Source organism: Cannabis sativa, chromosome 4, assembly GCF_029168945.1.
Source record: "Cannabis sativa cultivar Pink pepper isolate KNU-18-1 chromosome 4, ASM2916894v1, whole genome shotgun sequence".
Lineage (NCBI taxonomy): Eukaryota > Viridiplantae > Streptophyta > Magnoliopsida > Rosales > Cannabaceae > Cannabis > Cannabis sativa.
In genome coordinates this window covers 11,256,137-11,328,225 of record NC_083604.1, presented here as the reverse complement: position 1 = coordinate 11,328,225, position 72,089 = coordinate 11,256,137, and the positions used below count along the sequence as shown (strand labels likewise).

The 72,089-nt window shown below is 31.4% G+C and overlaps 3 protein-coding genes and 1 long non-coding RNA gene across 4 annotated transcripts; 1 reads left to right on the top strand and 3 right to left on the bottom strand.

The window, feature by feature from the left end:
* Nucleotides 1–12,533: 12,533 nt before the first annotated feature.
* Nucleotides 12,534–13,939, bottom strand: LOC133036449 (uncharacterized). Its single transcript, XR_009687089.1, has 3 exons — nucleotides 13,850–13,939; nucleotides 13,118–13,287; nucleotides 12,534–12,926 (listed from the first exon to the last, which is right to left on the bottom strand). It is a non-coding gene; the product is annotated as an uncharacterized LOC133036449 (long non-coding RNA).
* A 4,254-nt stretch (nucleotides 13,940–18,193) lies between these two features.
* LOC133036448 (uncharacterized) lies at nucleotides 18,194–19,385 on the top strand. Its single transcript, XM_061113012.1, has 6 exons — nucleotides 18,194–18,305; nucleotides 18,383–18,547; nucleotides 18,626–18,730; nucleotides 18,810–18,882; nucleotides 18,980–19,081; nucleotides 19,195–19,385. Exons 1-6 carry the CDS (start codon nucleotides 18,265–18,267, stop codon nucleotides 19,294–19,296), a joined length of 588 nt encoding a protein of 195 aa, XP_060968995.1. The 5' UTR covers nucleotides 18,194–18,264; the 3' UTR covers nucleotides 19,297–19,385.
* Nucleotides 19,386–23,858: 4,473 nt separating this feature from the next.
* On the bottom strand, nucleotides 23,859–25,073 carry LOC115715242 (uncharacterized). Its single transcript, XM_030644081.2, has 2 exons — nucleotides 24,772–25,073; nucleotides 23,859–24,679 (listed from the first exon to the last, which is right to left on the bottom strand). Exons 1-2 carry the CDS (start codon nucleotides 24,995–24,997, stop codon nucleotides 24,096–24,098), a joined length of 810 nt encoding a protein of 269 aa, XP_030499941.2. The 5' UTR covers nucleotides 24,998–25,073; the 3' UTR covers nucleotides 23,859–24,095.
* Nucleotides 25,074–50,587: 25,514 nt separating this feature from the next.
* Nucleotides 50,588–51,805, bottom strand: LOC115714750 (glutaredoxin-C7). The gene has a single exon (XM_030643507.2). It carries the CDS (start codon nucleotides 51,601–51,603, stop codon nucleotides 51,220–51,222), a length of 384 nt encoding a protein of 127 aa, XP_030499367.1. The 5' UTR covers nucleotides 51,604–51,805; the 3' UTR covers nucleotides 50,588–51,219.
* Nucleotides 51,806–72,089: the final 20,284 nt, after the last annotated feature.

Below are 72,089 nucleotides of genomic sequence, written 5' to 3'. Positions count from 1 at the left end.
AAGAATCGGCTGCTGCCTTCATCTTGTGTTGGGCATGTAGCAAGTGCATTTTGAGGTCATCCAAGAACCCATCACGCTCTTCCAAATACTGTTCGAGTGCAAGAACAGAAGTAGACCCTTTCGAATAGCGAATTACGGCCTGCGGGTCGCGGCCATATAACACCTTGAATGGGGTACATCCCAAGGAGGAGTGGCAAGTGGTATTGTACCAATATTCTGCCCAAGATAACCACTTTGCCCATGCCTTGGACTGATCAGAGGCCAAGCAACGAAGGTAAGTTTCGAGGAAGCGATTGACCACCTCTGATTGGCCATCAGTTTGAGGGTGGTAGGCGGTACTATAGCGGAGTTCAGTACCCTGGAGGCGAAATAACTCAGCCCAAAAATGACTGAGAAACACCCGGTCTCGATCAGAAACTATGGTACGAGGAATCCCATACAACTTGACCACATGGTTAAGGAAGGCTTCAGCAACTGTGTGGGCTGTAAAAGGATGTTTGTGTTGAAAATTATTTTACCAGGATCTTAGATCTACTCACAAGTATGTTGTTTAACACCCTAAATATGAACTTCAAAAACGATTATGAAATAAACACATATAAAGTATTAGAAACCTTACATAGGGTGCAGCGGAATAATATGACTCATTCCGTTCAGATATCTAGCCCTTGATTCCTTTCTGTGGCAAAGCATTATCAATATCTAAACCTAGATCTCTTTCTCTCCTTCTTTAGTGCTGAAACCCCTTCTTGTTGAAAGTCTTTCTTCATGATCTTCCTCACTATGATTGAGGTATCACTTGCTGTGTGTGGGCACTACTCTAATCACTAAGAGATTTCGAAATTTCAAGGAAGAAGAAAGAGAAGAAGGTGGCGGCTAGGTATAGAGAGAGAAGGCTCAGGTTTTTCTCTAAAGGAAATCAGAAAGTTAAGTGTAAATTTCCTAAAGCCTTCACTATCTATTTATAGCATTCCACTAGGGTTAGGTTTGAATTATTTGGCATTAAAATAATGAAAATATCAGAAGATAAATCCTTTAAAAGTGGCCGGCCCTATACAATGTGGATTTGGGCCTCACTTTTTGCAATTTTGCAGTTTTATCATTTCTGCATCTCATTTTTTCAAAAACGCCAATTTTCTAATTCAACCATTTAAATGTCAATTCTAACTATTTAATAACTACAAATAATTATTAAATAATATTGTCATTTATCATATTTATTAATTAAACCATACAAAGTATCATAATTAACAAATATGCCCCTAAAACTCTTTCTCTACAATTTCGCCCTTACTTAGTGAAAAATTCACAAATAGACATAGTCTAATTTGAGAATTATAATTGATTAATCAAAACCAATTATATGAGTCTTACAAGCAATATTATCTCAACTAGTGGGGGGACCATGGGTCTATATAACCGAGCTTCCAATAAGCAGATCAAGAATTTATAACCTAAATTCACTGACTTATTAATTCTTCGTTGAATCCACGCATAGAACTTAGAATTGCACTCTCAGTATATAGAATGCTCTATATGTTCCACCATACAGACACATCATTAGTTATCCATTGTTATAATCCTAATTTGATCAATGATCCTCTATATGAATGATCTACACTGTAAAGGGATTAGATTACCGTTACAGCCTACAATGTATTTTATCCTTAAAACACTTAACCCCGTATAAATGATATTTCAGCTTATGTGAAATGAGTACTCCACCATTTATTTTCGTTTGGTCAAGCTCGAAGGAGATCATCCTTTACTTACTATTCGCCAGATAGAAGCTATAGATTCCATATTTATGTTAGCGCTCCCACTCAATTGCATTACCGTGTTCCCAAAATGTACATATCACCCTGATCCAAAAGTAGGCTTAACTAACAAATCAAAGAACACGAATAACCTCTTGAGATTGAGCCTAATCATAACAGGATTAAGATCATTTGATCTAGGATCAACTAGGCGATATTGACTTGAATAGATATTACGGTAAGTTTAATAAATCTAAGTCAAAGTTCAATATCGGTCCCTTCCAATGCATACTCCATGCACCCAACCTGAGCTTTACTTTAACCAATGCTCTGGAAAGAACATAGCATTTCTCCAAATGCAAGTAAACTCTGTTGTAGATTATCATATCAGTAAAACCCTATGTCTGATAAATCTAGGAAACTTTATTCACATAGTCATGTTTACTTTCCAAAGTGTTGACAACACAATAAACAGGATCAAGTATGTGAAAAAGGGTTTCAGATGAATTCATACATTATGTACATATAATTATGAAATAAATCATGTGAACCATGAAACATTAAATGTTATTTCTGATCTACATTAATAAGTAAATCTGATTATATTGAAATGAGTTTTATTTAGGGCATAAAACCCAACAAACTCCCACTTGCACTAATATAAAACAAAAAGTGCATTTCAAATAATCTCATCACCTTGATATACAAATCAAGTGTAGTAGTAGTAAACTCCTCGTAATAGGATCTGAAATGTTGAATTAAACACAATCTTTTCTCCACCATTACTCTTCCTTAATCACAAAATTATTGATAATGTGAAATTCCTCTCTATATGTCTACTCTTTTTGGGATACTGGATTCTATACCTTTGGCAACTACTTTTTGTTAATCAGGAAATTAACACTAGTAGTTAAGGCAATTTGGAATGGTGCCAAAAATGTATAGAACTTTCCTTAGACTGAATAAGTACCTTTCCTGCAACTTTAACATTCAGTCCCTTTCTGGTAGACCTAGAGACTTCAGATAGGTTTTTACACTTCTCCAAAATCACTATTCCACCCCCAGAGTAATCACCATCTTATTAGAAATATTTTCTAGCACAAAGGCAAATCTCGAAATCTGATGTGGTGTAGTCTAAGAGTTTTAAATACACCCTTATTGACTAACATATAGTTTATCTTCTTAATCTTAAGATTTACTTGATTGTCTTCCAATGTTCTTCTCCTGGATTAATCTGATACCTACTCATTACTCCCACTCAACAGCAGGTGTCTGGTCCAAAGCATACTAAAGCATATCTGAGACCTCTCACTGTTGATATAAGAAATTCTTTCATGACTTTATCTTTTCTGGAATAGTTGAGACTTTTTCTTTGATAAATAAAATCTATGCCTAGAAGTCGAGAAGCTTCTATAGATTGCCATTAGAAAGAAAATGCTTCAGCATCTTACTAAAGTAAGTTGCTTGCATTAGAGTAAGTAATTACCAGGTATATCATAAGCCATAGGTTTAGATAAACTCAAACCTATAATACTAGGAACAGGTTGTCTTGTTAAGTCCATTGAATAGACTTATACACGAAAATTTCCTTTTATGTTACTCCATGTGAATGGATCAAACTATAGTTCTCTTAGCTTTCTTCTTAGTTTCTTATCTTGACAATTCATTACTTGTTTAAACTCACAATAGATTTTAATCACTAGTGTCTTCCAAGTCATAAGAAGGTGATTTCCTAGAAACTCTCCCACTACGACAAGGTACCGTGAATTATGTCTAAGAAAACTAAATGGTATTAACCTCTTCGGTTGTGTCAAAACAACAGAGGCAGTGGGATCATCATATGCCAAAGAAGATGATAGAACACTTTTGGAATCAAGAAAAATATCTCCTTTATTTTCTACTTTATTTTCAGACTTAGTCATTATCTTAGAAAAGTAGTATTTGTTTAAACAAACACTTTCTTATCTATTGACTATGGGATGGTCCATCCCTAATCACTTAGAATAGCTAACAAACATGCAAACCATGGTTAACAGTTCTAGCTTTTCTTAAGATTTTGATTAAGTCATCAATGAATGTAGTAATGATTTACATTAAGTATACAACCATTACATCATTCTGAAATTGTATTACCATAGAAGGATTTAGGCAACGACTAGTAACTAATCATTAATATGCAAATCGAAATTTCTAGGGAGGTAAGTTTGGATATAATTCAAAAATCAATTTAATGATCTTTGAACTGTATATATACTAACTATTTCTTCACCCCTATCAGTTCGCAAGATCTTTAACCACTTACCTTAATGGTTTTAACCATTGCTAGAAATTTATGAAATTTTTAAACATTTCAAATTTCTTTGCATAAGGTATAATCTAGAGTGATCGTTTTAAGAACACAATGAAAAACTCATATCCACCCCTGAATGTACATCCATCTATGAATGAGATGAACAACTTTCAGTGGATATAGGCATATTAACTCTTTGCAGAGATTGATCTTGTCAAAACCACTATGAACAAGACACAAATGCCATAGATTTATAAAAATGTGGTTGTGTATTTTTGATGACTTAGGTTTAGTTACATCAAAGAGTTATTAGAATAGTGCAAGTGGATCTTGGTCACAGAATACTAAACTCATATTCCATACAGTTTGCATCCATTGATAGAATATGGATATTAAACACTTGTGAAAGTGTAACTGTATTGCATCCTGGAATTAGAAATATAAGAAAATTTCTGTTTGGAATCTAAAATTAAAGTGAAAGACTTAATTTATACCAAATATAATGAGTAATTCTTTCTTGGACCACCACTACTAATTTAAACTCTATGTCAGACTTGCCCATACAAGTAGGAGATTTCTAAGATTGAGGACTTATATCATTGTGGAATAGAATTTTGGGAAAATAATCAAAAATGTCATTCAATTTCTTAAGAGAAAAAATAGAATGACATTAAATGATTTATAGAGCATTCATTCAATGATATGTTATGGAGCTAATTCGAAATGAATAAGCGAGAGTCAAGGTTATTCTCATTTTATGAGCTTCCACCATTGTTTCATGTTTTATAAGTTTATCTTCTAAGTAGTTACCGTAGGGGAGAGTCTAATAGAGACGAAAACTTACAAAACACTTATCAAATGAGATCTTACGGTGTTAAATGCGTTCAACGAATAACCATCCATAAGGGAGACAAAGTCTAGCGTCTCGAGGTTATATTGAAAACATTTAACTGTTGTAAGACCAACAATGAAGATCGAATATCTTAATAATAAAGCTCATTCTTTAAAATGTATTTTTATTATTATTTATAATAAAATATATTCATTAAATATCGAATTTAGAATTAAAATTCTAAATTAGAATTTAATTTAATATTTATAAAATTATACTTAGATGGTGATTGAAATAAATTAAATTATTTCCATCTCAGTATTAATTTTGATATATAAATATTAAGAAAATTATTTAAGATGTATTAATTTAAATTAATTTGCAACTCAAAATAAATTTTCATGAGAATATATTTATTGTATTTTGAAAAAGCAAGTATAATGACTTTATAATTTCGAAATACTTAAATAATAACTACTTAGAAAAATACTTCAAGCAAAAATATCACCTATCTAGATTTTCCTTTGACTAATTAATTCAATTTCTAATTAAATATATTTTACTTCATTTATTTTAAATTAATCAATAAATGAAAAAATCATTGATTTAAGTTGGTCCAAGAATTAATTAAAATAAATAATTAATTTACAACTTAATCTTTTTTTCAAGATAAATTCAAAATCATCTTGCATTATGAAATGCAATTTCGAAAATTGATTAATAAAATAAAGAAAAAATATATATTTTGAAAATTATTTAAATTTAAGTTGAAAAAATAAATTTCAACTAAAAATAATTTTCTATTTAATTAAGTGTCATGAAAAAGAAATATTTAAGTATCATGATGAAAATCAACTTAGATATTTAATTTTCAATTTAATTAAATGTATTAAATTCAAGACATAAATAATTAAGTGTAGAGAAGGCTTAATTATTAATCTCTAGTTTAATACTAGGAAACAATATACTTAAAATAAATTGTACCAAAATTAATTATTTAAATAATTAATTTCACAATGTATAATATTTTCCTATTTAATATTAGAAATAATAATTAGTCTAGAAATAACTATCTAGAAAATATCTTATTTGACTAATTATCTTTTCCACAAAATTTGAAAAAATATCTAATTTAAGTTGTATTAGAAAAAATCTATAACTTAAATATTTTCAAATTTAAATTTAACTAAATATCAAAAATTAAGTTGTAACCACTTAATTTGAAAATATTCCATTTTAAGTTAATATTTGAAAAAATATCAACTTAAAAAATATCTAAAGAATCTTAATAACCAATTCCTAAAATTCCTCAACTTAATTTTGAAATTTGAAATTCAAAAGATATTCAGATTTAAGTTGATTAGTTAGTGATAACTAATATTCAACTTAAATAGGAATATTTAATGAAAAATTCAAATTAAGAATCTAGTTGGTTATAATTCTATATTTAATTCAATACAAGAAAATACATATAGTTTAGCTTAGAATAAAATTCTTTAAACTATGGTTTTCTTAAATTAATTTCAAAATAAAATTAATTATGTTGCTAATCAATTTTATTAGGTCAAACTAATTTAATTAACCTAGTACAGTTATTCAAATCAGGCAAATGGACCTTCACAATTGGGGTAGTTCATGTGACGGGGTGCTGGGTTCAGTATGTCGTACCCACTTCTATGGCTCCCAACTCTCACACAAGGCCCAAAAGAGAGGAATTTAACCTTAAAATGAACAACTGTTATTAATTGAATAGGCCCAAAAACTAAATGGGCCTAAATAAAATCTATCAAAAACTATGATATTTTATTTAGCAACAACAACCTATATGCATCTATAACAAAATTAAACATATACGCTCACACAGGCACACAATTTGGATGGATCCTATCATGTTGCTAGGTCATACACAGATGAAAGAAGATTGTGAAAATTACCTGTTACAAATTATTTACTTGACCAAGGGAGCCATGAGTTAAAATCAGATCATTGGATCTGTCAACAAGTTAACCATGGCTATTTGCAATCAAGCAATAATAGGTTTTAAAAACTTACAAACAAGCTAAAACACATACTCCTGCAACAAGGTTAGCTGGATAGTTGGATGTAGGATTTATTTAATTTTATATAATTAAATTTCGAAAAATAATTAAAAAAAAATATTTAATTTTTGAATTTTAAATAAAATATTTATATATTTTCGAAATTAAAAAAAATAATATTTAAAATTAAACCTACAATTTTGAAAAACTAGGTTTCAACTAACCTAAATATCATTTCAAAATTTGCTAACTACTTTTAAAATTTAATGTATTTTATAAAATAAATATTCAATAAAAATAAAAAAGATAAATTAATATCTTTTTCAGATTTTATGATTTAATTTAAATAAAATAACAAAATTTAAAAGTTAGCAAAATATCTTATTTCTATTTAAAATTACATGATTATAGTTATCTTATTTTAAATTTAAATAAGCTCAAGTTATTTAAAAAAAAAATATTTAATTTAAAATTTAAAATCTGACCTTAAATTTAAAAATAAGATAAGATATAATCAAATTTAAAAATAAGATAGATAATTAAGCAAAAAAGATAGATATTTACTATTTTCAAATTCAAATTACACTAATATCATGAATTAATTTAAAAATAAATAAATTAATTTAATTATGATATTTAGAATGGAAATAGGAATAGTAAATGTCTAAATACAAAACTACACAAAAAATCGGAACTTAAATCCACGAAATAGCATGAAAAATCGAAGAAAAACAAAAAAAATGCAAGCTGTACGGACAGTATGCTGTGCATACTGTCCACGCCCGCTAATAGGGTTGCACGGGCGAGGAAACACGGCGCAGGGGGAAGGCAGCATGATTTCCGCGCGCGTGTCCCTGTTGCACGACTCTGATTTTTTCCAGAACTTCAAAAAATCATAACTAATTCAAATTAAATCGAAATTGAGTTCTGTAAAAAGGTAAATTACTTAATTTTTTCCATACTATCCAATAAAAATAATTCCAGAAACAGATATTGAATTATTTTTCACGAAAATTCACAAACATTAATCAATCATCAAACAACACTCAAAACAACATGATACCATCCAAAACACAAACAAATCGTTTTAAGTCCAAATTTCTTGCAAGCAAATCAATTACCATGGCTCTGAGGCCAGTTGTTGGAAATTATTTTACCAGGATCTTAGATCTACTCACAAGTATGTTGTTTAACACCCTAAATATGAACTTCTAAAACGATTATGAAATAAACACATATAAAGTATTAGAAACCTTACATTGGGTGCAGCGGAATAATATGATTCCTTCCGTTCGAATATCTAGCCCTTGATTCCTTTCTGTAGCAAAGCATTATCAATATCTGAACCTGGATCTCTTTCTCTCCTTCTTTAGTGCTGAAACTCCTTCTTGTTGAAAGTCTTTCTTTACGATCTTCCTCACTATGATTGAGGTATCACTTGCTGTGTGTGGGCACTACTCTAATCACTAAGAGATTTCAAAATTTCAAGGAAGAAGAAAGAGAAGAAGGTGGCGGCTAGGAATAGAGAGAGAAGGCCCAAGTTTTTCTCTGAAGGAAATCAGAATGTTAAGTGTAAATTTCCTGAAGCCTTCACTATCTATTTATAGCATTCCACTAGGGTTAGGTTTGAATTATTTGGCATTAAAATAATGAAAATATCAGAAGATAAATCCTTTAAAAGTGGCCGGCCCTATACAATGTGGATTTGAGCCTCACTTTTTGCAATTTTACAGTTTTATCATTTCTGCATCTCATTTTCTCAAAAACGCCAATTTTCTAATTCAACCATTTAAATGTCAATTCTAACTATTTAATAACTATAAATAATTATTAAATAATATTGTCATTTATCAGATTTATAAATTGAACCATACAAAGTATCATAATTAACAAATATGCCCCTAAAACTCTTTCTTTACAATTTCGCCCTTACTTATTGAAAAATTCACAAATAGACATAGTCTAATTTGAGAATTATAATTGATTAATCAAAACCAATTATATGAGTCTTACAAGCAATATTATCTCAACTAGTGGGGGGACCATGGGTCTATATAACCGAGCTTCCAATAAGCAGATCAAGAATTTATAACCTAAATTCACTGACTTATTAATTCTTCGTTGAATCCACGCATAGAACTTAGAATTGCACTCTCAGTATATAGAATGCTCTATATGTTCCACCATATAGACACATCATTAGTTATCCATTGTTATAATCCTAATTTGATCAATGATCCTCTATATGAATGATCTACACTGTAAAGGGATTAGATTACCGTTACACCCTACAATGTATTTTATCCTTAAAACACTTAACCCAGTATAAATGATATTTCAGCTTATGTGAAATGAGTACTCCACGATTTATTTTCGTTTGGTCAAGCTCGAAGGAGATCATCCTTTACTTACTATTCGCCAGATAGAAGCTATAGATTCCATGTTTATGTGAGCGCTGCCACTCAATTGCATTACCGTGTTCCCAAAATGTACGTATCACCCTGACCCAAAAGTAGGCTTAACTAACAAATCAAAGAACACGAATAACCTCTTGAGATTGAGCCTAATCATAACAGGATTAAGATCATTTGATCTAGCATCAACTAGGCGATATTGACTTGAATAGATATTACGGCAAGTTTAATAAATTTAAGTCAAAGTTCAACATCGGTCCCTTCCGATGCATACTCCTTGCACCCAACCTGAGCTTTACTTTAACCAATGCTCTGGAAAGAACATAGCATTTCTCCAAATGCAAGTAAACTCTGTTGTAGATTATCATATCAGTAAAACCCTGTGTCTGATAAATCTCGGAAACTTTATTCACATAGTCATGTTTACTTTCCAAAGTGTTGACAACACAATAAACAGGATCAAGTATGTGAAAAAGGGTTTCAGATGAATTCATACATTATGTACATATAATCATGAAATAAATCATGTGAACCATGCAACATTAAATGTTATTTCTGATCTATATTAATAAGTAAATCTAATTATATTGAAATGAGTTTTATTTAGGGCATAAAACCCAACAGTTTGAGGGCGATAAAGTGACTGTATTTACTCAAACGATCCAGAACCACTAAGATGGTATCAACCCCTTCTGATTTCGGCAGCCCCTCAATGAAATCCATTGTCAAATCCTCCCAAACTTGGGCAGGATGTTCTAAAGGCTGCAATAGCCCCCCAGAGACATGGCGAGATGTTTGTTCTGTTGGCACACATCACAAGAGCGAACAAAGTCCCCCACTTGAGCTTTCATACCCACCCAGTAAACGTCTCCCTGAAGGCGTAGGTGAGTCCGATACTCTCCAGAATGACCTCCAATGGGAGAGCTATGGTATTCCCGTAGGAAATGTGGAATCAAGGAAGAAGTGGCAGCCAAGACAAGCCTTTTCCGATATAACAAGCGTTGCTTTTCAAAAGTAAAACCCCAAACTTCTTTCCCTTGTTCCAAGTCAGCCACCACACGAGAGTGGAGGGGATCTTGCTTGATTTCTTGCTCAACTACCACCCAATCTAGCCTTGTAGTGGTGGTAAGGACGAAGCAATCTAATGGCTGCACCCGAGATAAAGCATCCGCAGCTCGGTTGCCCACCCCCGGTTGATAGTGGATATCAAAACCGTACCCCAAAAGTTTGACCAGCCATTTTTGATGTTCTGGGGTCACCAATCTCTGCTCCAAAAGAAACTTCAAGTTTGGTTGATCGGTGCGGACGATAAAATGGTGGCCTAGTAGGTACGATCGCCACTTAAGGGCAGCCAACACGATGGCCATTAACTCCTTCGCATATATGGACTTAAGTTGAGCTCGGGGTTTCAAAACCAGGCTATAATAAGCAATAGGGTGCCCTTCTTTCATCAAAACGGCCCCAAGACCATAGTCGGAGGCATCCGCTTCAACGACAAATGGCTTAGTAAAATTTGGAAGGGCTAACACGGGAATCGTAGTCATAGCTGTCTTTAGAGAGTTGAAGGCATCTGTGGTTGCCGTGGACCACGCGAAATTGTCTTTCTTCAATTGATCTGTCAAAGGCCGAGCAATGGAACCATAATTATTGACGAACTTATGGTAGCAACCCGTAAGGCCAAGGAACCCACGTAATGCTTTAATCGAGGTGGGTAAAGGCCAATCTAACATGGCTTTAATCTTTGTATCTTCCACTACAACCTCTTGGCCACTCACAACATGTCCCAAGTACTCAATCCACCGCTGCCCGAAGGAAAACTTCTTCATATTAGCAAAAAACTAAAGCTTGAGTATTTGAAGCACGAGTTCAAGGTGCTGCAAGTGTGTAACTTCGTCGAGACTATAAACGAGAATGTCATCAAAGAACACCAATACACACTCTCGCAGCCAAGGCTTGAAGATCGCGTTCATTTGGGATTGGAAGGTGGCTGGAGCATTGGAAAGACCAAACAGCATGACTGAAAACTCGTAGTGGCCCTCATGAGTGCGAAATGTGGTCTTATGAACATCCTCTGGTCGCACTCTAATTTGGTGATAACCTGAGCGCATATCAATTTTAGAGAATACTTGAGCACCATGTAATTCATCCAATAGTTCATCAATTACTGGTATGGGAAACTTATCTGGAATGGTGGCCCGATTGAGGGCACGTTAGTCCACACAGAACCGCCAACTACCGTCTTTCTTCTTGACTAACAACACTGGACTCGAGAAGGGGCTGTTGCTGTCTTGTATAATCTTTGTGCCTTACATTTGGCCAATCAATTGCTCAATGTCATCCTTAGTTATCTGGGGGTAACGATACGGTCGCACACTAACTGAGGTTGCGTCCGACCGTAAGGTAATAGCATGATCATGCTATCGAGGTGGTGGTAGAGCCCGGGGTTCAGCAAACACTGCCACATATCGCTGCAACAGAGCAGAGATTACTCCGGAAGGTTCCTCCCCTGCTGCCATAACAATCGTATGGCCTAACTCCACCCAAACACCAATTTTTTTAGATTGCAAGGTCGCCATCAGGGTCTTCAATGAAACTAGTGTTTTGTGAAAGGTGGGATCCCCTTGCAAAACCACCTATTTATTACCGAGATTAAATTCCATGGTGTGCTCTTGCCAATGATGGGTGGTCTTCTATAGAGTATTTAACCATTGTACGCGCAAAATCACATCCGTATTGCCCAAAGGAACACTACAAAAAAAAAAGATATTCAGCTACCACAAATTTGGTAGCAAATAATACATATTTAGTAGCTATTAAACTTTTTGCTACTAACTTTTTTTGGTGGCTACTTCGTACCTAATACTCCGTTGCTCAAAGTTTTTTGCTACCAAGACAATTTGTAGCAAATTTGCTACTAATATTTTTGTAGCAAAAAATATCTAATCTAGTAGCAAAATAATTACTTTGAAAGACTACTAAAACTTTTTTGCTACTACATTTTGGTAGCAAATCACTTTAAAATTGGTAACAAATACAACTTTAGTACTTAAAAATATAATAATTTTGCTACTGAAATTTTGTTGCAAAATAAATTTAAATTAAATTAAATGTGATTTTCCAACCAAGTTTATATTTAATATTTAATTTTAATTATTCCATTAATGCAGAATTTCTAAGTATATATTTATAGAATAATTAAAATAGCAAAACTCATTTTAATAGAATTAATAACTAATATATATATATATACAATTCAACTAGTAAATTGTTGATAATACAAAATCTCTAACATAATTCAAAATATATAACATACACAAATCTATAAAAATCTATTTATGAAGGCATATTTCATCTTAGGCATGAGGACAACGTTTCTTTTGACTAAACTAATATATCTTTCATCTTAGGTCTGCTGCATTATCTCGTGGCTATTTTTAGCAAACTATAATATACCATTTAATCAAAGCATTAGTGACACCCATCTGCTCTTGCTCTAAGATTTCCGCTTGATGACTATGTTGCTTTTTGCCATCTTGGGCTGTTAACTGGATGTTCTTGCCCACTTTGACACATCCTCCAACCTCACCAACTTTCCTGCATCCACAGTGAAAAGTTAATTCTAAGAGTGCTGACAATTGGGGGTAATAAAAAAGGGAGCTAACAGAAGTAATTTGCATGCCGACAAACCACTTCTCATCGGGTACAAACAACTTCACATCAGATTTTAAGGGAAAAGGGGCCACAAAGGGTGCTAAATCTATCTATGGTTGATCCTCTTAATATACCTTCTATGATAATGTCTTATGTTGATAGTGATGCAGAAAGATAATTGTCTTCCTTTTCAAAAAACAACAGTTTCTGAGATTTCAAGGGTACTTCTTGTGCCCTGAACATGTAGCCGTTCAAGGCTCAGACTTACATACTCTTCCATGAAATATGGCATATGATGATCTTCCTGGAAAAAAACAAAAAAGTATCTCATAATCTGATTAGTACATAGAATAAGTCCATTTCTACAAGATTAGAGGAATTCGATAATGGAAAAAAGATTAAGAGAAAAAACAGAGAATTCTAAAAGAAACTTTAATCTAAACATCCATACTAAATGTATCAGCTAGCAACTTTATTACACAAAACAAATACTAGTATAAAAATGGATAGGCATCCTATTGTACTCCACGAATGGTACATCCAATTAATGTGACCAAGCTTAAAATTACAGTGAACAGTACAACACCAATTATATGAACAAGTGAAAAATCATGTCAGTATGTGAATTCAATTGTATTATTAACTGACAATTTTGGCCAAGTCAAGTTGTACAACACAAACGAAACAAAATTACTTGAAACAAACACATCACCCACAAGCAATGATTCCAAAAATGTTTTATAAAACATTAACAATTTTCATGATTATAAGCATACAACATCACATTCGCATAATTAAATTATTAATGAGGAATGACAATATAAGCACTGGTGCACAAACAAATAATGGAGTAAAGCAAAAATTACCATGCTTTTCAATAGATTTTGGCCAGTGCCATAGGCCTAGATGCGAGCTAGCACCCATACCACTCATCACTCTGCAAATTATGCAGTTTCTCCCGAAGCGACTTAGCTTGCGTCCGCATGAGGTTATTCAATCAAGACTAGAAGAACGTGTAAATGAACTTGAGACAAGACTTCGTAATGTAGCCAAAGAAAAATACAAATGATAGAATCAGAACGTAGAAATTGGGGAGAGCTCTCAATCAGTCCACTAAAGTATCCCTCAATGCAAGAAAGTCCTGCTGCTAGAGAAGAATGTGAAAACATGTCTCAACCCTTTGTCATGGCTTTATCAGGGGAAGCTCTTGATGCTTACAATGAGGCTCGTGAAGAACTGATGAAGATGAGCGACTCAGATGAAGAGGAAATACAGTTTTACTTTAATAATAGGAAATACAGTTTGAGCAAAAAAAAATAAGCCTGTATATACAAAACCCACAAAAAGAAGAAAATCTATCATGACAACTAATACAATGGTAGAAATATCCAGCAACAGAATAGGGTTCTCTTCACTAGTATCGCCCCTAAACAAACAACTTAGTATCGAAAGGAACAATTATCATGAATTTCATCGTTCAAAAAATAAAAAATATAAAAAAGACATGTCATAATCAATTCATGAAATTGAAACTTATCATCTTTCTTAAAAAAAGCCCAATTAAAAATATCTGTGGAGAATATATTTAAAAATCTATTAATCTATTTTTAAATTAAAAATTATACCTAAAAATAATTAAAGTGTAGAACATTTTAGTTATAAATTTACCAAAAATTTTGAGAATATTGAATTTAGTTTATCCAAAACTAAAAAATTAAAAAAAAAAACGTATATACAACAAACAATCCGTATACACAGTAATTTAAATTTAAATTTCCAAAATGATAAGTGTCCCACAAAACAAGGTTACAAAATAACAAAATTACAAATAAGTATTTCAAAAATTAAAATTTGAATTTGATTTTAAATATATACCGTGTATATACATTAATTTTTATCATCATTTTTTTTCATTACTCTATTCACAGTTAACGATATTCACTGTATTTTTTTTCTCTCAAAAGAAACTTAATTTACCTCAACAGTCTCAACAAATCTAAAGAGCAATTCAGTGCCATAGTTGTTAAGGTATGAGCTAAATGATATTTGATATATATCATGATTGACATTATAATCTTGCATTGATTAGATTGTTAATTAAAAAATCCCTTCAGGTGTTTCAATTGGTGAGGTGTTTCAAAGAATTTCAAAAAGGATACAAGGAGTCAGTACACACAAACAGGTTTGAATAAATTTCTATACTATTTCACTAAAACAATATGCATTGAAATCAACTAGAAAATATAGAATTGACATGGATTAATTATCTTCGTTTTCGAATCTGTATAGTTGTTCTTTGTTGGGCTAATGAATTTACAATCTTCTAAATTAGAAATAACATGAACAGAGATAAAAATAAATATTAAAATCTGAATCATATATTTAAATAAAACATGCCTCAATAAACAATTAACAATCATCATGAACCTTGGAAATTTTTCATCAATCAAGATACTAAAAATATATCTCAATAAAACTCAAAAGGATGATGGAAATATAATATTCTTACAGAGGAGAAGTATTCAGCTTCGTGATTAAGCCTATTAAACCCTCCAAATAATGAGTCGTCTGAATCCAATACAATCTGGATGAAAGAAAGAAAAAAGAAGTCAGAGCCACAGATCAACAAGGTTATATAGTTTATATAATTAAAGAGAAAGATCAAAAGATCATGTTAGAGTAAAAGAAAAAGGGAAAAAAATGTTATGAAGCCTTCCTCTCTGCCTTAAATACTCGGCTCTTTGTCTCCTTGCCTGATAATCATAGAAAGAGAACTTTTAGAAAATATGCATATAACACAAGCAACACAGTATCAACAAATAAAATGCAGATATAGATTGACAGTAGAACAAATTATTACTCTTTGTAGCCGATCTTCCAACTGATCCCTCATTCTCCGCCTCTCAATCTCACGTTGATGAGAGACAGACTTAGCAACACGATGCACCCACAGCCACTGTCCCCACCGCCAAATCTCTTGAACTCTCCATATTTCGTGCTGCCGTTCTTCGCCGAAGTCGAACAGAGCAGAACGAGCACTGCCTGAGGTGCCGTTCTTCGCCGAAGTCGAACAGAGTAGAACGAGAGGGATCGAACAGAGCAGAACGAGAGGGAGAGACTGAGATCGATTTTAGGGTTGATACTGAGATCGATTTTAGACTGAGAGCTGCCGTTCTTCGGCGAAGTCGAACAAAGGAAAATGTCGAGCAGTTTAAGGTTGATACAGTTGCTCTTTGATATTGCGTATATTTGCAGCTGTATATACTCTTTTTTATTGTTATTATTATTATTATTATTATTATTATTATTATTATTATTATTATTATTATTATTATTATTATTATTAGCCTACCAAAATTAATTAAATGTAATCTATTTTAAAAAATATTTTTTTAACAAAAAATAAATTGAGTGACATTATTTTTAAAAAATATAATATGTTTTATTTTTAAATGACAAATGTAATTAATTACTAAAAAAATTAGAGTATCATAACTTTTAATTTTCAAAAATAGTAGCAATTAAGTATATATATCTGAAACAAAAATTAGTATTATATTCTTTATACTTAGTTGTGTAGCACTTATTTTTGAGTTGAAACTATATATAAACCATAAATTATCAATTATAAATATAAATATGAATTTATTTATACACTTCAACAATAAATAAGAAATATTAGATCGTCACTTTAGTTGTGCCAATAAAATTTATACACTATGGTGCCGTTTGGTAACAATTATGTTTTTTAATTTTTAAATTACAAAAATGAGGTAGAATTTTTGTTTTTAAAATTTTGTTTCTAAAAAACAAAAATGTTTTCTATAACCACTATTGTTTTTTAATTTTAAAAGCTGAAAACAAAAGTGTGTTCTGTAAAATTTATTTTTATTTTGTTTTTTGATTTTATTTAAGTCGGGTCTGGGTCCGGGTCTGGATCGGGTGCTAGGTTCGGTACCAGGGCTAGGGCCGAGTTTGGGTCTGAGTCGGAGTTTAAAACATTGATTAAAAGAATTGTTTAAAAAAATAGTAAAAGTGACTTTTTTGTTTTTAAAATTTTAATTTTCAATTAAAAATATTGAAAAGTAAAAACAGTTTTATAGAATATGTTTTTGAAAAATATTTTGACTTTTCTAATTTTAAAAACAGAAAAGTGATTAAAAAAGTGTTACCAAACGGCACCTATAATTATTAATAACTAAAGAATATTTGATAGGATTTTTTTACTTTTACACTTGAAAATAATTTTTTTTGTATCTTCACATAATTTCACATAGAAACCCTCATAGTAATTGAACAACCTAAATCGTAACAAAAATTCACATATAAACTACCAGAGCAACCCAAACAAAAAAATCATATTATTTGGTGGAACAAAATCCTTTATTCAATACTTACATGAAGAGGTAGTATTTTTTTTTTCGTATAATAGCATTAAAATATTATTATATTTTAATTTTATTTATTATTTAAATGTATTACAGAAATCAAAACAAAACATAGGTGATGAAGTACAACAACAAACTATGAAGTGTGGAGAGATCGAAATGTTTCGAAAAACTCATTATACGATTGAGAATGGATGGATCAATGAAATAGCCAAGGAAAAATATGTATGTTAACTTTAAAAGTTAATAATTTTATTTAATCGTTTTTGTAAAAGTAATAAATCATTATTTTATTGTTATTGTAGAATGAAATGGTTGAGTTGCGACGAGACAAACTTATTCAATTTGAAGATGGCTTGCTACTAGTAGTTGATGAGGCTGCTATATATAGGCAGGTGTTAGGTGAAGGAAAATACGGTTGGTTACGAGGTTTAGGTCCTACACCTGGAAAAAAGATCTCAGTGGAATTATCATCCAAACATAAAGAGATTGAAGAAGAACGTTTGGACAAATTAGAGAAAATCATTGAAGATCTAAGGAAGGATCAAGATAATAATGTTGCAAGAATCGTTCAAGAGAATATGAAAATATTCTATGAATCACAACAAGGCAGATTATTAGAGGAACGATCATCAGAGTCACCAATCAGAATTCCATCAATGGTTTTATTAGAACATAAACCCACTAAATCGTCCTCAAATTTAGAAGAAGTGCGAGATTCTCCAATTAAATTTGAGATTCCTAAGGACACTCCAAAGGGTGTAAAAGCTGCATTACTAGCTGTTCGATTTATACAAGCTTCACACACTTTTTCCATGGTCATGGACCCAGAAATTTTGGATAATGATGAATATTTACATATTTCACCTATTGATGTAATTCATCTAGGCACTATGAAACGGATTGGAGCTGCTTGCATAGTATTTTACATTAGGTAAAAAATTTATCTTTAAATTACACTTAATGCACTAAATAATATTTTTTCCTTATTAATCTAATTGTAATATTTAGGATCTTACATGAAAAGTTGGTGAAGGCAAATCGAGCACAATATTTTCGTTTCTTTCATCCAATTTTAGCTTTGGATTCATGTCAAGCACAAAATGCAATGACAATGGCAGATCGCATGGAAGGAACAGAAGCAGGACAATTTTGGTTGCTTTCTGTTAATACTGGGTAAGAATTATTTAGTTAACTATTTATGTTATCAATATATTTGACTTACATATAATATCTTACTTTGGTGGTCAACAGAGACCATTGGATGCTAGCAATTATTGATGTATTGCGTGAAACATGTTATTGGCTTGACTCAATTGGATTACCCCCGCCTAATAAAATTAAATCTCTAATGGCAATGTAAGTTAAATAATATTATGGTTTAGTCTAATTTAATTTTTATTTTTTAAATTATTTTAATATTTCTTTTGTTTATTAGGACTTTTGATTACTACAATGCTTCCAGTAATAGGCAGCCAAAAAAGTCTGGCATTACATGGAAATCTATAAAAGTAAGTTGTAAAATAAAATTACATTAATATAACAATATAGTAATTATTCTATAAATTTTAAAATATTTATGTGTTTTTATTTCATAAATATGTGCAGTGTCCTCAACAAATATCGGATTTTGAGTGTGGATATTATGTAATGAGATACATGCGTGAATTTTGCATGAATTCTAGACCTATCAATTGGCTAACCACTCAAGTAAGTTATATATATATATATATATATTTGGGGTATATGCACTATGATAAAATATTTTTCTATTTTATTATAAATACTACTATATGAACTAATACTTACCTTACTCATTGCAGTGGAATGGGAAAAAAACTTATACAAAACAAGAAATTGATGAAATTCGTTTGGAATGGGCTGACCAATTTTTAGAAGAAATTACAGAAGATGGAGTGCTTTAATTGAGTGATCACAATAAAAGAAACATTGTTATTGTGTTATGCAAACCTTTCAGTTTATTAATTTGTTTTAAGGTAGTAAGTGCTTGTTTTTTTTCCCTAAGATGCTTTTATCTATGCTGGTTTCTTTGAAATTTTTACTGAAGCTTATTAGAGGGTCCATCTAGTATCTTTGTTTCAACAAAGTTATATATATCCTATATGACTTATGTAGTTGTTTATTACATTATTTTTCTTTCAATTTTTTATATGGCGTTTATAATTTTTTAAATTTAGTTTATCTTGTTCATTTATTATAAATTTAATTATTTCTTTTTACCTTTCTTTAATATTAGAACAAAATATAATTTATATACATATTGTTTTTTAAGAAAATATAGATTAATTTTTTTAATTTGGAGCACAAGTACAGATTTAATTATGTTTTTATGTTTACTATTCTTACATATATAATATATTATATTCTACATTTATTAATTAGTAATACATATAAAACACTTTAACTAGAAATATTTATTTGCTAGTGTAAAAATATGATATAATTTAGTAGCAATAAATTTATAATTGCAATAAATTCTAATAATATACACAAAATGCATCAACTTTATATTTTACGCCAATATAAAATTTTAGCTACAAAAAATACTAGTAGCTAAAAGTATTCATATGCCACCAAAATTTTTAGTAACAAGCATATTTAGTGTCATTTTGATTAAAACTCATTTTGCTACTAAAATTTAGTAGCAAATTTTTATTTAGTGCTCAAAATGTTAGCTACCAAAGATAATTGTAGCTAAAAATATAAATTTGCTACTAAAATATTTGGTAGGAAACTCATATAGTATTTTTTTATTAGAACTTGCTACAAAATCATTTTGCTACGAAAATTTAGTAACTAATATTAATTAACTGCTACCAACTATATTTGGTAGCTAAAATTTTGTTGCTAAAAAGTTGGTTTCTTGTAGTGGAAGTGGAAGGAAGTCATCCACAATATTAATGCTTTGCAATGTCAAAGGAACTCCTCGGCAAACCCGCGTGCCTTTGATCGCTTGCCCACTGCCAAGATGAACCCCGTAAGCTTCCGTGCTTGTAATTGGAAGTCCCAATTTGGTGGCCAGGTCCTTCGTAACAAAATTTTGGGTTGCCCCGCTATCAACTAACACTACTACGTCGTGTCCGTGGATAGACCCCAACATCTTCATTGTCTTTGGAGGAGTTAAACCCACCACTGAATGTAAAGACACTTCAACAGTTTGGGCTTCTGTCGGGAGTCCAACCATCTCGGAAATAAAATCGTTCGGAGGCTCTTCTTGGGCTTAATCTTGAACCACAACCACCACTAATTCAGCCTCCTTGCATTCATGTCCCCGAAACCAGCGTCCATCGCACTTGAAACAAACACCCCTTTCTTTTTTTTCTCTCAGTTCAACCTCCGTGAACCGTTTGAAGCTAGTCGGAAAAGATGAAGATGAAGTCGAGGTTGATTTACTGTGAACAGTCGTGGTAGAGTAAGTGGGTGAAGGGGTCACGTAAGGAACCCGTGACTCAAGGATAATTAAAGGATTGGGCCGGATGGTAAATGGTTTATTCGGTCCAACTCTATGATTCCTCACTAAAGCCTGATTTGCTTCAATAGACTCAGACAACTCCATGGCCCTAATTAAACCATTGGGATGCAAAAGGCGTAATGGGCCTTGTATCTCCATCTTCAACCCATTAACAAACACCGCCTGTAAACCTTGATCACCCATCGTCCCCATAGTAGCTGCGAGAGACTCAAATTTCTGGCAATAGTCTTGCACGGATTCGGTTTGACGGAGAGAGAAAAATCGATCATAGATTGATCCTTCGTGAGCAAATTGGAATCGACGAATGAGCATCACCTTCAACTCTTCCCATGACCCAACGGTGTGCCGTGAGTTTTCCCATCAGAACCAGTTAAGAGCTGCTCCCTCCAGGCACATTATAGCAGCATCCAATTGCTCCGCCGGCAACAAGCGTTGCAATTCGAAATACCGGTCAGCTCTGTACGTCCACTCGTCAGGGTTTCTAGCCCGAAACTCCGATCGCCTACCTCCTTCTCCATCTCTTCTGTTCGAACCCACCACCTCTGGTGATGATGGCCGCTCGTTGACCGATCGTCAACCAGAACTCTACAACGGTCCCTGACTCTCTCGGAGAGAGCACATCTCATCGGCCATTCTCGCTTGGCCATTCAAACACAATTTGATTTGCTCCGCCAGTCCCGAAACTGTACGTTCTTGTGATTCCTTGAACTCTCCAAGGATGGATTTAATAGTATGTATATCATTCTTCATGCTGTCCAATCACTCTTCAATTCCTTCAACTTTTTTCTCCATCCTTGTCGACGGCATTTACCAGATGCGGCTGCTTTGATACCAATTGATGAGCACCTGCTGCAACTTCCAACAACCAGCAACAATAACAGTAAACACATAAGGATATAGGTAATGTGGGAGCTGTTATTGAATAAAATAGAAAAGGAGACAATTCCCCACACAAGGCAGAGAGCCAAGGAAGCTCTCCCCTGATGCAGAAGAGAATTATCTCTTTACAAATTGCATACCCAATCCAAACACTCACCCTCAATACAAAAGGCAGCTCACCACTAATAACATTTACAAAAATACTTCTTCCTATGCCAACTCATCATTGGTTTTACATTGTTTACCCCTTCTAGTATAAGTGAACCTAATTGGAGGCTTGGGATGCGCATCAATTTGTTACATGTATTATATCGTATTATATAAGCGTACAAACATATAATTTAATAATAAAAAGTATTGATATTATTATTCTTTTTTTATCAAGAAAGAAGTTTTCATCAATCACTTGAACAATTACATCAAACACCAAGACAGCAAGGCAAACCGCCCCTGCCTCAAGTTTTCAACCGACTATAAATTTTGAGTAAATACATTTGATCATTAGTACTCATTTTCCTCTTAGTATAGCTATGCAATCTAAACAACAATAGATTTTTTTATTTCAGCAACTAATCTAGCTGTTGAATGAGAAAAGTTCTCATAGATACACTTGTTCTTGTTCCTCCAAATCTCATAGACTGTAGCAGCCAGAACGAAGTTAGAAACTGCTGCAACAAGGCCTTTCCCTTTGTTGTTCAACCACTCTGTCCAGCCATTGTATCTGCTAGGCCAAGGGATAGCACCAAGCCAACAAACCAGTTGGTTAAAAACCTGAGAAGACAGATTACAATCGAAAAATAAATGGCAGTGGCTTTCACGATCAAGCTCACACACTGGGCAATTCAAGTTTTCAACAAAAAGATTAAGTTTGGGAAGATAGTCTCGGGTAAGAAAGTGATTATTCAATGCTTGCTAAAGAATAAATCTATGCTTTGAGACACTTAAATGACACCATACATTCTTTTGATAATCAACTTTTTGTTGCTGCAGTAAGCTATTATAGAGTTTTGTAGCTCTAAATTTCCCAAACACACATGCAGCAGCAATATCTCCCCTACAAAAAGTTTGTTTTAAGTCTACAAAGCTTCCTCCAATACCAACTTGTTATAGGATATAATCAATAGTCTTAAAAATTCAAGAAAAAAAATTACTAATTATTCTTTTATATATTATATTACAACCCACTAAGATTATTCCTAGTTTGTTTAACATAATTTTGAAAGAAACTTTCAAAACCTTAAATTTGCTATTTTTTTTTAAAGAAAAACAAAAAAAAATAGTATATTTGAATATATTTTTGTATTTTTCTTTAAACATTTTTGTAGGTAATTATGTGAAATATAGTTTTTTTTTATTTATTTTTTTTATTTTTGACTTTGTACATTTTTCTTTATAGCTTTTTCTATATTTTCATACTTTTGAGACTTTTCCATATTCTAAATTTTAGAAATTGATGCTGTTAATTGATTGCTATACAACATCAATTACCACTATAATTTTTAAAATACCTAATTTGATATTAGTAACTCGTTACTAATAATTAGTTATGGTAAAAAAAAACTAAAGTATGGAAATTTTCCATAAAAATGTAACAAAAACAGAAAGGCAAAAAAAAAAAAAATAATCATATTTTTGTGGCATTATTTCTTTTTTATTTATATTTATAAAACCAAAATTGAAACTCCCATATTTTGCTGAATTCTCCCCTTTTGTTTCTTTTCTATTCTTTTCTATCCTATTGTCTAAAAATTAAAGTTTTACCAAATTTTCAATTTCTTTTTTGTAAATTAATTGTCATGAATTTTTCGCTGTGCGTGAGGTAGCAGAAATTTGCTTTTAACAATTCTCAGGACAACTGTAGAGGTTGAATTTATTTGTCAAAAAATAATTATGGGCAGCAAAAGTTGCTAAGGACAAATATATTCACAATAGTTTTTTTTTTCCTAATATGAATAACCCCAAAACAAGCTACGCAAGTGCAAAGAAACTATTGTCATAAGCTTAATTGATTATGTTTTGTACTGAGTAACATGTGAAAAGAAGAAAAAAAAAATATATCTTTGGGGATTGAAGGATCAACAAGGTAAGATGAAACATGTTTTAGCAGTAGCAGGATGAGTAAAATGCTTCATTATACTTTGTAATTAAATATAATTTGTACACAAATTTATTACCAACCATAATAACAAAATGGAGTATATGCTTATACAGTTTGTTAATAAGCATAAATCAACAATTATCCCAGCACTACTCACAAATCATAATAATAAACAGTTGAAAATAATTATTTTGGAAAATAATATAGAGAACAAAACAATAATAATAATAATGAGAATGATAATGATTTTAATACTAAGGGTTTTGGTTCTGATGTCTATCTGGAGGTGATGGAGAAAAATATGGTATCCAAGTTGTGGGATCTGTAAGACTAAATGCAGGCGGTGAAGGCGAAGGTGGCGGCGAAAACAGAGATGGGGAATCTTGGAATGGCCATGGCCATGGCAATGTTGGAAAAGGTAATGGGGGAAAGTTGAATTGAGGTAAAGGTGGCCATGGGAGAAAACACTTGGAAGAGTATACTAAGTCTTCTTCTTTCTTTCTAACTCCACATAAGGTATTGTTCCTCTTAGATGGCCTATAACTCAGAGCATTTAAGCTGTATATACAGAGATTATCTTGTTCTGATTTGATTGATATCTCATCTGATGAGGTTCTTAAAACAGGCACATTGCATGGCTGAGATGAGCTCCCAATGAGACTTGCTTGGCACATTGACACCATTGACAAACCATTCAAACAGCTGACCCCATCAACTGATGGTATGTCCAATTTGTATACTCCATATTTATCTGTGGTTGTGTTAGCTAAGAAGTTCACTTGTGATGCTGATTTAGGTGAGTTTACTTTGAACTTGCATTTTATTTGAACATAAACACCTGATCATTTTCAAAACAAAACCAAAATAAATAAATAAACCATTAGTTTGACTATCTATGATTAATACATAACAAACTAGTATGTATATTACCTGGAAGGAAGTAGCTGTGTTTAGTGAAAGCATTTTTTGAGCAAGTATCACAATAAACAGCTCCTACAACTGTGATTCGAGTGGCATAATGTGTAGTTGATGATCGAGCTTGTCTAGCTAGTGATTGTGAAAACAATGATGCTGTAACAAGAAGAGCAAAGAAAATAATTGAATCCATGAGTTGTTTGTGTGTGTGAGTATGTGTGTTTTGAATATAAGAAGACATTTTCTGTGTACACACCACCTAATAGAGCCCGTGAGTTTTTGCCGGGTAGGACCAACCAACCAACCAAGCCAACTGTGTGTAATCAGAGAGGTGAAATTATTTTATTTTTTTTTTCACTACAAAACAAAGACATGTGAAGAACCCTTTTGGCTGATTGTTAGTGTAAAGGGATATAGAAGGATTTGATTCTGAAGTACATTCAATTTTTTTTTTAATTATTATTTTGTGATTATCTAGAGATGGAAAGAAAAACTTTCAAGGCTTTCCCATTTCATTTTCCTTTCTTTCTTTCATTGACTAATACAGTCCCAAAATCTAGTGACTACTAGACGATTGACAAGTGCAAGTGCAATCAAGGCCATATTTGTAACTCAACTCTCTCCTCTCCTCTGGAAGATCAGAGAGGGAGAGAGCATCATTGGTAATGGGTTTGCTCAATCGGTTACTTTGATTTGAACTGCAACTAATCTTGTGGTCTGTTTTTGGCCTGTTTTGATATTAAAAGTTATTATATGCTATCATTTAATCTTTTCCCAGGTAGTGAACACGAGGAGTTCTATAGCTTCATCATCTTCGTCCAGGTGGTGGTGAATTTTTTTTTTTTTTCACAAGAATAATTATACAAAAACAAAGTTTGGGAAATAAATGAAATTAACGTATGTCCTAGGGATGGCGGGGAATTAGCGGGGAGTGCTCTCCCCGTCCCCATCCCCGTTAAGGATTTTAATCCCCATCCCCGCTTATTCCTCATCGGGGACGGGGCGGGGAATCCCCTAATAGGGCGGGGACGGGACGGGGAATCCCCTATTGTAAAATAAATTTTATTTTAAAAATTTAAATGTATAAAATTATTAAATTACATAAAAGATAAAATATTACATATTATTTACTATTCAATATAGTAATTATTATATAAAAACACAACTTCAATAATTGTAAAAATGATATTAATATACTAAAAAAATACAAACGCATATATAAAATATAAACTATTAATAAAAAAATAATTAATAAATCAAACGGGTCCCCGTCGTGGCGGGGAGTGTCATCCCCGTCCCCGTCCCCGCCCCGTTTAACATTCGGGGACAAAATTTGATCCCCGTCCCCGCCCTATTCCCCATTAAGACGGGGAATCCCCGCCCCATTAGGGGCAGGTCCCCGCGAGGCCCCATCCCCATGGGGAAAATGTGCATCCCTAGTATGTCCATTAACATTCATTCAAAAAAAAGTATATTGAAAATTATTTCTTTTATTTATCAATTAATTAAGGTGCCATTTGGTAACACTTTTGTTTTTTAATTTTTTAATCACAAAATGAAAGTAAAATTTTTGTTTTTAAAAAATTTGTTTTTGAAAAACAAAAATGCGTTCTGTAACCACTTTTGTTTTTCAATTTTAAAAATAGAAAACAAAAGTGTGTTCTATAAAGTTTATTTTTATTTTTATTTTTTGATTTTATTTAAGTCGGGTCTAGGTCCGGGGTCGGATTCGGGTTCAAGTCAAAAGTCGGGTTTAGCACCAGGGCCGTAGGGAGGGGATTTGGGTCCAGGTGTGGTCCTAATCTAAAAGATTGATTAAGAAAAAAAACTGTTTAAAAAAATATTGAAAGTGATTCTTTTTGTTTTTAAAATTTTGATTTCTAATTATAAAATTGAAAAGTAAAAACAGTTTTATAGAACATGTTTTTGAAAAATATTTTCACTTTTCTACTTTTAAAAACAGAAAACTGATTAAAAAAGTGTTACTAAACGCTACCTAAATTTACCTCTAATTTATATTTAATTGAAACATACCTCTTTATATATGTATTGTACTCAAAATATGTTGACACATAAAAGAGTCAAATGAAGAGTATATTGAAGTGACAGAGGTAAAATTGGTAAAGGGTTTAAAAAAAATATAAAAATGATACTTTATAAAAAAAGTAAAAATAAAAAAAGATAATATAAAAGATATATAGTGTAATTTCAAAAAAAAAAAAAAAAGTATGTCCATTAATAGGTCAGCCTTGAGATTGGTTGGGCCTTAAAAGAAAAAAAAAATATTCGGCTTTTTATTTTAAAAAAATATGTTGTATTTTTAAAACCTACTATACTTTTAAATGAAAAATTATATTTTAGATGCCTGGGTTGGATGTGTCCTAGTCCCGCCTTAGCCCAGAACCATGACATTAACATTATTTGGAGAGTTCAAAGAAATTAGGATAAAAAGTCAAAAGGAGAGAAAGAGAAAATGATGTATGACTTCATAATTAAAAAATTGTTTTCATACTTTTAAAATAAAAAAATTATTTTTAAAAATTAATAGGATCGTTTGACTAAATTTTTTAATAGCAGTTTTATGAAAATTGAGTTTAAAAAAACCAAAAAAAAAAATCAAAAATATTGTTCTTTATTTCAAAAACAAATTTATTTTTTGTTACTCGAAAATTGTTTTTTTTTTTTACATTTTCTCTTACTTACCTAGGTTCGAGGTTTGGGGTCGAGTCCAAGTTCGGAGTCCAGGGTCGGGCTGGGTTATTCAAATTTAATTAAATAGCAAACTTGAAATGTAAAGAGCTTAGGGATAGAAATTACAAACTCTCAATTTTTACAAGGTTCGGTAGAACTAAACCACCTACATCCTTAGTCTTCAAACCTATGGACCTAGCTTTGAGTTCAATTATCGAGCCAATTTAACGGGCTTGACTAACCCTTACATTTGGAGAATTTTTCACCAAGGTATTTCCCAAACCTCTCACAATAGTTTTCTTCAAGGAATATTGACCTTATTGGATTGTTAAAGTGTCGATATCAACAACCGAGTTGTTTTTCCACCGGTGCCAACTTTACCTCAACGAATAGTTTTTCAAAGGACTATAAACCTCTTCGGATTTTTGAATTGCCAATCTCACTCTCAGATTGTTGTAGTGACAATCCACTTTACTTAGGTTGTTTACAAAACCAATGTCAACCTCACTTACAACCGAGTAATTTTCTATCGGTGCCAACCTCACCTCTCAATACAATGGATATGTAATTTTGAAATACAAAGAAAACTCTCTCTAATAAGATGAAATACAATATGAAATCCTAGAGAGAATTTCAAGAACATTAGAGAAGATAAGGACGAGTTTGGCTCAAGTGTGTGTGGTTAGTGTGTTTATGAAAAGATGATAATTCTTTAGCTTAAAACACTTAGAATGATATATAAGATAAAAAGAAACTCAACCAACCTTAGTTTTTGTGAGAAAAATCAGTTTATAAAGAGCCCATGAAGAAACGGTTTGTTTTTAGGATTCATATCAGAGTCACAGCGAAAGTACAAATTGGATTTAGGTTTAAAAAATTATTTTGTTAAATCTGATATGAACCTTAAAGCCCAAATCTCAACACAATATTATATAATCTAAATCCAACTAATTAGAATAGAAAATTACCTCTTGTTACCTATCAAGATTTCCTTACAACTTATCGTATAAAAATTCGAACATCCAATCCAACGATGGGCTTGTTGAAGAATCACACCACATCTTTCAGACTAACCTCAGTACTCAGAATAAGAGTAGGCTTATTGATTTAACAGGATGAACAAATTTTTTGATAATATAGTGTGTTCACAACTTATGAGACATTGTGGTTGAGATTGAAAAAAACTCGCACCACACTCAAAGGTGCGAGTGGCGTGTGCAAGGGGTAGAGAGAGAGAGAGAGAGAGAGAGAGAGAGAGAGAGAGAGAGAGAGAGAGAGAGAGAGAGAATGTAAAAACTAATCTCTAAAACATTACGTTATATTTTTTCTGGTATATCATATACATATATATTTATATATTAGTTAGTTATTATGTATATATATATCATATATATAATAATAAATTAAAATTCTTTTATTTTTATAAAAAAATAATATTATTTTAATTTGAAATTCAAAATAAATATCATACAACTGAATAACTGTATTCAGTTATATACTTTATTATTTTATATTATCTTTTAATTTAAATAAATTATCCTATAATATATTTAATATAAATAATTAAAAGATAATTATCATTTTAAATAATTTTATTTTGTAAATAAAATAATCAAATAAAAAGTAAATGGGCTTTTACATGTCCCTTGCACGTGCCTAAAATTAATTTATCAATTTTACCACAAATAAAATTTATTATTTATTTTACAAACAAATAATAATTAATTAATCTCTTATTTCTTTAAGATTAAAATAAATATTATTTTATATTTTCTCTCTTTTTTATTTTTATTTAAGAATAATATTATATTTAACTAATTAATATAGTTTTATCATATAAAACTAAATAGTTAAACACCATTTTAATTAATATAATTATTCAAAATAATAATTTATACAAAATTACTATTTTCCCTTAAGAATTCTTTCTCATAGAAATTAATTCTTTCTCAATTTATTTATCAATTCAAACCTTTCCATGTACAGTATCTATAGAGGTGATCTAGGGACTATAGACCTATATTTCGAAGCTCCAATAAACACTTGATTATTATTGAACTCTTCAATAGAATAATCTGGTTTATTAATTCAATTATTACTCCACTATAAATATAGATTTGCACTCTTTGACGATATAAAATTATATTTATAGAATTCTTCCTTATAGTCCATTGATATAATTGTTGGAAATTATTTTACCAGGATCTTAGATCTACTCACAAGTATGTTGTTTAACACCCTAAATATGAACTTTCTAAAACGATAAAATAAACACATATAAAGTTAAGAAAACCTTATATTGATGCAGCGGAATTAATGTCTCCTTCCACTCAGATCTCTAACACTTGTATCCTTTCTGTCACAGAGTATTATCAAGATCTGAGCCCGAATGTCCTTCTCTTTATGTGTGATCCTTCACAGTCTTCCAATCTATGATTGAGTTACCACTTGCTGTGTGTGGACACTTACTCTATCAGTAAGGTTCAAAATTTTAAGAAGAAAAGAGAGAGAGAGAGAGAGAGAGAGAGAGAGAGAGAGAGAGAGAGAGAGAGAGAGAGAGAGAGAGAGAGAGAGAGAGATTTCGGCTATAGAGAGAAAGGGAAGGCTCAGTTTTTCTGAAGAGAGAATTTTCTGTCAAGAGATTATGAAAGCATATGTTGAAAACTTATTATTTGACTGAGCCATCACTTTCTATTTATAGGCAACTACTAGGTTTAGGTTAGGAATTATTTGGCATTAAAATAATAAAAATATCAATTTGAAAAACCACTATAAGTGGCCGGCCATGGTGTGTAATGGGCCCCACTTGGTTTTTGCAGTTTTCACAAATTTTATTTCTATTTTCTCAAAAACGCCAATTTTCCAATTCTAACCATTTAAATGCCAAAACTAATTATTTAATAACTAAAATAGATTATTAATAATATTGTCATTTAATTTAATTATTAATTAGACATATAAAGTCTATTAATAAATAAATAAACCTAGAATCTCTTTTCTTTACAATTTCGCCACTGCTTAGTGAAAATTCACAAATTAGACATAGTCTAACTTTAGAATTATAATTGATTAATCACACATCAATTATTGAGTCTTACAAGCAGTATGTTCTCAACTAGAATGGGGACCATGGATCTATATGCTGAGCTTCCAATAAGTGAACCGAATTCACTAAGTAAATTCCTACTTATTAATTCTTCGTTGAATCCACTCTTAGAACTTAGAATTGCACTCTCAGACTTATATAGAGCATATTATTATATGTTCCACGATATAGATATGCTATCTCATTTAACCATTGTTATAATCTTATTGTGATCAAAGATCCTCTATATAAATGATTTACATCGAGATGGGATAATTTTACCGTTCTCACCCCTCAATGTATTTTGCCCCTTAAAACACTTAGCTACCTGTAAATGATATTTAGTGATCTAAGAATTAGTCACTTAAACAAGAGCTCATCCATTTACTTCTATTTAGCTAAGCTCGAAGGGAATCATCACTTGACTTCTATACACCAGTAGAAGCTATAGATTCCATATTTATGTTCAGCACTCCCACTCAATCATACTATCATGTTCCCAAAATATACGTATCACCCTGACCCAAAAGTAGGCTTAACTAATAAATCAAAGAACATGAATAGTACTCCTGAGTTGAGCCTAAGCATATCAGGATTTCGATTCTTTTAATCTTAAGATCAACTACTGATATTGACTTGGAAAGATATAACGGTAAGTTTATAATATCTTAACTAAGTTGCAATATCGGTCCAGTCCAATGTATACTCCATACATTCGAAACTAGTATACTTTACTAATGTCCTGGAAAGAACATAACACTTACTCCAAGTGTAAGTACACATCATCGCTGATTATCACATTAGTGTAAATCCAAAATACTGATGAAATATGGACTTAGTCTTTTGATTCATATGATCACAATCACATTCTACTGTGTTGACGATACTATAATTGTGAATAAACATATGATCTGGATTTAACTGATTTTGTGTGTAAATGTAATAAACATATTAAACCATTAGCATGTAAAATTCATGCAAACATAAATCACTTCAAATTTCTTATATTGATAACTAATCAGATTGTAAAGGGTTTTATTTAGGGCACAAAACCCAACAATAATTAGGGCTGAGCATCGGTTGGTTTGGTCGATTTTTTTCTATATAAAAATTTAGAATTCAGTTTTTGGTATGGATTGGTGCAATCTAAAAATCGAGCGACCAATCTAGTACCTATCTTAAAACCAACTATTTTGAACCTCGATTTGGTCGTTTAAACCTTCCAAACTGAACTTTTTTTTCTTTAAAATATGATCTAATTTATTCTATAAGCATACATTCTACAACTACAACTTTACAAATTAATTGTTCAAAAACTAATTGTCTTATTCTTTTAACTTTAATATTAATAAAATAATTATATATTATTATATATTATAAGTAACTACAATACATAAAGAAAAAAACAACTTAATAAATTAATATAAATATTTATGTGTACAACTATTGATTTCGGTTTTTTCGGTCAGTTTATTACCCAAAAAAATCGACCGTTCAATGGCAGTTTTAACTATTAGCAGTTTTTTTGGTTTTCGATTCTACTAGTTTCAGTTCCAGCGGTGTTCAGTAGGTCAATTTTAATGGTTTTTTCAGGTTTTTGGATTTCATGCTCAACCTAAATATGATCAATATAAGTAGTTTGCCCTCAAATTATTAGTTCATAATTATAGTTGGTCAAAATTACTATTTTACCCTTCTAATTATCTCTTGAGTCCTTTTGTACCATTAATTTAATGTGGATAGTCAATTTATAATCTAATTATACATTGGATCCAAGTGTTAGCACTCTCAAAATTAACACAATAAGAGAACTAATATTCGATCCTTTTGGAAAGCTTAGATTCTATTATTGTATAACATGTTTCAAGCCACTCATTTTATTAAGCTCACAAAACAGAAGTTGTAAGAATCATCTTCTCTGAGAAACTTTAATGAGTGAATCAAAGAACTCAATGAACACAAATAGGAATTCATGTATACTCTAGATAAGAGTCTGGACAAGACTTCTTGACAAAGAAGGAATAAAAAAGAAGAGAAAGGATCTCCTTACCTCAGCCCCTACTAAGAAAATTTTTCTTCAAAAGACTTCCATTGAGGAGAACTGAATAAAAGACAGAAGTTACACAAGACATAATGAGTTTGCAACTCTTCGTATCAAAGCCATTTGTAATCAAAACCCGATGCAGCAGTGCCCATTCCATCCTACCATAAGCTTTATGCATATCAAGCTTGATGGCCATAAGGCCTCCTTTACCTTTTCTTCTCTTGATCTTGCGAGCTATCTCCTGAGTGAGAATAGAAGACTCTTCTATCCACCTTCCTGGTATAAAACTAGATTGAAGGGGAGTTACTAGCTTTTCCATGTGGGGACTGAGTCTAATGAACAGAATCTTTGTTATTACCTTGTAAATAAAATAACAGAGACTAATGGGTCTAAACTGATCCACTTTCTCTGGGAAATATACTTTGGGGATAAGACAAATATAGGTATAGTTAAGCTTCTAGTTTATCTCCCCCAAAGTAAAGAATTCTTTCACAGAAGAACAAATAGAGGGTCCCACAATATCCCAAAAATTCCAAAAGAAGCATCTAGAAAAGCCATCTGGCCCTAGGGCTTTTAGAGGATGAAGAAGATGTACACTATTACGAATCTCTTCATCAGAAGAAATTGCACAAAAACTTGTATTATCTGCTGCATCAATCTTCTTCTCAAACAAAGTGTCTAGTTCCATAGGAATATTAGAGACCTCAGAATTAAATAAATTTGAAAAGTATTGGTTGATAATACCTGAGACTTTATCTATGTCCTCGCACCTTGAACCATTATTGTCCTTACGAGCCCATATATGATTTTGACATCTTCCAATTAAGGTGGAAGCATGGACGAAGCTAGTATTCCTATCTCCCAATTCGAGCCAAACCTCACAAGGTTTTTGACGCCAAACACTTTCTCTCCTTTTCCACTCCTCTAAGAGTTTTCTTGAATTACTTCTTTCTCATCGCATAAATCTTAAGAAATATCCTGCTGCTAAATCCACCGTAAGCGCGATTCCAGCACCTTAATGTTCTCCTTACAATTACCAAAACTTTTCTTCTTCCATCCTTGAAGCAATTTCTTGGTATTGTCGATATTACAAATTAGACTTCTACTAACTCTATGATTATAATTTTTCCAAGTTTTCACAATTGCCTCTCTGCATGATACATCTCTAGTCCAAGCCTCAAATAATCTAAAAGGTCTGAACCCTTTGAGCTTAATCAAGGAAGAGTCAAATAGAATAGGTGCATGGTATGAAACTCAAATGGAAAATTAATAACTCCCCCCTTTGGATAGTCTCTAACCCAATCGTTTGAAGTTATAACTCTATCCAATCTTTCTCTAATTAGACCACCTTGGACTCTTGTTTTTCCAAGTGAATCTTCCTCCCATAAAACAAACATCAATGCCTCTTGTGTCAAAAACAAATTCAGATAGCCATTTACATTCTCTTATCGCAGGATTAGTACCTCCTCTCTTCTCTTCGAGATTAAGAATGACATTGAGATCCCCTATAATGAGCCAAGTGAGGCCACAATTGTTGACTCTGACTTCTAATTCTTTCCAAAAGTTTTCCTTTCCTTCTTCATTTGGTGGAGCGTAGACCCCAAAAAGCCACCAGAGCTTCTTATTTTGAACATCCCAAACTGAAGCCTCAAAAATGTTATTTTCAGTCTTCACTACTTGTAAATGCACTTCTGATTTCCACATAAAACAAAAACCACCAAATAAGCATGTTGATGAAATACATCCAAAGTCATTGTATCTGATTTTTTTTGCAACTCTGCCCATTCTATCTTTATTAACCTTAGTTTCCATGAGAAATATACAATTTGGCTTGAAATTTCTCTCCCAAGCACACAAAGCTTGGGTTGTCGGGTCCTAGCTAGACCTCAGCAATTCCTTGATAGGATTCTCATTGGGAAGGAGAGGGCTTGATAAGGGCCGCCTCCTCGCTCGATGGAAAATTTTAAATACTTTCAACCCTTACCTCAACCAAATTCATATTTTTTAAACACCTCCTCTCCCATTGAACTTCCCTTCTTGAGAAAAGATTTCTAATTCAAAGAACCCCTAAATTGCAATCATTTTCTCTATTGGAACTTATGTTACCAGGATCTAGATTTACTAACACGTATGTTGATTAACACCCTAAATATAAATTCTTTAATACAATGAAATAAACACATATAAAATTAGAAAATTTTACACTGATGGAAGCGGAATAATATGTCTCCTTTCGCTTAAATCTATAACCCTTGTTCCATTCTATTGGAGAGTAATAACAAGATCTAAGCCTGGATCTCCTTCTCCTTCAGTTTGGTTAACCACCATCTTTTGCACTATGATTGAGTACTTGACTTGCTATGTGTGGGCATGGTACTCTATCATTAAAGGCTTGAGTTGATAGAAGAACAACAAGAGGAGTTCGAAATCACTATGAAGGAGTCTCTGATCATCTACTAGTTGTCTGACATAGTTAGAAAACAAGGTTTAGATAGGTTGGACGAGAATGAGAACATCATGTTTCATTTATAGTATCTCAACTAGGGTTTATGATTTAATTATATGGATTAAAAAAGATAAAATAATAGGCAAAATAATACTAAGTGGCCGACCACTTATGTGGGCCTCACTAGTTATAATTTTGCCACTTTATTTCAACCATTTATCTTTTCTTTCAACAATGTCATATTTTCCAATTTCAATCCTATAAATGTCAAAACTATTTATTTAATAAATATAATTAATTATCAAATAAAATTACCATTTATCTTATTTATTAATTAGACCACACATAGTCTCCCCAAAACTTCTTTTCTTCACAATTAAGCCCTTGCTTACTGAAAATTCATAAATAAGACATTCTAATTTTAAAATTATAATTGATTAATTAAAACCAATTAACTGAGTCTGTAAGCAATATTATCTCAACTAGTAAGGGAATCATGTGCCTATCTAATCAAGCTTCCAACAAGTAGATCTAGAATTTACTAAATAAATTTTCTAACTTATTAATTTCTCCTTGCACCACTATAGATTCAAAATTGCACTCTTAATTATATAGAACCCTCTATATGTACCAAGATATAGATACGCTATGAATTATCCATCGTTTTAATCCAAATAGTCAAAGATTCTCTATAGATGATCTACATCAAGGAAAAATTAATCGTTCTACCCTTTGATGTATTTTATCCTTAAAACACTTAGCTACTTATAAATGATATTTCAGTAAACTGATATAATTATTGAAATGAGACCTCAATCATTTATCTCTATTAAGCCAAGCTCGAAAGAAATCATCGTTTTACTTCTAAATACTTATAGAAGCTATAAATTCTATATCTATGATTAGCGCTCCCACTCAATTGCACTATCATGTTCCCAATATGTAAGTATTCTACCGAATGAGCTTTAACGAACAACTCTAAGAACATAAATAATACAGTTGAGATCAAACCGAACCATATCAAGATTAAGATCTAATGACCTAAGATCAACTAACTGATATTGACTTAGATAGATATAATGGTAAGTTTATGATATCTTATCCAAGTTTAATATCGGTCCAGTCCAATGTATACTCTATACATCCAATCCTAGCATACTTTGCCAATGCTCTAGAAAGGACATAACACTGATCCAAGGTATAAGTAAGCTCTTATCGCTGATTATCATGTCAGTCTAAATCTAGTGTACTGACAAATCATGGGACCTAAACTTTAAACATATAATTATGATTATATTCCACTATGTTGACAACACTATACTCATGAATAACTATATGTTTTGGATTCAATAGAATTTTTACATTAAACATCTAATCATGTGAACCATGCAACATTAAAACGATTTTTGATCTTTTATTAATTAGTAAATTTGATTATATTGAAATGTATTTTATTTAGTACAAAAAACCCAACAATCTCTCACTTTCACAAATACAAAACTAAAAGTGCATTTCAATTAATTTCAACACCTTGATATCCAGATCAAGTGTAGTACGTAGTATTATCTCCGTAATAGCATTTGTCAGGTTGTATTCAATTACCAAACTTCTCCACTGTAACGTCCCCGCTTCAAGCCTCCATTGGGTCCTTACACCCACGAAATGAATGGCTCTTATACACGAATACGTCACTCTGGCTGCTTCCTGGATTGATGACTGACCCTACAGACCAACACGAGTGTTTTCAGCGTGCTTTGTCCTCACTCACACGCTTCCTGGGAAAACTTCCCAGGAGGTCACCCATCCTTAAAATTGCTCCAAGCCAAGCACGCTTAACTGTGGAGTTCTTTCGAGATGGGCTACCGAAAAACAAGATGCACCTTGTTGACATAGGTAGTACCAATCAATCCATTTAAGCTCTTTTCAACTGTGTAGTCCCATACCTACACAGTCTCAGAATCATCCCGCTTGACCTTCCCCAGGCGGTGTTGGATTGTACAGCTTACCCGGTGTTTCCCCTTACGGATCACGGGACTTACTGACTGTCACATCCACCATTACATCTCCTTAGTCACGAAATCCTTGATATTGTAAAATTCCTCTCTATATGCCTACTCCTATTGGGATACTGGATTCTTTACTGTTTGGCAACTATATCTGTGTTAGTCAGGAAGTAACACTAGTAGTTAAGCTATTACTGGAATAACGCCAAAAACTGTATAGAACTTTCCATAGGCTGAATAATTATCTAATAGCCTTCCTGGCCACTTTAACATTTAGTCTCACTGGTAGAGTTAGAGACTCCTGATTGGTTTTTACACTTCTCTAAAAAATACTGCTCCACACCCAGAGTAATCACCATCTCATAAGTAGACTTTCTAACATTAACGCAAGTCTAAAATTCTGATTTGGTGTAGTCTAAGAGTATTAAAATACCACCCTTATCAACTAACATATAGTTCCTCTTCTGATCTTAAGATTTATTTGATTGTCTTCTAATGTTCCTTTCCTAGATTAAACTGATACCTACTCATAACTTTCATTCAACAGTAGGTGCCTAGTCTAATGCATTGCAAAACATACATGAGACCTCTCACTATTTTTTTTTTTTTTGAATAAAAGGAAACTTTTTATTCAAACAGAGCAAACATTACAATCAAGGCAAACACCAACAACTCACCCCAGAAGCTACCAGCTTTCTACAACACGAGTTATATAATTATCACCCTTTTTTACATTGGTAATAACCCCCAAAATACGCCACTTAACAAGAAATTTAATCTCTTTACTAACCACTTTTACCAAGCTACAACAACTATCAAATACACATATATTACGATTCTTCCAAATCATATAAATCGTCGAGGCAATAACGGTTTTTATCACTTTTTCCTTCAGCCCCAAAGATGGTTTCAAGCACCAATCAGCTAGATCAAGTCTAGTCTTCGGCCAATCCACAAATCCTAGCCAAGAGTAAATATCTTCAACAACTTTCTTTGTGAAGATACACTCCATGAAAAGATGATCATGAGATTCCTCTTCAATCTCACAAACCGGACAAAGAGAAGAAGAAATGTAAATAAATCTGATCAAGTGGTTTCTTGTTAAAAGCAAGTTGTTTATAGCTTTCCAGGAAGTGTACCTGTGCTTTGGGATGACAAGCTTGTTCCAAATGTTTGAGCAATACTCAACCTTTTCATCCTTGATCAAAGACCTCTCACTATTGATCCTTAAGAAATTCCTTTTATGACTTATCTTTTCTAGAATAGTTGAAACTGTTTCTTATATAAATAAAATCTATGTCTAGGAGCCTAAAGGACTCCCTTTAGATAGTCATTAGAAAAATGCTCCAGCATCTTACTAAAGTAAGTTGCTTACACTAGAGTAAGTAAATTACCAGTTATACCATAAGCCACAAGTTAAGATAATCTCAAACCTATAATACTAGGATCAGGAAATTTTATTGAGTCCATTGAATAGACTTATTTTTGAAATTTTCCTTCTTGTCCTTGTAATAGAAAACTTTTGGTTACTCCATACGAATGGTTTTAACATATTTTTCTTGGCTTTGCTTCTTAGTTCCTTATTCTTACTATCCATTACTTGTTTAAACTAACAAAGGCTTTTTTATCACAAGTGTCTTCCAAGTCATAACAAGGTGAGTTTCTTGAAACCCTCCCACCATGACAAGGTATTGTGACTATCTGTCTAGGAACATTAATGGTATTGACCTCATAGGTTGTGTCAAGATAACAGAGGTAGTAGGATCATCTTATATGGAACAAGACGATAAAACACTTTAGAACTAAAAATATCTCATCTACTTTGCTACTTTGTTTCCAGATTTAGTCATATTCTTAGAAAAGTAGTATTTGTTGAAACAAACACTTTCTTATCTTAATGACCATAGGATGGTCCACCCCTAATCACTTTAGAATAGTTATCAAACATGCAAACCTTAGTTAACAGTTCTAGCTTTTCTGAAGTTCATTATCAGGACATCCCTGAATCTAGTAATGGTATACACTAAGTACATAACCATTCCATCATTCTGAAGTTTTTCCTATCACTAGGGTATTTCCCTAGAAGGACTTAGGTAGCTGCTAGTAACTAATCATAAACCTTTCATTTTCATCAATTTGCAATCTAAATTTTCGGAGAGGTAAGTTTGGGTACAATTCAAAGTTCAACATAATTAATTCGAAGTTCAACATAATGATCTTTGAACTACATAACCAAATATTTTTCCACCCCTATCAGTTCGCAAGATCTTTAACCACTTACCTTAATGATTTTCCACCATTGCTAAAAATTCATGAAATTTCTCAAACATTTCAAATTTCTTTGCATAAGGTAAATATCTAGAGTGATCGTTTATGAATTTAGAGATAACTCATATCCACCCCTGAATGGACATCCATATGTTCAAATACAGATGATCCTACTTCCAAGTGGATATTAGCATATTATCTCTTTGCAGTGACTGATCTTGTCAAAAACACTATGCAGAAGATTCAAATGCCATAGACTTATCTTACTGTGGTTGTGGTCTTTTGATGACTTAAGTCTAGTTACAAGAAAGAGTTCTTAAAATGGTTCAAGTGGATTCTGGTCACATAATACAAAACTCATAATCCATACATTAACATACAGTTTGGATCCATTGTAGAAAATGGATATTAACAACTTGTGAAAATTATACTGCATTGTCCAATGTATTTTAAAAGTTGAAATTTCTATTTGGAATCTAAAATCTAAAGTCAAAGACTTCAATTTATACAAAATATTTCTTTAGTAATCATTCTTTCTTGGACCATTACTACCAATCTAACTCTAAATTAAGTTGCTTATAGTAAGCATATACAAGTAGTAGATTTTCTAAGATCGAGAATTTATATCATTTTAGGATATAATATCTAGAATATATTAATTTGTGCCACTTAATTTTTATAGAAGAAAATAGAGTGACATCATAAGCAGATGATTTATAAACTTTTTTATCCAATGATATACTTTCTATAATGAAAAAACTAAGAGGAAAAAAAGATAATTTCAATTAAAATAAAAATTCAACAATGTCCTGTTTAGGCGAGAGTCAAAGTTATTCTTATTTTATAAACTTCTTCATTGTTTTATATTGTAAACACTAATCTAAGTTGTCATCTTTGGATGAGTCAACTAGTTACATTTTCAAATACTTATCTATTGAGATCTAACACTATTTTTTTTGTCTAACGGATGACAATCTTTTGCGATGTCTCATTAAAAATAAAAAACTAAGTTAGGCCAACCATAAAGATTCAAAATTGGTACTGCAATAATTAATAACAGAAAACAACATAGGTTCAATATAAATTCATACACACTTGAGAAATTGTATATATGTAGCATGTAATAAAGACATGTGAAAATACAAAACAATCATATCTTAAATAATTTCCAAGATTTCTAACAAACTGATACAGTGTCCCGTTTAGGCGAGAGTCAAAGATATCATTCATTGAATAGAGTAGTCAACTCATCTAAAACAAACATCATTCTAGCAACCTTTTATTCGATCAAGACAAGAATCTGGCATTGTCCCGTTTAGGCGAGTCAAAATCATTCTATCTTATGAGCTTCTACCATTGTTTCATACTTTGTAAGTCCTACTCTTAGCGGTCACTATTGGGGTGATCGTTACTGAGAGATTCTACAATGTTAAATTGCTAATGAATGAACACATATTAGGGATGAATCTCATTAAAACAAAAACTATGTAGAGCCAACAATGGAGATCAAATATCCTTATACTAAAGCTCATTATTTTGAAGGATTGTATTTTTATTTGATATATATTTTAATCTATTTATTTTAATATTAATATATTTATTTAATTAAAATTACTAATTTAGATAACTCTAAATATAAATTTTAATTTAATATTTATAAAATTATATACATACTTTGAAATAATCTGAAAATAAAAAATTTATTTTCCATCCTTTGTATTAATTTTCAATAAATATTATGAAAATTACTTAATTTAAGTTGGTCCAAAATTAATTAAATAATTAATTTTCAACTTAAATCTAATTTTCTATAAATATATATATATATCTAATTAAATTTGAAATTGAATATATTTAAAAATATATTTTTGAATTCTATGAAAATAAAATAAAATAAAACTATAAAAATTATTCTAATTTATAACAATCTAAAATTAACTAAGAAAAATTAATTTTTAACATAATTGAATTTTGTCTATTTAATTAAATCTCTTAAGAAAAATATATAATATTTAAGTGTCTTGAACAAATCAACTTAAATATTAATTTTTTTATTTAATTAAATATATCTAAAAATATACCATAAGTCTACTTAAAAAATAACCATCTAGGTATTTCAAAAACTAATTATTGCTTTTCTAATTAAAATATAATATAATTTATTCTATTTGCTTGAACTAATCATTATTGAAAATATTACTTGATTTAAGTTGATATAAAATTAATTAACAAATTAATTTTCAACTTAATCTAATTTTTAAAATTGAAAATTTTCAAAATATTTACATTTGAAATAAATTTATTTCGAAATTTACATAAAAAATGATTATTAAAATAAAATATAGTCTGAAAATTATTTTAATTTAAGTTGATCTGAAATTTAAAATTTCTAGCTTAAATATAATATTCTATTTAATTAAATTTATTCAAATAGAAATAAATAATTAAGTATCTTGAATAAAATTAATTTAATTATTAATTCTAATTTAATATTTTAGAAAAATATTTTAATTTAAGTTAGTCTAAAATTAATTAATAAATTAAATTTCAACTTAAATATATTTTACTATTTCATTAAATTTCTTTAAATAGAAATAAATAATTAAGTACCTGAATAAAATCAACTTAAATATTTATTCTAATTTAAGTTCTTAGAAAAATATCCTAATTTAAATTGGTCTAAAATTAATTAACAAATTAATTTTTAACTTAAATATATTTTTATACTTAATTCAATATTAAAAAATATAAAATAGTTACTAGAAATTATTACCCAAAATCTTTTCTTTAAACTAAGTGTGTTTTTCTAAATTAATTTTAAAATAATCCAATGAAAAGTTAATTTCATTTATTTCAAAATTAATTATGTTGCTAATTTAATTTTAATTAGGTTAAACTAATATAATTAGCCTAATACAACTATTTAAATAAGGCAAATGAACCTTCACAAGTGGGGTTATTAATGTGAGGGAGGGCTGGGTCCAGTATGTCGTACCCACTACTATTGGCCCCCTAACTCTCACACAAGACTCAAACGAGAGGAATTTAATCATTAATTAAATCATTGTTATTCATTGAATAAGTCCAATGCTAAATGGGCCTAAATAAAACTATCAAATGTGATATTTTATTTTAGCAACCTAGTGTATTTAAATATCTAGAATTAATTGGGCTTCCTATATGCATCTAAACCCAATAACAAACATATAGGCTCACACAGAAAAATTGATTTGGATGGGCCCTATCATGTTACTAGGTTTATCACAGATGAAAAAAAATTACAAAGTTGACTAGTTACAAATTATATATTTGATCTATTGACAATTTGACTATGATTAAAATCTGATCATTGGATCTGTTAACAAGTTAATCATAGCAATTTAAATCAAATAAATAATAGGTTTGTTTAAAATTTTTTATATAAACAATTAAATAAAACAAACACAACATGTAACAATATGTGAAGTCGAGATATTTAATAATTATATAATTAAATTATCATTCAAATAACCAACTATTTTGAAAATTTACGGTTGTTGAAACAACCTAAACTATATTTTCAAAATTTAAAAAACTAATTTTAAAATCTCTAGGTTTATTTGAATTATTTTATCAAATTAAATTAAATATATAATAAGATAAATGATTTGAAAATAACCAACTAGATATTTTTCACATCATTTTCTGATCTTATAATTTAATAAAATTAATATAACAAAATAAACTAATTTTAAAATAGATATGGTTAGACAATTATTATTTTAAGATAAAATAATAAACAAATGATAATTTTCCAAATTATATGTCAAAATATCTTATATTAACCTTTTTTTTAATTTCTCCAAAAATATCTAGATTATTTAAATATTTATAATATTATTTATAAGAAAAATAATATAATATTATAATAAATATCATTTTTCTAACTTATAATTCATAAATAATAAAATATATCACAAAATAACTAATTTTTGAATTTAAAAAAAAAAATGGTTAGGATATCTATAAAAATATTTAGGTTAATTTTCAATTTATTATTATTTAATTTATCATATAAGATAATTTCAATATAATATTTCAAATTAAAAAGATAATGCTATCTTTTAATTTAAAATAAGTAATATTAAAATATCTAATCTTATTATTAAAAAATTAGTAAATTTAATGAATTAATAAAATTTTAAAATCTAACGATAATTCAAAATATTAAATAACCAATTTTTTAAATTTAAACTTCAAAATATCAAAAAATAATAATAATCTATTAAAAATTTAAATATTATTAATTTGAAAATTTGATATTTATGTTTAAATATTAAAATAATATTTTATATATATTTTTAGGAATTTGAAATGGAAAAATCCGAAAAATAGTGAAAAAACACAAAAAATCGAATTTTTGGGTCAAAATCACCCTTGGCCGAGGAACAGGATACATGCAGCACGTTTCGCGTGCACACGAGAGACGAGAGTGACTACTGGATGAGTGGCCGAGAAATCTCGGCGTGTGCAGCCTCCTGGGTGAGCAACTCGTGTCCGAACAAGTGGACATCGTGTCTTTAGACACGAATTTGTCCTAATTTGTGTGTGCATGTCCCCTATCTTGTCCGAGTTCCTGGTGCGAGTGAGCACCATGCTCGACACCACTTGGACTCAAAATTTTAAATCATCATATCTTCTTTGTTTTTTATCGAAATTGAGTATTGCTTAATTTTTCACAAGGAATCCAAATAAATTATTTTTAGAATGAAAATAAAATATTTTTCATGGAAAATTCGTAATTCACAAATATTCATCAATTCACATATAAACCAACATGAATACATCCAAATTCAAAATATCGTTTTAAATCCATATTTTTATGAAAGTAAATTATTAACTGGCTCTGAGGTAAATTGTTGGAACTTATTTTACCAGGATCTAAATTTACTAACATGTATATTGATTAACACCCTAAATATGAATTCTCTAATACGATGAAATAAACACATATAAAGTTTAGAAAATATTATATTGATGGCAGTAGAATAATATGTCTCATTCCGCTCAGATCTCTAACCCTTTTTCCTTTCTGTCACAGAGTAATAACAATATCTGAGCCTGAATCTCCTTCTCCTTCAGTTTGGTTAGCCATCGTCTTCCGCACTATGATTGAGTACTTGACTTGCTATGTGTGGACATGGTACTCTATCACTAAAGGCTTGAGTTGATAGAAGAACAACAAGAGGAGTTCAAAATCACTATGAATGAGTCTATCATCCACTAGTTGTCTGACAGAGTTAGAAATCTAGATTTAGATAGGTTGAAGGTTGGATTAAGATTTCAACTAGGGTTTAAGATTTAATTATATGGATTAAAAAAGATAAAATAATAGGCAAAATAAAACTAAGTGGCCGGCCACACATGTGGGCCTCACTAGTTACAATTTTGCCACTTTATTTCAACCATTTATCTTTTCTTTCAATAATGCCATATTTTCCAATTTTAATCCTATAAATGTGAACTATTTATTTAATAACTATTATTAATTATCAAATAAAATTGTCATTTATCTTATTTATTAATTAGACCATACATAGTCTCTTAATTAATAAATAAATTCCAAAACTTTTTTTCTTTACAATTAAGCTCTTGCTTAGTGAAAATTCATAAATAAGACATAGTCTAATTTTAGAATTATAATTGATTAATTAAAACTAATTTACTGAGTCTGCAAGCAGTATTATCTCAACTTTTGTGGGGACCTTGAGACTGTATAATCAAGCTTCCAATAAGTAGATCTAGAATTTACTAAGTAAATTCTCTAACTTATTAATTCTTCCTTGCACCACTATAGATTTGGAACTGCACTCTTAATTATATAGAATGCTCTATATGTACCAAGATATAGATACGTTATGAATTATCCATCGTTCTAATCCAAATAGTCAAAGATCCTCTATAGATTATCTACATCGAATAGGGATAAATTTACCGTTCTACCCTTTAATGTATTTTATCCTTAAAACACTTAGCTACCTACAAATGATATTTCAGTAAACTAATATAATTACTGAAATGAGGCCTCAATCATTTATCTCTATTAAGTCAAGCTTGAAGAAAATCATCGTTTCACTTCTAAATACTTATAGAAGCTATAGATTCTATATCTATAATTAGCGCTCCCACTCAATTGCACTATCATGTTCCCAATATGTAAGTATTCTGTCGACTGAGCTTTAACGAACAACTCTAAGAACATAAATAATACAGTTGAGATCGAACCTAACCATATCAAGATTAAGATCTATTGACCTAAGATCAACTAACTAATATTGACTTAGATAGATATAACAGTAAGTTTATGATATTTTATCCAAGTTCAATATCGGTCCAGTCCGATGTATACTCCATACATCCGATCCTAGCATACTTTTCCAATGCCTTAGAAAGGACATAACACTTATCTAAGGTGTAAGTAAGCTCTTATCGTTAAGTATCATGTCAGTCTAAATCCAGTGTACTGACAAATCATGGGACCTAAACTTTAAACATATAATTATGATTATATTCCACTGTGTTGACAACAATATAATCATGAATAACCATATGTTCTAGATTTAATAGAATTTATACATTAAACATATAATCGTAAAATAAATCATGTGAACCATCCAACATTAAAACAATTTCTGATCTTTTATTAAATAGTAAATATGATTATATTGAAATTAATTTTATTTAGGGCACAAAATCCAATATTCTCCTACATTTCTCTTTATTTGCTGAAGATGATGACGCTCCTGAGCTAATATTGAAAGAAGAAACATTAGATTTTGGAGAGAAGACAATTGGCTCAAGATGTTCTTGAGAAAACTCCCTAGTATTATCACTTATCCTAGGAAGAAATGAGACTAGATTCAAACATGGCTTCCTCTTTCTTGGTTGAGAACACTTATGAACTTGATCTGATACGTCTATTTGGTCATAAAATAAAGTGGGAATGGGCTCAAATTTGTCAATTGGAGCTGGCCCATAAATTCTTCAGCCAAGCTAATTTCCTTTGCATACGTGGGCCAAGGAAAATGTGTGGTTTTTGGGTATTTATGGGGTTGCCTTGATTTGCATAACACAACACTTTTACATTCTGGATTCTCTGTTTGTCAAAAACCAAGATAATATATATTAATTTTCATTTTAATATATGTTGATGACTTAGTCATTGCCACCAACAATGATAAAGCTGCAATTAATTTCAAAAGGCACCTCAACTTTATGTTCAATTTAAATGATCTTGGCCCCCTAAAATTCTTTATTGGCCTTGAAATTTTACTCAGTCTAATAGTGGCATTTTAGTCTCTCAACGACCTTTTGCCTTGCAGCTTCTAATAGACACATGCTTCTTGGGTGCTAAACCTACTCCTTCTTCAATGGAACTAAATAACAAACTCAACAATGATTCATGTAATATTTTCCCTTAACTTACCACTTACTGAAGCATAATAGGAAAATTAATCTACTTTACAATCATTAGGCCTGATCTTTCCTTTGTTGTTAACAAACTTAACCAATTCATGACTGTCTCGCTCAAAAGCCTTACCTCCTTGCAGCTCATAGATTGCTCCAATACATTAATGGCACTTCAGGCCAAGAATTATTTTTCTACTCTAACACACCATCACAACTCAATGCTTATGCTGCTTCCAGCCTCTCTGATAACAACATCTCTCTCTTTTTCAAAGTCTCCTCTGATGTTGATTGGGGTACATGTGTAGACACTCGTAGATCAGTCAATGACTACCGCATCTTTCTAGGAGATTCTCTCAAGTTTGGGAAATCAAAGAAATTGAAAACCCGAGTTTTTTTTGCAAATGTCAATAATATATACAAAAATATAAAATTGTATACACCTGTAGAAGCAGAATGTAATTCTGTTACTGCAGAAACCAGTTTTACAGCGACAAAACAGAACAGGCAGAATATAAAAATATTTACAAAATTTAAATAACTTGACACAAGAGATTTGTACGTGGTATCAGTGTTCTCTTGAACACTCCTAGTCCACAGGGCCACGCCCAGAGAATGAAATCAATTAATAAAGTATCAAAATTACAAAGACAATTGACTTAAACAAGTTTAGACTCCCTCTAAAGTATTTCCGCAATCCTTTGTAATCTACTTTATGAATCTGACTTCTGAAACACCTTCAAGCCCGAACTCCCTTCGTCTTTGAAGTGTGAGTGCTTACTTCCTCCCGAAGTAAGGCTTCAACAAGTCTTCTCCTGAAGACCAAAGTGCTTACTTTCTCCAGAAGTAAGGCTTCAACAAGTCTTCTTCCGAAGACCACTCTCTTATTCAGTCAAGTCGTTCTTAACAAACTCTAGGACAGAGTAAGAACTGATATATAAAATACTAGAACCTAGATGAACAACTAGGCTCTCACATAACAAAGAAACACTCTTTTCTCAAATAAGATAAATGCAAAAAATGAATAATGGAAGAGCTGATTCGAATGGCTACTCTCTAGGCTCTATTTATAGAACATAGAAACCTTAGAGACAGTCACAAGATCAAATCTACAGCTGTACAAAAACTTTCCTAAGAAAACACGATCTGCAGCATCAGATTTGGATGCTGACGCAGCAAATCAGACCAGAAACGGGAAACTTGCCATAATTGGGTCAGATCCTCTATTCATACTTGATTCCTGCCAAAAACAGATTAGATATTCTGATTGTATCAAGATACAATCGAATTCAATAAGGAAAATGCAATAAACAAAGTTTCCTTAAAAAAACTAACTTTCCATAAGAGAATTACTTCTCTTACAAAAAGTTTCCAAACAAAGGAAAGTCCAGCTGAAAAGTGCAACTTTTCTAACAAAGAAAAGAGCAACTAAAAACTGAAAACACAAGGTAAGAAATCGGGTATGAATGCAAAATAATCTTACCATAAAAGAAAAAAATATTTTGTCAACTAACTTGCCAAAAAGGACTTTACAGAAATAACCTACAACGTCTCGTTCCTCTACAGAGGCAGTATATCGGCTTATGGCTAGTGCTACTTGTGAGGTTATTAATTGGATCATTGCTCTATCGAAGGATTTTCCTATTTATCATCGGCTACTTGCTACTCTATACTGTGACAACATCACCATTCTTATCTCAGGAACAATCTCATGTTTCATGAACGAACGAAGCACATGGAGATCGATTGTCACATTGTTCGGGAGAAACTTCAAGATGAGCAACTCAATAAGCTTCTTCACGTATCCTCCAAACTCAATCTTGCTGACCTTTTAAGTACCAAACCCATTTTCCCTTGTTAGTTTAAAGAATTATTGTCCAAAATAAATATTAGAAACCAATTGATCAGTGTTACTTTGTTAGTTATATAGTTACGAAATTTCATTTTTACCGAAAGGGATATTGGCGGCTAAACCACCTGAACTTTACAATTTGTAACACTTAACCACAAAAACTGAATTTTTGGGGGCTAAACTACCTAAACCCTGGTTCCGTTTTGCTCTGCACACCTCCGTCCAAAAATCACAGTAATTAGGTGCCACGGTGGGCTGTCCACGTGTACACACTTGTACACGTGGTAACTTTTTAGTGGTCCACGTAATATTAGTTTTAAAAAATAATTATAAATATTTAAATAAAAAATAAAAAAAAAATAATTTTTTTTTTTTACTTTTTTTTTCCTTTTTTTTTTCTCTTTTTCTTTTTCTTTCTCTTTCTTCTTCTTCTGCCATTCTCTTCTTCTTCCTATCGAGAGATAAAAACTGTTCCATGTATATAAACAATAAACCAAAACTGTTCCATGTATATAATATTTACGATCTTGATTAACAATAAAAAAATTCAAAATTAAATTAATTTTGCATTAAATTTCATCACCCAAATTGATCTGCCAGGAACAATCGTTATGGAGGTACAGTTCAACCAGTTGTGAAACTTCGTCCTCTGTAAGTGGGTCTCCAAGAACTCGACTCCATTCCTTCGCCAGCTTATCCAGGTCAGGGACCTTCCAGGCCGGAGCAGCAGTCCCAATTCATTTACGGTCAAGCCGGCCAGGGGCGAAAGGTGAGAATTTGGGGGATTCTCAGAATCCGATGGGTTCCACGGAGGGATTAGACTCCGATACGAGTAAATGAAATCAAAGGGAAGAACCGACTTGAGAGGTCGTTGAGTCGGGCTTTCTTGGATTTGGGGTCATTGTTTCGAGGTTGGGTTTTCTTGGGTTCGGAGAGAAGAGAAAACGGCGGGTCATAAGCGTCTTGGGTTAGGAAACGAAAAATAAGAGAACAACCTGGGTTACAGGTTCGGCCAATTTGGGGGGGGGGGGGGGGGGGTTCTGTCGATAGGAAGAAGAAGGGTTAGGGGAGGGGGTTCTGTAGAGAAGAAAGAGAAAGAAGAAAAAAAGAAAAAGGAAAAAAAAAGTAAAAAAAAATTAAAAATTCTTTTTAATCTGATTTTTTAAAAATATTTATAATTATTTTTTAAAACTAATATTACGTGGACCACTAAAAATTTGCCACGTGTACAAGTGTGTACATGTGGACAGTCCACCGTGGCACTTAACTGTGATTTTTGGACGGAAGTGTGCAGAGCAAAACGGAACAAGAGTTTAGGTAGTTTAGCCGCTAAAAATTCAATTTTTGTGGTTAAGTGTTACAAACCGTAAAATTCAAGTGGTTTAGCCGCCAATATCCCTTACCGAAATATAGTTATTTCTCTCTTCCATTAATATTTTAATATTTTAATTGAATAATTGTTATTAAAAATACTATATAATGAGCGCCACTAATTTGGATGCCAAATTTTTTGAGGAAAAATTAGTTAAGTGAATACATTGATATAGTCTTTTGATATAATATATATTTGCTACATTTAATTCTTTTTCTTTCTTTTTTATCGAAAGATGCTACACTTTTAATCACATCTATTATTTAGCGATATGACATTACCAACAGTGACTTTTAACATTTTTCTATATGTACCAATACTGATGAAGAAACAAGGCTGCGCCAAAGAAAAAAAAATGTCAGAAGCTTTTCAATAATTCAATAATGGTTCTGTAATAATATCTGGCAAAAGGAAAAAGAACACTTCTTTTTTCTTTTGAGAGAAAAAAGGAAAAAAGTAACAGCAAATAAGAAATATCTCAATTAAACAAATGTGGCAAGCAATTATCAAAACAGTAGATTAGTTAGTACAGTCCAAAGGCATTGATATTTAAGTAAATAAGAAGAAAATAAATTCTCTTCATAAAAGAAAAAAAAAAAAAGAAGAAAAACTGAATTCTCCAGTCAACTAAAGTTTAAAGTTATAGGATGTAATTAGGTACATTACATTACCCAACAAATAGATTATTTGGTTTGCAGATTTCCAAGCTTTGCGTGCGTACGTGGCAATAGCTGTTCCTGTTTTATTTATCTAATTCATTACGAAAAAAACGTGTTTCTACAGAAATTAATCTTTAATTAATTAATTATTGACCAAATTTCACAAGAGTCACGTTTATAGTTCAAACTAAGAGCTATACATTAGTTATAAATACTTATTGGAGAAGTGAAAAAAAATAAAATTGGGGAAATAATTTGTGTTCCATTTCTATACAAAAGGAAAATCATATGGATAATAGCTTAATTAGTAACACATGCAGTGCTAGAAATGATTGTGCAACCCCAAACAAAGATGATCAACAAAATAACTTATTAAGCCTCGGAAAAACAGCTCTTATATATTATATTTATATTTGCTCTTTTAATTAGCTAATTAACTAGACATAAATAATGATCGAAAATGTGACATAAAATATAACATAATTCCAAACGTATACGAAATTGGAGATCACGAAAAACAATTCCCCACTCTCTCTTTCTTTTTTGCTTTTGTTTTTTAATGAAGTAGTACTTAATAATTAATTTGCTATATCATGATCAGAGCCAAAGAGCACCAGCATCTTTGAGAAGAGGAACAAGAGAGCCATTGATATGTGAAGCCATAACACGGTCTATACCACCAATGAGTTTTCCGCCGATGAAGACAACAGGAAGAGGAGTTGAATTGCCGAGTAGCCTCATTAAGGCTCTCTCAATGTCATTTCCTAATACTGTGTCATGGTCAAGCTCGTACATGGTCGGGTTCACACCCATCCCACAAAACAACCTCTTCACAGCATGGCACATACAACAGCTACTAACACTGAACACCACCACAGCACTCTCCGCCGCAAGCCTCGCCACCCTCTCTAATGGGTCACCTCCACCCATGCACCTTCCGCTAGCCACATAGTAACCCCAACCATCTGCTTGGTATTGCATTTTTCTCTTTTTTCTTTATCTTTACGTTATATATACGTTTTTATAAAAGAGAGAAGTAGTATAGTAGCAGTGGTGAAAATGTTGGTTTGAGGGTGTTATGTTTGTTTTGGTTTGGTAAAATTAGAGATTATATATTTATAGATAGTATAGAAGTAGTGAAAAGGGTAGTTTGGTAATAATGAGGAGTTTGTCTGTTCTTGTCGCAAGGCGTGGGTGGAGGATGTCGTGGGTTTTCGCTTTAATAGGATTGTTGTCTGTACTCACGAGGTGTTATAGTTCGAAACATTACATGCATATTCGCCAAAAGTGGCTAGGGTTATGTCAGATGTATACATATATAATAAATATATATATAGAAGACGGCTATGTACAGGCTTAAGAGAGTAATATATTGTCTACCAAAGAGAGTATCCGGTAATTAATAAATATATTTTGCCTCTTCAATTTTACTCTTAAAAATCATAATTATCAACTATTACGATAGTAAATATTCTCCTAATTTATAACAGTTAGAGTTTAAGAGATTTTCTTTAAATAATCAGAAATTTTATTCCTAAATTAAGACAACTATATTATATTTTGTAAATTTTGATCACTTCCAAAATTTTCATCTTTTATTAAAAAGAAAATTGACAAATGGTAAAAGTTTGGAGGGGTAGGAGTCATATTTGAGGAGATAAATTTATTAATTATATAGTAATAGAAGTCTAACGAAATCTAACAAAAATCCCTTTCTTCGCTAACACTTAAATTTATGGAAAAATATTTAAGATTGTTAACAATTCATTGAGGAGATACATATTATTAGAGCATTGCTATTGAGTATCAGTAATATTTAGTACTATTATACGATTGGCTAGTGATATTCCCTGAAAACTATTATATTAAACTATATGAGATCCGATACTAAATTACACCAATAGTAATATTGACACGTAAAAAGATATTTAGCACCACTGATACCTTTTAGTATTTTTCATATTATTATTAGTGACAAGTTAATATACCAAAATTTTTAGTTATTCTAAATTATATGTTTTGATGTTTTTTATTATTTTTGAGAAAATATTTTGTGTTGTGTTGACTAATAAGTAATGACTGTTGAATCTAGCTTAGCCTTTGCTTTCGTCAGACCAAATTTGGGTGTCTTTAAAATTTTTATTTTTTGGCAGAGATGTACGTCGGCTAAGTTGGTCCTTGTTGTCGGGTATATAAAAGTAGTAACTAATAGTAACCCCCATATAAGACAATGAAAAAGATCACTTTTTTTTGGGGACTTTCTGACGTGACCCTTACGCGCATATGTTTGTTTGGGAGTTTCATATTACATATTTTCATTTCTCTGGATTCTCAAACGGTAAACATGATGATGATAATATTCATCATCATCAATGCTTCTCTTTTGCTTCGTCATGTCTTTGGTTTGACCTAGATATCTCTTTAATTTTTTTTATTAATGACAATATAGCGTGCATCTTTTCTTATTGTTTTTTTTTCCTTTATCTACACAAATTACAAAATGTAGGTAGTAATGAATAATGTTTGGGGTATAGTTATTAAGTTTTTTGGGGGAAGATCAAGATGAGAATTATAAACATATATATGGCGTGGAACTTAGGTAAAGTAGTGCAATAATCAATCATGAACCGTGACACGTTTTGAACGACAATATACCATAGTGGATAATAATCAAATGCATATAGCATTATAATCCAATAGCATACATATTCCTGTATACTTGGTTATATTCTCCCTAAGCTAGCTATTTATGTGTTATATATGTATGTTGACATGACATGTCATGAGGAGATGTATTAGTAAAAGCCATGGTGCAATGTAATTGGTCATAGAGAATATATATCCACGTAAGCACTACAAATTGGCATGGGAATATGGGATTTCGTTACGTATATAAATCTAGATATAAATATATAGGAAAAGAAAGAGAGAGAGAGAGAGGAACAGAAAAAGTTGAATAATATAAACATAATGGAGAAGAATGTGGGAAAAGCAAAGACAAAAGGTGCAGTAGTTTGGGGCATTGAAAAGGGCGAGGCGTGGCCTGCATTGCATTGCATGCAGCAGCAAACATCAACAGCAGCAGCAGCAGCAACAGCTGCAGCCATAGACTTGAGTCGGGCGGCGCGACGCGGCGCGGGTGGGTACGGTGTCCAGCGCCGAATACCGGCGAGATATGAGGGTCTATACTCAGTATTCTGTTCTATTATATTTTATTATTATTATTATTTGCTTTTTTATTTATTTGTTAGTTCTTAATTTGGTTCTTCCACCATTAGCTACCTATATAGCTTTTTCTTGGTCAGTAAATGTCTCTTGTATAAGAGACCTGGTTTTCTTTCCTGACGGTTTCTCTTTACGCATGCAAACTATGCTATATATGCAACCCCCTGCCCTCTCTCTCTCTTTTTTCCTTTTTTTTAACTTATAACTATAATATGACTTTAGAGTGAAGGAAGTACAAGTGACAAGATCACTAAAACCAGTAGTTTAAGTTATAATTAATAATTTAATACTTGCTAGTAGATAAAATAATATTAATGGTTTAAGATGATGATTAGGATAAATGGATAATGCATACAGATATAATAATTTTGAAGAGTAACGGAAAACATAATTATAGTTACCGCATTGGAACAATAATATATGTTGGTCTTCAATATATTCCAACCAAACATTCCAAATACCTTTTAAGAAAAAACATAATTAGTATCATATTGTACCAAATTTTGTTTACTTATTTGTGATGTAAAATCTTCGTGTATGAAAGCTCTTTTCTCTCTCTCTCTTTATTTTTTTTATTTTTAAAAATTATTGGAAAAGTTCTTGTTTTGACTTGCATTTGAGGAACATATGTGTTATATATTATTTAGTTTGAAAAAATTATGGTATAAGTTTCAAAAATTTATATTTAATGTAAATAAGTATTCTAATCTTAAAAATTCATGTTTTTTTTGAATTTGCCAGATACTAATAAAATGTCGCATGTTAATTTTTTTTATTTAGTCAAAATTATAATTTTAACTAAAACTACAACAAGTATTTTAAAATCATCAATTTTTTTTTTCCTTACTTTTCTTTTTTCTTTTCTTCTTTGTCTTATTCACCCAGCCGGCCAACAGTCCACTAGAGCACCACCACAGGCTGTGGTTCACCACAACCATCTTTCACTCTCTTTAAAGCACTCTAACAACTCAAAAAGGATTTTGAATTGAAAAAAATGCTTAGAAGGAACCAAAAAGCAACTCAATAACTTCTTTTAATGAGTAGAAAATGTTCAAGATCTCATTAACAGCCACAAACTTACTCTATATTCTTAGAGATTAAAGAAGAAGAAGAAGAAACTCTTTGAAAATGGGTTGCAAATAGTAGCTCCTGCTGAAGAAGATGGTAAGGAAACAACATCACTTCCTGAAACGTTCTCTCAAGCTTCTCAATTGGGGCTTTCTTTAGTTAGGTAGACTGACCCTTAGGTTCTCAAATCTGAGCCATGTTGATTTGCTTTATAGGTCTTTGATTTCGATCTTGAATTTTGATATTTTGTTGAACCACAAATATTTTTAGTTCAAATTTGTTCTTACTTTTCACGTTTCTCGAGACCCGGAGAGGCCATCTGTGGCCTCTATTTTGGCCTTCAGTGACCAAAGCTGGCACCGCCCTACACAACTGAAAAGGAGAGAGAGAAAGATGGACAATGAGGAGGCTCAAGGGTGGAAGGTCAGGGTTTAGGTTTTGAGTTTTTTAGGATTTGTTTTGAGCTTGGACAACTAGGGCTGTACAAAAAAATTTGTAAACCGCCTAAACCGAATAACCCGCCCAAACCGAACCGAAAAAACCGATAAAAATTACAAACCGAAATAACCCGAAAAAATTACAAACCGCCCAATCTGTTAATTGGGCGGGTTGAAAATAGGTCCAACCCGCCCAATTAAACCGACCAACCCGACCAACCCGATTTTGCACTTTTATTTTTTTAAAAAAACTTTTTAGTTTTTATTATATATAATATAAATGATTAAATATATAATAATATAAAGTTATATACTTAATTATTAGTTTTAAAGTCATATATATGGTATTGTACTTTGGTGGAATGTGATATTTTTAATTTATTTTTAAAATTTTTGTTAATTTTGACTTTAAAACTTAAAAAAAAAAAAAAAATTTGGCCGGTTTGGGCGGGTTAACCCGACCAAACCGCCCAAACCGTTGGTCGGTTTATAGAATTTTTTTTTTTTAAATTGGGCGGGTTGCACTTAAATTTTAGCAACCCGAACTTTAGATTGGGTTAGAAAATATATAGAATAAACCGCCCAAACCGACCGATGTACAGCCCTATGGACAACCAAGAACAGCTAGCGTCGGGCCTGGCTGTGGCTGTTCGACGAAGAAGAGAGAAAGACGAGAGGGACAGAGGGTGAACTCAATAGATTAGGGACAAAAGGACTAGCAGGTTTTGGATTTTGGGACCTTGTTGTGAAAATTATGTACGCAAGTATAAGTAGTCACACAAGTAATAAAATGATAAGTAAGATCGTCTCCACAGGGATATTGCAAACAAAAATATGTTGTAAAATCAACTAATTACAACTTAAAGTAAAAAGAAATAACATGAAAATGAGTGAACAATGATTCAAAATTAAAATGACAGTAATTAAACTTGCTAAAATTAATTCTATTGTTGCTAGAAAAATGCTTTCAAAAAAGAAAGAAAATATAATATGATAAAAGTGGCTTGAATAGCAAATTCCTTCTAGTCAGGTTTTTTCCCGGGTGTTACAGCATCGGTTCAACATTACTCCAGCATTTTGCACAGAGATAACATAAATTTCTCTAGGCTTGTGAGAATTTTCCAACACTCACAAATTAAAGTCTACCACTTAGCTCAATATATTCCTATATCAAACCAGCAAGCAAGACACTATTCAAACATCAATTTTTTAAGTTATGTAAGGTAAATGAAATATTCTTATTCCACTTACAAAGAAAAACCTAAATCTAGGTTTTCACTTGCTCCATTCAAGTTGAACTACTAGATCTAGCCCTTTCGGAACAAGATCTAGCTTAGCAAATTATTATTCATGGCCAAGAAACAACAATCAAATAAAATGAAACTCACTTGAATGAACAAAGGCAAAAATGCTAAAGTAAGCTTAAAAATTAATCATACCCAACATAGAAGTTCATAGCCATTCAAGCCTCAAAAGTCTAGCTCATATTCAAATCAAAAACTAAAATCCAATCTAGCTAAAAATGTATCTTCCATAGATGCTGCCCAATTTTTCAATTTAACAAAGTTTTTAATAACTAAATACAAACAACAAGAAAAGATAAAGAGAAGGAAAACTATTAAGAGAGAGTAAAAGAAAAATCAAACACTCAAGCTTGGTCCCCCTTTTCTTCCTCCTCTGCTGTACTTTTTCAGCACTTAATTCCCTTCCAAAAATTGTAGTTCCTACGTGATAGAGAAGATGATGGTGTACTTAGCTTTTTTCTTCTTTTAGTTGTTGGGTCCCTAGGGTACAAAAAATCACACCCTAAAATTAGAAGCCTAATCCTTTTTGCATTTTGGCCCACTAGGTTTAGTCCTCCCTTTACAAAGCATCCATCTGGTCTCATTTTTAGTGACAAATACACTGCTGCTGATGTGGACAGCTAAATCTCGTGTTTTCACGTCACTGCCAGAATGCTGAATTCGTTTCAGCATTGCTTCAGCATTCTGCTCCAATTTCAGCTTTTGTTCCCACTTCTTCCTTGCTTCCTTTTCTTTTTCCTATCAATTTAATTCTTCTTTTTTCAGCAACAAACAAGCACAATTAATTAGAAAAACACACCTAACAATATCAATTCTTACAAGACTTAAAAGTTTTACTAAATAAAAAATGAAATTAAAACTAACTAAAATTAAGCAAACAAACACATTTTCACTACTCTTCTCACAATACTTTTAGTTTAAAAATATAAAAATAACTTTATACCATAGAGTTATCAGACCTGGAGATTCTAAATTTATGCTCTTCTTGGACCACCACCGCCAAAAATGTTAGTCCCTGACTAAGCCGGTATCGCACGGGAGAAGGCAGAGAGAGAATGTGGGTTGACAATGTAATGACTGCATACATAAAATATGAAATTAGTAGACAATTATCATTAATTAATTGTATTAAGTGATTATATATGTTTATTATGTGATGTGGGCCCTATTTTTAAGAAATAGGTATTTGAGTTATAATTTCTCAGTTACAGAGATTTATTAAACATAAGATGTATTATATATGACAAACATGCATTTTGGTATTTTTGTGATTTATGCTCGGCGGTGGAAATATGATGGTTTGGCCACTAAAGTCACATAGGTTTGGTTTAGAACCTTTTATATAGCGAGGCAAGTATTATTGATATTTAGAATATCGGGTTTAGGCAGGATTATAGTTTTTGACCATTTTACCCCTAAGTTTTACAATTAAGTGTGAAGTAAGGGAAAATGATATTTTTTTCCTAAGTCGTTATTAATTCTTGAATAATTTGCGGCATAAATACCTAAGTTTAACTCCCAGATGCAAATAAATACCCAAGTTTAATTTTTGGCGGTAATAATACCTAAGTTATAATTTTGAAACTTTTGTAGGTACTTGGCTGTTAAGTGTTAAGTAAATTGCCACGTGGCAATTCCTGACTGGTCCAAGTCATTAAATTTTTTAAAAATTAATTTAAATATACCAATAAAAAATGACACGTGGATAATAACTTAATATTTAATGGTCAAGTACCTACATAGTTCCAAAAATATAACTTAGGTATTATTACCGCTAAAAATTAAACTTAGTTATTTATTTGTAACTAGGAGCTAAACTTGGGTATTTATACCGCAAATTACTCTTAATTCTTTTAAGTAGAAAATCCTAAATTATTTTAAGTTATTTATGATTTTATACTTTAGAATAAAACAAAAGAGAAATAGAACTATCTCATTTTTTTTTACTAAATAGAAATTTGACTCTCTCTTCTAAAGACTCTCTATCTAGAACCACCAAGAACCAGACTTGAAACTCAATCTTTTCTCAAGGTTTTTTAGTAAGATTTGAAGGAGAGATTGGATAGCAAAACAAGAGGTAAGCCTTAGACCTTCTTTCTCTTTAATTTTGGAAGAAATGGTGTTGGTTTGAGTTTGTAATTTGTTGAATTAGGTTCTGTGCGAACCTAGGGTGTTTTGGGTTTGCTTTCTAAGCTTGATTAAAACTATTTATAGCTTGTTTGAATGGTTTTTGATAGATGTTTGAGGAGTTGAGAAAGTTTCTGAACTCAAACTTGACTCAACGATGATGTTTTTTTAAATTTTTGAGTTTTAGTTATATTGGGTATGCTTGGATGATGTTCTACATGTTGTAATTAAATATTCTGGAGAGTTGCATGTGATTTGGTGTAAAATTGAGCTTAAATTAAATTAAGTTTTATGAGATTTCTGTAGAAAAGTGGAGGCCACTACTATAAAATACACTTTTAGTGTCGGTTCAGAAGTCAGTTAATTTAAAAAATTGACACTAAAGAGTAGAAATGCAAGCCAGAATCCAACAACAATATGAAGAGATTAGAAGACTGAGGCAGAAGGGTCTTCATGTTATGCCTCCTCAGCAAGTACTAGCTGCTCCCTCTCTAGTGTTGCCAACAGAACAGCTTGTTGCTGGTAACTTAATGGAGCCACTACGTAAGAGATTTTAGCAGTAAGGGCCTATTGGAAATTTATTTTATCAGGATCTTAATTTACTACTCATGTATGTTGGATTATGATTAATCTAACATCCTAATATGGAAAATCTTAAAATAATAACGAAACATATAAAGGGATGTAGAAATTCTTACAGTGGTTGCATCGGAATAAATTGTCTTATTCCGTTCAGATCTCTAACCATTGATTCTTTTTGTCGTAGAGAATGAACAAGATCTGAACTTGGATCTTCTCCTCCGTTGATTGTGTTAATCACAGTGTTAGAATTTGAGGAATAAGATGAATGAGGTTCCATCGCAAAACCAATTGGCAATAGGAGGAGTAGCCCTTTCATCTTATATATGACAATTTATTTCCACACAGTAGCAATGTGGGACTAACTCTTAATACACTCTCCTCCCCCAAACTAAGCTTTTACTCGTCCTCGAGTAAAACACTAAATAAACATTAAACAAGTCAATCTCCAAAACATGAGTAATTTTCAAGTAGCTTCAATAACATGATTATGAAAAAAATTCACTTATGCATATAATCCAGAATTTAAGTTCAATTACACCTTTGACAGATTTTAATTTATTTTCATTTAGCTCATGAAACCATAGAAATGCAATTAACTAACAATTAAACCACTTTATGCATGCCAATTACAATCATTAATCCACTAACCCAAAATTCCATATGCTTACAATACTTATTATTCTCCACTAATATAAATTAATGCACAACCAAGAATCAAAAGGTCTTTCTAGGCTTGTATTGTTAGGCTTAGGTAAGGGTAGATGAAATGGTCATTTAGGCTTTCCTATACCATAAACTTCTTCAATCATGTCACCCAAAATATATTTCACACAATCCCAATACCTCTTTTTCTAATTGAATGAGATATATTATTATTTTTTTTTCAACAAGGTTGCAACAACTTTATATTTATCTTTTTTTTTTTTTATTTGACACTGGTTGTCAGATTTTTCTTTTCTTTTCTTTTTTCAAGTTGTTTCCAAATTTTTTTTATATTCTCTCAATTTTCACACCTTTTCCACACACATACAACAAACTTTCCATCTAAATTCCCCCAAACTAAAGATCTACTTATGGTATAATTAGGGTTAAATATTTTGGATATTCATGGGTTTATCTTTTTATGCTTAATATGTGTAGAAACAAATAATAGATTAAGGCTCAAAAGGGTAACTAAGATAAAATTATAAGGATGGCTTGAAAGGCACAATCGATCCAAAAAAAAATACCTAAATCACTTTCTTAGTCATGCATAATTTATTATTTCGCCTCAAATAGCAAGCAAGCAAGTTCTAAAATTTTCCAAACAACTTTCCACATGTCCCAATTAACATACATAAACCTATTCAATTACTGAAAAATTACTTCATATGATTCCATGTTCTTTTAAAGCACAAAATTGAAATTAGTCAACAGTATAACATCACCAAGCACCCGGATTTTTTGAAAAAATAAATATAATTTTCAAATCATGCTATCTACGTACGTCCAGATTGACTCATATTAAGAAAATCAACTCACACTTAAAAAAATTAATTTTAGAAATAAAAATTTAAATTAAAAATTAAAAGACATAAAACTTAAAAATAAAAATTTAAGTCACCCCCCAAACTGAATTGACACATTGTCCCCAATGTGACATTAAAGAAAAGAGAAAGGAAACTTACCTTAGCGCCATATCAACAAGCGGTTGACGCCCGTAATAAGCGTCATGCAAGACAACTTGAAAATTGTTGTTGTACTTGCCTTCAAGCTTGGCAAGCGATGAGATTGTACCAAAGTCAGCACCAACAACATAAAACTTTGGATGATGAGCTTGGGGAGAAGCCTTTCGTAGCTCGTAGAGGATATAATATGGTGTTGATGAAATATATGGATTCATTGGTGGTTTATTAGTCAATATCATTGATGAAGTCGAATCAATGATGTCATGTGCTTCCTCATCCTCCAATGTCACAGTATTTACTCTTTCATCTAACAACCTTTCTTCTTGTTGCTCACTCTCCACTTGGCTATCCATACCCTTGCTTGTGATTTCATATTCAATGAGTTCCTCTTCACAAGGATCTTGATCTTCAATTGTAGGCTCATTATCTTCCTTGTATTCAACTAATGACCATTCTTCATTGTAGCAATAACTCTCATAACTTTCATTATTGGAGTTATTACATTCTGAATCATGAGCCACTGAATTATCACATAAGGATCTCACCATGTCAGTTAAGCGATTAATCTCTCCTGGAAGTGATTGTAGAAGTGTAAGTAGTTGCTCCTCTTTTTCAGATTGTTGGGATGAATTTGGGCAATAAAGTGGGTATTGGTGACTCCAACCCTGAAGTGATGGATCCCAATGCCAATCATAATCAAAATCTGCCATATTTATTACATCATAGCCTCTCATTAATAGAGGCGCCCCAGTTGCCTCTGCTCCATAATCAACCCAGCTTTTTCTTTCATTGTTAAGTCCATTATAAAAGAGCCACGTAAAACACCCACTTGAGAAAGTGGGATAACATCTCTCTCCACACTCTTTAAATCTCCTCCAAGCAGAATAGAATGGCTCATTGTGTTGTTTGGCAAAATCCTCAAGGTACAACATCTGGATTTACCTTCCAGGTCAAACTCATAAATAAAACATTAGTAAAATTTTAAAAAAATAAAACTAAATTAGTACTAAAAAGATAAAAATTTGAAACAACAAAATTAATACTAAAACTAAGAAGAAAAACCAAATTAGAACAAAATTTAATTTTTAGTAATATTAACTAACAATCCCCGGCAACGGTGCCAAAAACTTTTTGTGATATTTTACACACTCAAGTGTACGTATCGTTACAAGTAGTAAACTCACCAGGAGTGAGGCCGATCCCACAGGGATTGTAGTTAAGTACGTTGAAATTAAACTTTTACTTCTATTTGGTTAAATAAAAATTAAGAAAGAATTAAAAATAAGAAAACTAGTAAGAAGCAATTATTTAAAAACTATTGATTATTGCCTAATATGATTATTTTCCTAATGTTAATTTCTATGCAATAACAGGTTTACTAAGGTAATTTATAGTCTTCTCAGATACATAAATCTCAATTACATGCAAACTTTCTACTCTCGTGATAAATTTAACATGCAACAGGCATTAAACACAGAAACCCTATAAGCTATCTAAACCATATAGGTACTTTCGTCCTATATCGAAATTCAGTTCTATTTTACAATAGCATATTTGACACTTACTTCTCAGATCTCGCATCAAAATCATAGACAATTAATTGGTGATCAGGCAATTAAAAGTAATTAAACACAAATAAAATAGAATACATAGAAATTAGGGGGAAAATAAATCATATTAAAACCATAAAACAATGTTAAACAATCTCCATCTAATCCTAATTAAATGTTTAGCTACTCAAGTTTATGAGAGCACAATCACACATATTAACTTTAAGAAAAGAGATGAAAATAGAGAAGAGAAGAATGCTAAAACCCCTCTGAAGAATGCCTCCAATATTGTAGTTGATCTCTCCACTTTGCATCTGTATTCTCAATTTATTTCTCTCTGAAATTGCTTGACTAAAATCAACTCCAGTTCACCCTTTATATAAGCTTTCAGGGACTAAAAAGATAGAAAAACGCACATGTTAAATGCCTATTCGAACTAGAAACCCCCCAACACCCACGTGAGAGAAAAATACGATTTTTGTGCTGTTTAGGGGGGCGGGCCGCGGCATGCTAAAGCCATGCCGCGGCCCGTGTTGGAGTTCGACGGTGATTTTTTCTGCTGCGTCGACTGATAGTATTTTGGCCATAACTCTCTCGATATTGCTCGGAATTGGATAATTCAAGATTTTCTGGAAAGATAAAAGAGAGATTTAGAACTTTTATGTTTTGACTTTTTCCAAAATATAAACAGAAGATAGTCGAATTCAAGGCTTGAAGTTGCAGCTTTATTTTCTTGTACAATTTTCTCTATTTTAAATATCATCTTTTTGTGAGATATTTTTATCTTTTTTCCCATGTTTTTCTCTGATATTTTTCTAATCTTCTTCTATTTTAAATCTGCAAAAATAAAAGATAACAAGCGTAAAAATGCTCCAAACACGATTAAAACTCAATTAAAAATATATTAAACTTAATCTAAAATTAATACTAAAAATAACCTAACACCTCCTCACATTTGGGCCTGGAAAGTGTGGGTATAACAAACGACCTTTAAGAGACCACAGGACCGAACGTGACATTTGAAAGAATCCCACAAGGCCAATTATCGGGAAATTTGTGGGTGTACACGTCGGAAAATTTGTGGATTTTGAAACAGGTCAAAGACCTCAACACTAGATATTGGCACACATTGGTCGAAAGGTCCCAAATAGAGATTATAGGGGAGACAGCGGAAGTATCTGTTTGGACCGGCAACACTTTGGCTCACAACGGATCACAAACGGCTTTTTGGACCCGTGGCAATTTGGACTCACAACGAATCATAAGTGGCTCTGATACCATGTTAGAATTTGAGGAATAAGATGAATCAGGTTCCATCCCAAAACCAATTGGCAATGGGAGGAGTAGCCCTTTCATCTTATATATCACAATTTATTTCCACACATTAGCAATGTGGGACTAACTCTTAATACACAGTCTCCCACAAAGTGAATTTTGAATTACATAGTGAATTTCAAACATATAAAAGAAATAATTACATAGTGAATTTCGAAAATATACAAGAAAGAAGAGAAGAGAGTTGTCTGACATTGAAAACTTAGGTTAATTCTCTCTTCTCATCACTTTCTTTATATAGACTTCACTTAGGGCTACGTTTAGATAAGAGTGGGCTTAAAATAAAGACTTGAGTTGAATCTAATCTCTTAAGGCCAAAATTATATGATGGGCTTTAGAGTTAGATTTTTGCCACTTCATTTCAAATGAAGCTAAAGTATCTTTTCTAATTTTACCACTTATCTCATCTAATTATTTAAATACTAATTTTATTTTATAATTATAAATAATTATCAAATAAAATACAATTTAAATATATTTATTAATTAGACCCAGAAAGTGTACTAATTAACAAATAAATCCCTTTTTCTCTTTTCTTCTTAAAATTGCCAAAACTTGGTGAAAAATCTCAAAAAAGACATACTCTATTTCTGAATTCTAATTGAATTATTAAGTCAATTAATTGAGTCCACAAGATGATATTATCCTAGATAAAATTAGGACCATTGGCCTATGTAACCAAGCTCCTAATAAGTAGATTTGAAATCTATAGAGTAAATTTTCTATCTTATTAATTCCTCCTTACTCCACTATAGATTCAGAATTGCACTCTTGATTACATAGAATACTCTATATACCAAATATAAATATACTATAAATTATCCATTAATGGTTGAGAGACCAAAAAGCATATCATGACCTAGTCATATGCTTTGTTTACATGTTTTATACATGATTATAGGTTTTAAGATATAAGTTCTATTAAATTCTGAACATATAGTTATTCATAATTACAGTGATATCATAACACTGGAAAGTAATTGTGATTATATGCTTCAAATTATTTAGTCCCAAGATTTATCAGTGCACTAGATTTATAATGATGTGATGATCAACGATAAGATTTACTTACACTTAGATAAGTGGAATGTCTTTTCTATGGCATTAATAAAGTAAACCAAGATCAGATGTATTGGCTATACATCGAACTTGACCGGTATTGATAGTGGAAAATATATTATAAACTTGTTGTTATATCTTTTCTAAGTCAATGTCACTTAGTTTCTCATAGATCATTTGATCTCAATCCTAAGATGGTTAATGTCTAACTTAAATGTATTGCACGAGTTCTTTGAGTTCTTCGTTACGGCTTACATGTAGGCATAATACTTACATCTTGGGAACTTGGTAGTGCAATTGAGTGGTAGTGTTAATTGTAGATATGGACATCTATAGCTTCTTTGTCTATTAGAAGTAAAACGGCAGTTTCTTAGAGTTTGGCTTAATGCGATAAATGAAAGCGCTCATTTCGGTAATTATATTAGTTTCCCAAAATATCATTTACAAGTAGCTAAGTGTTTTAAGGACAAAATACATTGAAGGATAAAATATCATTTACAAGTAGCTAAGTGTTTTAAGGACAAAATACATTGAAGGATAAAATAGTAATTTACAAGTAGCTAAGTGTTTCAATGTAAACCGTCTATAGAGGATCAATGATTGTTGTGATTGAAACAATATTGTTATATGTTATAAATTATCCATTAACCGTCTCGATCAAAGTTGTTGAGATATACTCTCAAATGGTTGAGAGATTCTCTCATAAATATCAGTAACCAAATTCAATTATAGATATTTATTTATTTAAATAATTAAATATGATTTAATTAAGGGGATTTAACTATTATAAATAGAAGCTTGATTTAAAAAATCAGAACACTCTTCCCAAACTTAAATTTTCAAAATTTAGAGAGAAAAAGGAAATCGATTTTTCTCTCAATTGTTCTTGCTCTGTTGAGAACTCAACAAGAACAAAAGCTTATACACTTTATCCTAATAGCCCATACTATTCCTTGTGTGTGGTGGATCTATTTGGAAAACACTGGTGTGAGTCCAATTGCAATTTCCTCATCATCTAGATTAAGGGATACAACATATGAGAAGTTTTGAGGATACCCTAATAGGCTTCAAGAGTTATACTCTAAACTTATTGTTTTATTATTTTGATTTAATGTCCACACATCTAGAGATCCAATGAGATATGGTACAATGATAATCAGATGATACAAAATTCTTCCGCTACGTACTTAATTTAGGACCATAAAAAACAAACAGCACTGCCTTATCACCCACAAACAAATGGTCAAGATGAATTAGATAAACGTGAAATTAAGCAAATAATAGAAAGTACGGTTAACCCTGACCGTAAACATAGGTATTCCTGACTTCTCGATGCTCTTTGGGCATACTGCACTGCTTAAAAAAATAAACTAGGCATGCCTCCTTATAGACTAGTCTATGGCAAGGCCTATCATCTTCCCGTTAATTTGGAACATAAAATATATTGGGCTGATAAAAGCCTAAATTTTGATCTCAATGCATCAGGCCTTAATTGTAAGCTTCAACTATAAGAAATTAAGGAGTCAAGGAATGATGCGTATAACAACTCTAGGATCTACAAGGCTAGAATGAAAGCGGCACATGACAAGAAGATCCTAAGGAAATAATTTGAGCCAAATCAGCGAGTGCACCTATATGACACTCGCCTGCATCTCCACCCTGAGAAATTGAGATCTAGGTAGATTGGTCATACATTGTATAAAATTTCTTTCTCGACGGTGTTGGTTAGGTCAACGACCCGCCCTATTGGAGAATATTCAAAGTAAATGGCCAGAGACTGAAACACTCCATAGAGAGGGTACCCCTGCTTGTAGAGGATACTCTCATGGCTCCTATTAACAAACCTTAAGTAGTGTTTCCATGATTTCGTATATAAGTTTATTTATTTTTCTTTATTTTTTTGTCATCATTATTTTGTTATTTGTTATCAATTTTTTTAATTTTATGTTTTAGAGAATCAATATCCATGCCACCCATCGCTGCTTACTCTCTATGTGATCTCTTTTCCTATTCTCTTTAGATTTTTATATCTTTAGACATTGTGAACACAGACTAATTTTAATTGGGGTTGGTGAACATATTCAATCATGTTTACTGTATTCTGTCATATTAATATTTTTATGGTTAATTTTTTTTAAACATTACTTATGTATTCTTGTAAAATATTATTTTAAGCTAATTTTTATTATCTTTTTTACTTATAATTTATCTAAAATTATAAAATGCACATGTCAAACTTTGTGGTAAGATGGTTGTTAGCACATATTTGCTAAGAAAATTTATCAAGTTTAAGTAGTCATATTTTTGTGAGTGGTGACATTTGAGAAAATAATTTTTTAAATTTTTATTGATTCATAGAAATGATTATAATTATTTTAGACATAGTATTATGGTTTGATTGGTTGTTGATTTAGGGATAATTTTTCCATGGACAAATCTTATTAGAAATCCTTTTTGTAATTATTTTTCTTATGTGAAAAAAAACAAAACAAACAAACAACAACAACAATAAGAGCAACATTTCTATCATTCTCTCTAAATATGTTGGCACTTGTTTAAAAAAAAAAGTTTGTATCATTTAATTTTTTATTCGTTATGATCCTAAAATAAATGTAAAAGATTCTTTATTCTCCTTCATAAATTCCAAAAATATTGGTTTGTGGTAATATTTATGGTGGTTTGTCCAAATAATTTATAACCTATCTTTGTTTCAATGATTATTTAACTGTTTGTACTAAAATTGATTTATCCATTCATGTGGTCACTTTTTAATTTCAACTTAACGAGTGAAATTCTTAGCCACATATAAATACATGCAATGACCTGTGAGATTAGTAGAGTTGAGACTTTTACTTGGTATATTTGTTTCAAAAGCCTTTATGTGCTACGATTTGTAATAAGAAGGTTTAGTTTTGGTGCACACACTCACAACTCTAAATTTATTTAAAATAATTTTTATAGCTCTTATTGGCCTGTTACTAATATTTTGTTTTAATAGTTGTGTGATTTTTAGAATTTTTGACAAAAAAAAAATTATGTTGACATTATTTTTATTTTTTTTTTTTGCTTGAATTTCTAAAAACTAATTATATGCTAGCTGGGGATTGTAATCAATGTTCAAATTTATATATTTTAGGGATTTTTTTCCAGTTTTAATCAAAAAAGGTAACAATATTACAAAAATGCTTTTAGCTGACCAAATAAATAAATATACAGCTCAAATAAAAAAATTACACAAATACCACTTGCACACACCTTCAACTCACGATTCATGCTTCCTGAGATTGAAACCTTCGTCTGATGCAACCTTCGGGCAACCACCTAGCAACCCAACACAATGGAAATGAAATCCAACCAGAAAGAAAACCACCATTAATTTCGGCAGCTTCACCTGAGAAGACGATCATAATTAATCGAAATAGGGGCTGTTTCGAATTCATAAAAAAAAGTGCAGAAAAACTACGACAAAACTAAATTTCAACTAGAAATCCAGTTTAATTTGTATATAACTAATATCCTGACTTCAATTTTTAGATCCATGAAATGCAGATCTCAAAAAGTTGAACTGAATTTCTCAAATAATCCAACTCAAGTATAATCCAAAAAAAATTACATTAATACTATAGTAAAATATTTATCTTGGTATATTTTTGTTGTTTTCTGAATTTCTAATGGTGAATTTGCTCATATTAAATCACAAAGAGACATGTAGATAGAGTTATGTACGTGGAAACACTGTTCTGATTTTTAATATTTCATAACAGTTGCATTACATCTGTATAAACATTTACTAATAGTTATTTCTCCATATATTACTATTAAGGTATAAGTAATTATTGATCAGTAACAAAAAAAATACTGACAAATAGTTTCTTACATATACACATTCACATTTAACATTTTTAGTTACAATTAAGTTGCACGTTAGTTGAATAATAGTTTTGCTACTACAATATCATAGTATTATAAAAACAAGGTTCGAAATTGTCAAATACACAACCTGAACAGATAAAACATGATTGTTGTAATATTTATTTGTATTAAATATGTGGAATTATTAGTTGTTTTGTGGTTTTATGTTAGCTGGCTCGCAACATATATAACTGTTGCATTACAGTTTCATCACATTTGCTTTAAAAGTTGACTTCTTCTTTCCCTTCTGGCCGTTGAAGTTAAAATTTATTTCAGGCAAATACACCTTCGACTTCTTCTTCACTAGACAACGACCATGTTTAGCCACGGAGAAGCGAAATCGAAGTCAATCTTACAAAAAAACTTCTATCCGGCCAAATAAATAAACATACAGCCCAAATAAAAAAAAATAAAAATATACCTCTTACACACACCTTCAACTCACGATCCATACTTCTTGGGATTTAAACCTTCGTCTGCTGCAACCTTCGGTCAACCACCCAACAACCTTCGTCTGATTGTGTGTGTGTGTAAGTGATAGTGTAAGATGTATTTTAATAATTAAAAGTACATAAAATGTATAAATATTATTCACACTTTATGGAGGTATTTTTGTAAATAAAGTATTAATTTGTATTTTTCATGTAATAATTCTTATATTTTAAGGTTTTAATTATGTATATAAAATTAATTTATATTGAATAAAATTATAATTTCAATTTTAAATTTCTTTTAGTTTAAAATATCTAATTCAATTTAATTTTGATTATTTTTCAAAAATGAGAAAAGTGGTGTAAATAAAAATAATCTCAAGCATTATTAACAAGACTAATCTACAAACTCTATACAGCTTTGAACTCTACATAGATTGTATTTTGTTTTGGAATTGAACTAATTCCACAAGGGAGGCCCAATTATCTACCAATGGCCCAAACTTTTAACTGAAGTCCTCTTTAATCATACAAATAAGAAGCGTGGATCACATCCCCAAATAAAGTCAACCGAGTTGACAACGTGGAGTTATTTCCATGGACTTGTTTCCTCATTCTCCCATTGCAACACATTCACATTCAAACCTCTCAGTGCTCGCCACAGACGCACTTTCTGCAACAAAACTGGCATGTGGCCCATGTTCTCCAACTTTGCTCAGCGCTTAATTTACCAATTTCAAGAATAAATTTGTTGTAGCCCATCTCCAACCATCTTCTCATATTTAGTGTTGCACTAATATAAAAATGCGTATTTTTTTTTTCAATTCCAACTAGTATTGTAAGTAAGGTTGTGCTCGTTTGATCTATATTTATCAGTGCTTTTTAAAAAGAATAGGACATATCAAACTGTATTTTAAAAAAATATAAATCGTGTCATGTCGTGTTAATATTTGTAAAAGGTATACCTGACACGGTTTATAAACTCGATATTTTCGTACCGTGTTTGGATTCGTGCCGACCCGTATTTTTTAAAACAAGTTAACCCATTTTCATGCCTGAACTTAAATTTGTGGAACTGGAAGTTAATGAAACCTGGATTCACACAATCCTTTCGAATGATATTACAGCAACATACTGCATCATGAATTCATAAATTCATAGGTGGGTGTGTGTTAGAGTTATTAATGAATGTGTATGTATATATCTGATTCGAAATGATAAGTAGCTCAAGTGGCCATAGGTGGGTGTGTGTCTTGGAGGTCCTGGGTTCGAGTTCCAAGTAAAACATGATTGTAATATATAAACGCTTAAATAAAAAAAAATGTATATATCTGATTCATTTATGAAAAAAAATTATAATAATAGTATTGAACATAAATAATGAAAGGAATAAACAAAAATTTGAATTTTCCTCATGAAAAGTTGAAACTGAGCAGAGTAATTTGACAGAGTATAGAAGAAGATCATCATCATAGTATAAAACCTCAAATACTATACTACACTGCTATAAAATTAAGAACAATTGAAGTAGGCTAAACTCTTCAAGAAAAAAAATTAATTCATCTTACACAATTATTCATGACCATGGTTATTTCTTGTAACTGCTCTTCTTTTTTATTTTGCACAGTTTATTTTAATTATTTGGCTGCGATTATCTTTTCTTTTTATTTTGAAGGAAGTTATTATCTTCTCTTAATATTAGGTTTCTTGGATATTTGGAGGGCATAGAGTTGGCGACTACATAACTGCTTGCTTGCTTATTTATATTGGCTACTAAACATAACAAGAGAGAGAGAAATAGATTGAACAAAGTAAACTATGTGACCAACATAAGCTAATCCCCATCAATATGAAGTGGGACACTTTCTCTATATGACCATATTTTGAATAAAAGGGGAGAAATAATTAACATCAATCTTGATTTCAACATATACTTACATGATTTTGTAAGGGCTTCCCAATGTTGAGCAGGTGTTGGAGTTGCTCTCCACTCTCAATTTTGAAATTTAGCTTCTCTACAACTGGTATAGCTTTGTAATGGCGAAGTGGTCTTTGATCATATCTCAACGCTTTAGAAATCCATAATTAGTAAGCTAAGAGTAAATGATAACAAATTTAAAAAAAAATGCATTAAAAGGGACATTGTAATCTGAGAAAAGAATAGAATATAGCATAAAACTGAGTTTTCTTAATTTCTTTAATTTGGGCTCATCTCTATATATGTTAATGAGCTTTCCAAATATACGAGTAATGTTCTTGATCACTCAGAAGAATTTAAGTGGTCAACATTGTGTTTGGTCTGAACAGTGCCACCGCACAAAAAAAGAAGACAGGGGATGAAAGGAATGGGACTGGGCAGCTGGGGGTTCTCTAGGTGGAGGACGATCATACCAACTATAAACGTCTGAACCTTCTGTAAAATTTTCTTCAAAATAATCTATTTTTTGAGGTAAAATAATCCAAATTTTTGAATACACGATGTCTCCTAAACTATACATTTGGATTTAGGAAAAACACATATGACCAAAATCATAACTTTACAATTATATCCCTCTTAGTTGAATTTAAATTGTCAAATAAAAAAAATATATTAAAATATACTTTCTCTCACTAATTTAGTGGTACCATCCGGCTATTCAAAGTAAAAGCAAACCTTAATAAAAACCTTAGAAATAAAAACTTTTCTCTCTACACCTTATGTGATTTCGGACTGTGCCGAACTGTGCGCTTGCTCTGGTAATTTTTACCAAGTTCGTTAGCTCTATTACAA

What these genes read in the sequence shown, in the direction of transcription:
- LOC115714750 (XM_030643507.2), bottom strand. Translation starts at nt 51,603, where the DNA reads ATGCAATACCAAGCAGATGGTTGGGGTTACTATGTGGCTAGCGGAAGG.
- LOC115715242 (XM_030644081.2), bottom strand. Translation starts at nt 24,997, where the DNA reads ATGTCTTCTTATATTCAAAACACACATACTCACACACACAAACAACTC. An exon ending in ACACAGCTACTTCCTTCCAG is followed by an intron (nt 24,680 to 24,771) that starts GTAATATACATA and finishes GAAAATGATCAG; the next exon opens with GTGTTTATGTTCAAATAAAA.
- LOC133036448 (XM_061113012.1), top strand. Translation starts at nt 18,265, where the DNA reads ATGAAACGGATTGGAGCTGCTTGCATAGTATTTTACATTAG. An exon ending in TGCATAGTATTTTACATTAG is followed by an intron (nt 18,306 to 18,382) that starts GTAAAAAATTTA and finishes TGTAATATTTAG; the next exon opens with GATCTTACATGAAAAGTTGG. An exon ending in TCAATTGGCTAACCACTCAA is followed by an intron (nt 19,082 to 19,194) that starts GTAAGTTATATA and finishes TACTCATTGCAG; the next exon opens with TGGAATGGGAAAAAAACTTA.